This window comes from Bubalus kerabau, chromosome 19 (genome assembly GCF_029407905.1).
Source record: "Bubalus kerabau isolate K-KA32 ecotype Philippines breed swamp buffalo chromosome 19, PCC_UOA_SB_1v2, whole genome shotgun sequence".
NCBI lineage: Eukaryota > Metazoa > Chordata > Mammalia > Artiodactyla > Bovidae > Bubalus > Bubalus kerabau.
In genome coordinates, this window is record NC_073642.1 from 61,293,490 (window position 1) to 61,365,074 (window position 71,585).

General features: G+C 47.7%; 1 protein-coding gene across 1 annotated transcript; it reads left to right on the forward strand.

Annotated features, from left to right (window-relative positions):
• The first annotated feature begins 2,436 nt into the window (after positions 1-2,436).
• On the forward strand, positions 2,437-53,529 carry TUNAR (TCL1 upstream neural differentiation-associated RNA). The gene is made up of 2 exons (XM_055556211.1): positions 2,437-2,537; positions 52,725-53,529. Exons 1-2 carry the CDS (start codon positions 2,517-2,519, stop codon positions 52,908-52,910), a joined length of 207 nt encoding a protein of 68 aa, XP_055412186.1. The 5' UTR covers positions 2,437-2,516; the 3' UTR covers positions 52,911-53,529.
• Positions 53,530-71,585: the final 18,056 nt, after the last annotated feature.

A 71,585-nucleotide genomic window follows, 5' to 3' on the forward strand; every position in this document is an offset into this window, starting at 1 on the left:
GTCCACTTTCCCTGGCTTTGGGATGAATTTTGGGGGTCTCCCAGATCAGGCTGTAGCTTTACAGTTCACATTTGAGGTGTACCTTAGGTGCTAACACTTAGCTACCAGGTCTGGGGAGGAACCCGGTTTTGTGGAAAGTGGGAAGTAATTTAGGACACGTTGCGCATAATGCAGGCAATTGGAGGGGCCCCAAATCTCAAAATAGGAAGGTACCCCGAGTCAGATTAAAGGGCCAGCCCCCAATGTCGGCAACTGGGTACAGGGAGCGGGCAGGGTGGGGAGCTGCCAACACCGGGCTTGGTTTGAACAGCATGAAGCTGTTCCCGACATCTGACATCCCGGGTCATCTGTTGGGCGTTAAGGAAGGAGGAGCGGAAAGCAGCGAGCTCAGTGACCCCGGCTTCCAAGGGGAAGAGACAGTCAGCGCAGCGCAGGAGCAAAAATCCAGGAATGAGGGAGAGAGAGACCAGAGGAAAGAGGAGGCTCCTCCTCCGCCCGCGTCCCCAGGTCCCCAAGTATGCCACGTGGGTGGGAGCGTGTCGCACACACCCACGCGCCCACTGCCACAGTCCTCGCGTGCCCGCCCGGCCCTTGCAGAAGCCGGGTCTCCACGGCCACGTCGCCGCCACCTGCTGCTGCAGCCCTAGCGAGGGGGAGGCGCATCTCCGCGGCGCCCCCCCTCCCCATCCGCCCCGGCTCGGTGCGGGCCTTCCCCCACCCCGTATCCTCCAGGCCCGGGCTGGAGGACGTCTTCCCCGGGGCCCCCTCCCCAGCGCAGAAGGGGAGGCGGAGGGAGGAGCTCCGGCCGCGGCCACCCGCCCTCCCCGCACTGCCCCCTCCTCGGAGCTCCCCTCCCCTCTCCTCCCCTTCGCTCGGTTGCCGCAGCCCCGCTAGTCGCGCGCGTCAGCGTGGGCTCCCCGGAGCGAGTCGCTAAGTAACCGGGGCTGGCTCCGCAGACCCCGGGCCGGGGAAACCCGCGCGCGTCGTCAGCAGCGGCGCCGCGGGGCGGGGGCGGGGGGCGCACGGGCCCTCCCCCATCCGGGCCTGCGGACCGGGGCTGGCACGCCGCCCGCCTCCCCGGCTCCCTTAAACCCGCGCGGCCCGTCGCCGCCGAGGTGCCCCTCCCCTGCAGGGACCTCGACGCCGCCAGCCCTTCCCTCCTTCCCAGCCGGTGCGCACAGCTCCGCGCGCGGCAGATTGGGCACCCCGCGGCCGCGATCGCCGTCGTCGCCGGTAAGCCGCTCTCGGGGACCCGGGCCGGGGCGGGGAAGCGAGATGGAGGGGGTGGGGGGGAACGGCCGCCGGACCGGCCATGTGCTAAAGTTTCTGGGGCTCCGTGCCCCACCAGGCGGGCGCGCAGAGCCAGGCGCAGCGGCGCGGTGGGTGGGGCGGCGCGGTCCTGCTGGGCGCCCGCCGCCCCCGGACCCGCGGGGCGCAGCTCTGCGCGCACTCACGCTCTCTCTTCCTCTCTTTCCCTCCGCGCCGCCTCCCCGAGGTCCTCCTGCCGAGCCCCGCGCGGGGCATGAGGAGCCCCGGGGCGCCGCCCGGAGACAACCAGGCTGCGCGCACACCTCGCCAGCGGCGGACGGGGACATGAGCCGCGCGCGCGGGGTCCGGCGCCGGGCGGCCAGCCCCAGCAGGCGGCGGCCAGCGGATCGGCGGTGCCCGGGAGAATGAGGCGGGAGCCGGCGGCCTCCTCCTGGTTCTCCACCTCGTCTTCCTCCTTCTCCTCTTCGCCTTCCTCCGCCTTGGGCGCCCCGGGCCCCGGCCGGGCTGTGGCTCTGCTGCGTGCCCCTCGCGCCCCCCCGCCCGCCTCCGGATGCGCTGCTCGGTAAGCCAGGCCCTCCGCCACCGGAACAAAGCCCCTTTGCCACGGACCCCGGAGGCTGCCCCTGAGCCCCTGCCCGGCCCCCATTCACCCAGAGCCTGCCCGCGGCGCTTCCGATTGAACCACTGTATTCCCCTATTCCCCAAGCCCTGCCTGGAGGCCGAACACTGCCGGGCTGCATTCGAGACCTGGTGCCTCCCTGGGCTATCAGGGAGGTGGATACGGGCTTGACACGCAGGCAGGAGACCTGTTTGGTCGAGATAATGACATAGGCAACCTGGGTTCAGTCTCCATCATTTGTGGGAAAGAGACGACTCATATATAGTGACCTGGAAAAGGGTGTCCGGGCTGTGCAGGGCAGGGAGCCTCCAAACCACCCGAGGAAGTGGGTTCCCCTTCTTCTCTGGCTCAGATGAGGAAACTGAGGCCCAGGGAGGTTGATGACTTAATCAAGGTCACAGGGCCGGGAAGTGCAAACCAGGGAGACTACAGATTGGCAACCAGGGAGCTCTTTCCCCCACTCCCTGGAGAGCTGATCCCTTTGTAACAAACACACCTGTCCCAGTTCTCCTACTACCTGCTTTTACCTGGAGTTGCTGTGCCCGTGTGAAAATACTTGTGCTGACGAGTATCTGCTCGGATGACATAAATCGCTGGTGGTGTGTGTGTTTTCATCCCTCCCTTCATCATGCAACTGCTCAGCCTTAATGTGAGTTGTTAAGTGCTCGGCCACTTCTGTTCAGGTGGGAGGAAGAGATGTTCCCCCTGGGTGCTCTCTTTCTTTTATTCTTTTTCTCCCAGACCCCTTAAAGGAGAGAAAGGTGGGCATTGGGATCCTCCTGTGTGCTTCTTCTGTGCTGCGTGTGCCTAGCACATGCTTGGCTTCAGAACTGAGTCCTGAACCTTTCTAAAGGGTGAGGGCTCATCAAGGCTCTTGCCCCTGGTTGGGTAAGTCTTGGAGATGGTTACTTAACTGGCTGATCCCAGATGTCCACCGTGTAGGTATCAGCCCTGTTGGAAATTTCATCTTGGCTCGTGTTTGCCAACCCTCCTTGTCAGCAGAACTTCCCACAGTTCAATCCAGAAGAAACAGAGAGGGGTTTTCATGTAGATTGGAAGCCTTTGCTTGCTCCCAGCTCTCTGGTTTTGCCTCTAACTGCCTGCTTAAGTGCACTTAGAGCTACCCTCAAGGGGGAAGCCACACAGAGTCGTTTGGTCCTCATCTGAATGGCTTGTTTAGTCGTTTGAGTCAGCAAGTGTTGGACTTGGTTGTCTGCAGGACTTGGATGGTACTGGTGTCAGGTCAGGGAAGAGCCATCGGTTTCCCTGATAGTAAAATGTCAAGAGTTACACTAGATGAACCCTCAGATCCCTTCCAATGAAATGATTCTTCTAGTGGGAGAAGGGTGGGTCACAGGCCGGAGCTGGGGTGTGTGAGCTAGTCAGACACATACGTTTGGACAGATAGTTCTACACTGAATAGGTTGTTGATCTCCAAGAGGAGGACGTGGTGCCCGAGGGAGCTGCAAAATTCAGGTTGCATCCACAGGACGTGAAGCCCAGGCCGTGCTTTAGTGGATTATTTATTGGGCTAAAGTGTGATAGCTGTCAAACGTCCCAAGGTGCCAGATTGGGGTTATGGGGCAGGTTAGGCATTGCCTTTGGAGAGATGACATTGATCTCTAAGAACTGATGAAATACAGCACATCGACTGGATGTCCAGCCGGCTTGAAAGTGACCAGCTGGTGAGCCTGCCTGTTCTTTCCAGAAGGAATCCATCGTAGTTGCAAGGTAAAACCTTCTCCGACTAACCCAGTAATGCCAGGAAATAAAGTGATTTTTAGACGCTCTTCTCTGCACTGTTTGCTGATTGTATTAGCGAATGGTGACGCTTGCCTCAGCAGGTATTCAGGGGGTTTGTCACATGAAACGGGCCACAAGGCTGTTTAGACCTTGACTTAGTCTTTGCCTGTTTATTACAGCTAAATTCATCAACTTGACCTATGGGCTCTTAATGGAGTTGTCATAGGTCTTTTAAAGATCTGGATTAATGAGCCTTTTAAAGCGTTACTGAATCTCCAATGAAGCAGGCATGTCCCACCTTTTTCCCCAGAAACTAAGCTCCCAGTGGGTTTTATGACTGTTTGTTGTTCACAGAACCAGAGCAAAGCTTTTATATTTGACAAGCTCGCAGGGTCTGTGAATGGCAAGTAATGCGTCTTGTGTGGGCATATTAATCTCCCAACATTGTGTGTTTTAGCGCCTCAGGTCTAATGGGTGAGGTTTTGAATAAAAATGAATGCAGAGAAACAATTTTAATGAAGTTACTTTTGAAAATGATAATGTAATTATGAGAGAACAGTTTTTGTGTCATATATCATGCTGTTGCTACCCAAAGCCGAGTTTCACAGGAAAATGTTACCCTTGTTCCTCATCTATAGTTTTTAATTCATCAGTTCTCTCTTTATTTTTTTGCTCTTTTTTTTTTTTTTTTAACCTTCCTGGTGGGAAAGTGTGCGATTGAGAACAAAATCTCCATTTTCGATTCTGCTTTGTCTTAAACCCACTTCTTTTCTGGAAGATCTCTAAAGCGGACCTCTTCCACACCACACCTATAATGGCCTCATGTTCAAATATATTTCAGTGCCTCATGTTTCTGTTGAGACAGCAGGAGAGGTCTTATCACAAATGAATGACAAGATGTTTCCTCATGAGTGTCCCATTTCTAACTAGAATGTTTAGACCGGGAACTCTTGATTGGGGCTGACTAGCCCCTGCCTTGTGAGAACCCAGTTTGGACACTGTGGTACTTGTACAGGGTTAAGGATGTACACAGATACTTATGGGGGGGCGGGGGGTGTAGAGAAAAGAAACATCTTCCAGAGGCCAGGAGACCTGGGAATTATTTCTGACTCTGTTAATTGGCTTTGTGACCTTGGACGAGTCACCCGCATTCTTGGGGTCTTCATTTACGTCTGTGCCGTGAGCTTGTGTGTTTATGTGTCTCTGTGTCCCTGGGCGTGTGTGTACGTTAGTGCCAGGAGGTCCTCTTCAACTCTTAAGCCCTAAGAGTCCTCGGAATCTAGATGCAGCTGGTTATTAATAGCTCCAGAATGCTCTGTGCTTTAAGGTTACATAACGTTTCCTATTAAACATCCGTATAAACAGTAAAGAACGGGCCATTATAAACAATCGTCTTGATAATCCTAAGGGGGAGCACTACCCTGAGTATGTGATGAAACAACTTTTCATCTCAAAAACAGCGATGCCAGTTTCCCCATCAGGGCGCCTTGCGGGGCGGAGTCTCGGCACGCATCTGAGAGGGCTGAGCTGGGACCCTCTCTAGGGTCCCTGTGCCAGGAGCCGCAGGAGCCCTTACGTAATTTGGGTCCATGGAGTAGGAGAAATGTCACGTCTAATTGTATAGCTTGAGGTCCAGGGGCCATGGAGGTTTCTCCGTAGTCTTTTCAGGCTGTTCCTGGAAGGTAGGAGGGTAAGTGTGTAATTACCGTTTGCAGTTGTTTTGAAAATGGAAAGTACTTTAATTAGAGCCTTGAATTCAGCTGAAGCTGAGAAATGGTGAGAAGTTCGTCGATTTGGCAGTGGTGTTTTTGCTGGGTTCCCTGGGCAGGCTGGCTTGTCACACTTAAGCAGTCTGAGGTCAGAGGTCAGCATTCCTAGCGAAGCTGCGATTGTTGTCAGATACAGAGGGTGGAAGAAAGGAACCACCAGTCTTTACACATTTAATCCTCCCGACTCTGCTGCACAGTAGATCTTATGAACCCCTGTTCTAGATTCAGAGCCTGAACTCAGAGAGCTGCAGTGTGTCACTCGGGGTCACACAGTTAAGGAATGGCAGAAAAAAGCACGATTTCAAGTGCTGGGGTTGAAAACACACCCCCGCCCTTGCCCCTCAGACTTCATTTCCATGGATGCTGCAGTGTGTCTGGAAACCAAATTGTGTCTTTCTTGTCAAATTTCTAAATAGCACCATGGCACAGAGAGAGCATGTAGCTCTGATGTAGGTAACATGGGTGGTGGGGGGGGGGCAGCTATCTAGTTCTTAAAAGGCTTCTGCATTCAAGAGGTTGAGTTTCTTTGAACTCTGTGTCGAATGTATTAGATTCGAAAGATAATTAGAAATAAGTCAAGTATTACCCTATAAAGGTTAGAGTTGGTGGTTCTTTGGAGGAAGCTAAAATAGCTCTGTAGGTCCCATGTCACCCTGGGAGCGATCACGGGCTGACACGTGGGATATTTTGAAAGGCATTGCCAGCCTGCACCTCACAAAAAGGGACACAGACTAAAAGTTATGTAACAGAAGCTTCCGAAATGAGTATGACTCCGGTTCCAGGATGCCACACGGGTTAATCCTCCCCCAGACAACAAAGGAGAGAAGGAAGTAGGAGGAACATATAAAGGTCCACCTCCAGCTCTTAAGAATTTCCAGGGCTTGGAGGAGGGAATGTCAGTTTCAAGAACTTTTCAAGCCCTGGAATAGAGATGCAGTCATGGCAGAAACTTGGTGGCGCCTGCAGAAGTCCACCCACGTTACTGTAGCTGGTGCCGTCTTTGCTGATAGCTCCACAGATCTGGAAGACGTCATCCATACCCAGGACAGGAGACTCCAGAATCCCGTCTGCAACACGCAAGTTTACACAGATGCTAAAGGGAGCTCATTGAAATCACCCATCCTTACATTCTAGCAATGATACTCAAGCTGACTGTCTTCACCAGCAGTTTAAATTCCTTTCAGCGGTGATTCTGGCTTTGCCCACATCAGAGCAAGTGATGTCTTAACAAAAAGGACCCTCTCTCCATCTCCTCTGGATTCCTAAACGGCTTATATGCCAAGAGCGTTGGGATTTGTGATAGGTGATTAATGAGAAAAAGCAGACAGAATGAGTTGAAAAACTCAATTGTGATTCATCTGTCATCGGTAAAGTACCAAAATGTCTTAGCAGCCAGCACAGTGTTTTTGATTTGGTGAACTAGAAATTACATGGTTTGTCCTCAGTGAGACCCATAGAATTTCTACCTTTTGCACCCAAACCTTGAGTGGACAGATTCCTGGTAGCTTCAGTTCTGGGCCAGATTTTCAGTATATGGTTATTCAGTGACAAAGAATGCGAAAGTGGCAGTACAGAGGCTTTAGGGGGTGACGCAGGAAGGCAGTAAAGTCCCTGGCCTCTGATTGGTGATTCCTATCAACAGTTATTGGGCCCCAGTAAGTAGAAATGATTTAATGTCCATTTCCAGCATCGAGAATCACAGAATAAATTTACTAAAGAATTCTAGATGTCTCATGCCATCTTCGTTTGTGGCTTGTGACAAGTGTAAATGAAATCTTACATGGGGTTAAAAAACCTGCACCTTTGTAAAGCCTTCTGGTAGACTTCGAGGACCTGTCTTAGTATTTGCTAGGCTGGATGCTTCTGTACTCAGCATCGTTGAAACCAGAATCACAGGTCAGACAGGGTGTTGGGGAGGGTCTGTGTATTCTCACTTGCTTCAGTTTCTTAATAAACTGTGATGACCCACTCTGTATGCCTCATTTAGCACCTCAGAAGCACACATAAGGAATGCCCAGGGCTTCCTGTTTTTTCATCATTCCAGCTTTTGAGCCTGTATCTGCTAATATAGTCTGGGAGCCTGACCAAGACTGTCTCATTCTGCCACAGATAAACCACGCAAGTCACATTGGCCTCAACATGAGCCCCCTTCCCCATTGAAAGATTCTTGATTTTTTTTAAATTCAGAAAATAGATGATAATGAGAGTCACCATCTTTTAATGATTGATATTGCCAAGTCTTCTCTTTTTAAATACAGTGAATGGGCCTTGAGAGCATCATGCCTAAACTGGAAACAGTTTATGAGCACATGATTCTGGTGAGAGGGCTGTAATGAAAACTTCTAAGAGAGTTAGCCTGGCTTTGCAGTGTTACACTCTAAAGATAGACATGGAAGCCTGCATTCTCCACCTGGAAGGCAGGAGTGGAAGGATACACTTGTTCACTATGAGGGAAGGCTGAGGCTTTTCACAGTTTTACCGAGATAACATGGGTCCGAAATCTCTGTAGATGCTGAGGTTGCTTTTCCATGAGGTCTGGCTGTCCTTGGCCTGCTCCAGGACATCCCTGTGGAGTTGGAGAGCTGCCCCGTCCATCTGTCCAGGAGTGTTGCCATCTCCACCCTGTGTGCCTCTCTGGTCCTGCTTGATCACTGAGATCCGCCCCCATCATTCTCCCATTGGACAGGTGGTGATCATCAATGGCTGAACAAAAATCTGTTGTACACCAGCTCTGTCTAGGCACTGCTGGGCATTGGGGCCAAACTGGTAGATGATGGACAGCTGCAATATATCTGTGCGTGGCTCCTGTGGGCCTGGGAGGGCACCCCTGCCCATCTGCAGCGGAACAAAGGAAGCCAGTGAGGAGGGCCCAGCCTGGGAGTCAGGGGGCTTGCTTGTCAGCCCGGTGCCCCCCTCTTGTCTCACCTGGGCCCCTCGGACAAGCCTCCATCCCACTCTGACTCTCTGCTGGCTGTTAGGTTCAAGGATTGAGTCATAACGTAGGGTTTTTCCCAAGTGGGGTACAGTGGGGCCACTTCCATGAAAGCATCTGGGGAGCTTACTAAAATACAGATTCCTGGGTCTTGTTGTGGACCTACTGAGTCAGAACCTCAGAATCTGTATTTTAGCACCCTCCCAGTAATTCTTAGCTCAGGAGCAATAAGCAGGTGAGAACCCCTGGCTCTTGCAGGTGGTTGATCACTCATGCCCCTTCCTGCCCCCAAACACCTAGAATACAGCGCCCGACTCATGCTGACCCGTCTCTCCACCTCCACCCCGGCTGCTCTTATGTCTCTCAGAACCTTTTGTTCTGCTCCCCTGCCACTCTCGACAGTTTGCTTTCCAGCCGCTGCCGGAGGGAGCCTTCCAAAAGATTGGGGTCATCTCTGCTCGGAGCTCGCCAGTGTCCCCGAGAGCATTGACAGGGGCTGTCTCCAGGGCCCTGCACCACCTGGCCCTGTGTCCGACCTCGCCTGCCCCGCCCCTTGCTTCTCCCGTTCTAGCCGCACACCGGCTTCCATGCTGTTCCTGAAACCGTCGCAGCTGCCCGAAACCCTGTCACTCTCCAGGAGCCCACGGGGCCTGGGGGCTGGAGGGGAAAGAGGCTCAGCAGTTGGGGAGCAGCCCTGATGAGCTGCCATGCTCCGTGCCCCCACGGCTTTGAAACCTTGTCCAGGTGACGCTGTCATGCTCACGGGGCCAGTCTCAGCTTCCAGGCCCTCCGCCACATAGGCATTGTTTTAGGAGCAGCCCTTTAACTCAGAGCACCAGATTATAGGGTGATTCATCCCTGATGGGGTCATCGAAGTGGGTCTGGAGTTCTCTTCCAGAGGAATTTTTCTAGAAAGACCCTGATTCCATTCCTTCCACTGGATCAGATGTTTCTTCAGCCACAGTTAATCCTGGGGTGGGGGCCTGCTGTCCCTCCTTCTCTTCCTTCCAGAAACATGCCCAGAGCACCAGCTATGTCCAGGCACCATTGCAGGCCCCCCTTACACGGGAGACACAGCGGCTCTGGCGTCTGCTTGCTTTCGTCTCTGACGCTGGCTCTTGCTTTCATGCAGATGGAACAGTGAGGCCTGGGCTGGAGTCCTCTGGCCTCCGTCTTCCACCGAGGAAGAGGTGGAAGGTTTATCAGAGTGGCTTTCTTGGGCCTGCGCGAAGCAAACCACACTCAGAAATATTGTGTGCTGAGTAGGAGGGAGAGATGGACCACTTCGTAAGATTTGTCTCCAAGCAAAGCTGAGTGCATGACCTGGTATAGAGATGGAAGATATAAAGATGATCTTAGATGGGTCAACACAACGTTAATTCAGGGTCCCTTAAAGCCAGTCTGCCTGTCAGTATATCACTTGAAAAAGGCCATGCAAACCTCAGGATCTTCTGGGTCCTGCCCACAGTAGGTGCTTTTCCTTGAGTCTTGTGGAAGGAAGCATGTTCACTCTTAGCATCCATCTTGCACATTCCTGCAGCAGACACACGGACCAGGCCATCACTAAGAGCCCATCAGGAAGGATGGTGTGGGGATGGAGACAGGCAAGATGCTCTTTGTCTTCAGGGGACTCAGAGACAGTTGGAGAAATGTGTGACTACCTGTAGCTAATTAGATTGGTTGATGTGCCCTGTGAAGGCGGAGATGGGTTTAGATGGGGGAGGGCGGGGGGCATTTGCCATGAGTCTTGAGAGACAAGTAGGGATTTGTCAAGCAAAGACGAAGCCCAGAGGCATACCAGGCAGGAGAGAAGAGGAGAGCAAAGGTGCAGGGGCTGGACCATTGCAGGTAGATGAGCAGGTGGTACAAGACTGTAGCATTGAGCTGCGGGAGCACAGGTGAGTCAGTCCTGGCCCTGCGGGAGTGTGTCTGGAAGACCGAGTCTCTCAGGTGATGGGAGCCATAGGAAGTGCTTGAGCGAGGGTGTGGCTTTTAACCAGATAGCTGGTGATCCTGTTTCACACTCCCTTTATAAAGTCTATATTATCATGAAGGTGTATAGAACACACAGGTGTGTAAAAAGAAGACATTGTCTCTGCGGGATGAGCGTGACTGTCTGTGACCTACACCTAGCTACTGCTCTGTGTCTGCTGAGGGATAGATACAGTCTGGCCCCACTGCCCAGACCCCAGCTCCACCGACCCTGCCGGACTCCGAGGGAGAGCGAGGTAGCCGCTGGCTGTGGCGCTCGCTGCCCAGCCATCGTGGCCTCCAGCCAACAGGAAATGGAGCGGGCAGTGTCCCAGCCTGATTCACTGAGCCGTGGGTCTCCCTGCGCCTCTGCAAGCGCATTCAGGCTGCTCCTGGCCTAAAAACGATGCTCCCAGACCTACATCCACAGCTGAGAGAGTCCAGGATGTGTGTTTGCCGGCTGGCCTCCCTGAGCTCCCCCCAGCGATGGACTCAATGCATGGGAAGAGGGTCAGTGTCAGGAACCTAAGCCCGTGCCGGTCTAAACGTTAGCCTTGAAATCGGCATCCTTGGCAGGATGGGTGACTTCTGCAGAGCCGGTGGAGTGGGCATAAGGCAGAGGGTCCGAGGGGTCACTAGTGGATGTGGTTATGCCACTTCCATCCTCCACCTTCTTGTTGCTAAGAGAAGGAGGGGGAGATACAGAGCGTGTCCTGTAGGCCAGCGGGCAAATTCTTAGCTGTTTCTGGGGAGTTTGGCCCTGGAAAAAGAGCCTTCCCTAGGGCAGGCTGGCTACCAGATCATGCCAAGGGCAGAGCATCATGGGCAGTTTGAAGAACTGCTGTCCGCTGGCAGGCTCACTGTCCGGGAATGTGGGCTGGGGGAAGGGACGCAGCTCCACACTCTCAAAGGCCCCATTTGTAGGTCAAGAAATAGAGGCCCAGAGAGGTGAAGCAACTGGCCCAAGGTCACACAGTGGGACTGGAGCCCAGCAGGGCATCAAATCAGTCTGGAGCCGGTCATGATCTTTGAAGTTGGCCAGTGCCCAGGGTTGGCTCAAGTCCACTTGGAAATGGACAGTTTGTACTCACACTGCTTTGCCCCCAACCAGTCAGGAAGGATGTGGCCTTCTCCTTGCTCCTTTGCCTTTCCTCTTGGAAGCCAGGCCCAGAGTCAGGATTCTGGGCAACCCCAGTTGGAGGGGGCTGGGAGTGACCCCCTAGGTCTCTGGCCCTTTTGTGGTTCATTGCAGTTCTGCAGCTTGTGTGGATATGTGACTCGAGAGAATGGTGTCAGAGCAAATTAGAATGCCTCTCAGGATCTGAGTATGCGTAGCACTGAGGCTGTGGTCTGTTTGGAGCTCGGGGTATCCGGAAGAGCCCCATCAGTCATCCAGGAAAGTCTGCCACCTAGATTCTCCAAGTTCCTTGGATGTACCCGAATTTAGTCCAAAGCACCCTTCGTATCCCCATTGGTGTGTCTGTTCCTGCATGTCCAGCACCATGGACAGAGTTCGCTTAGCGTTGGAGTGACTCCAGGCCTCTTAGGGGCTGAGTGAGGGGTGCTGTGTGGAAAGGGGCTTGTTTGATGAGCTTCTGTAGCAACCCGGCTCTCCCGGCTATGTTTCGCCTTATCAAGTAGGTGCTCCCAAATGCGTGAGAGCTGATTGATGGCAGTACTGTCGGCTGATTTCACAACAGTAAAACCTTCAAGGCTTTATTAGGCAGATATATAAGTACAGTTCCCGTTCATCAAATGCATCCGTCACAGCCCTCAGGAACGTGAAGGAATTGTTTGCAAACTTTCCCAGGTTATTACCCCCAAACTTGTTTGAATATATGTATTAGATAAATAATCCTGGGAGGCCCGTGTGTTATGGCAGTTTGGGACAGAAGTAATCTACCTGCTGGCAAGTTTCACAGGTTTCACTGCCTTATTTATACTTATTTTTAACGAAAGGAGAGAGCAGAGCTAAAAAATATTATCCTCTTGTGGAGGGAGGCTAAATGTTCTGGAAAATGTCTGAGTGCCATGCAGATAGACAGGGTGATTATTTTGAAGATGTTTTGAGTGTCTGACTTTAGTCCCTCTGCTTTTCTGGTCAAGAACATAGCTCCTCCCAGATGGAAATGGCAGTTCTTCAATGAGATTTTTTTTTTTAAGTGCCTTTTACAAAACTTTATTTACTTAGTTATTTATGGCTATGCTGGTCTTGATTGATGCACGCGGGCTTTCTCTAGTTGTGGCGAGTGGGGGCGATTCTCTAGTTGTGGTGCTCAGGCTTCTCACTGGTGTGGCTTCTCTCGTTGCAGAGCACAGGCTTTAGGCGTGTGGATCGGTGGTTGTGGAGTACAGGCTTAGTTGTCCCGTGACACGTGGGATCTCCCTGGATCAGGAATGGAACCCGTGTCCCCTGCATTGGCAGGCAGATTCTTCACCATTGGACCACCGGGAAGTCCCGTCAATGAGATTTTTGATTGCTGTCACGGCCTCTTCCAGGGGTCATGCGTGTTTTAGTTGAACCTGTTTTCAGAGTCAGACCATGCAGAATCTAAGTCACTGTGCGTGCAGTTTGCTTTAGGCTCTTCAAGCCCTGTTTCTCTTCCATACAGTGGTTGTAATAACAATGATAATCATAGCGTTTACATACTAGGTGCTTAATCTCAGTGGAGACTATGCTAAATGTCTCTCCATGGGCTATTTAATCTGAGCAACAGCTCAAGAAAGCAGTTACTTTTATCATTCCCATTTTACAGATGGGGAAACTAAGGCTTAGAGATTGCTGCCTATAAAACATCTCCAAATAGTGGCTTTTTAAACACTAGGCATCCTTTATTTTTGCTCAGGAGTCTAGGGGCTGCCTGGGCTCAGCTAGATGGTTCTTGCTGAAGGCCTCATGTAAGATTGCAGTCAGGCTGTGGCTATGGCTGGAATCATCCAGAAGCTTCCTCACTTCCATGCATGGCACTGGGCCAGGAGGATGCACACAGCCCGGGGGTGTGGGGGAGGGGGCTGGCACAGCTGAGGCTCCTTGGATCTCTGGGCAGTCTCTCTACATGGTCTGTCCAGCAAGGCAGGCCAGGCCAGCCGGACTTCCTACACTGGCTCAGGGCTCTAGTGTGCATGTCCCAAGAGGGCGCCGAGGGGTGGGAGGGCTGTCTGTATCTCCCTTTTATGGTCTTGGAACTCACACAGTGTCACTTCTGGCGTAACCTGTCCCTTAGAAGCAAATCACTAAGGCTGTCCACATCGGGGCCCCTGTTGAAGGGAATTACATTGAGGAATTTGGGACACATTTTAAGCCACCATGGAGAGCTTGAGTGGCTTGTACAGATGGTGGTCTGTGGTGGGTGGAGAGTTGGGTGTGACTCAGGCGATTGGACCCTGAGCACATCCGGTCATTCCGCTGACATTTACAAACACTGACCACCTTGCTCTGTGGGAAACTGGAGCTCCCTAAAGCCCTGCACCCTCCCGTCCGCCTTCCAGGCATCTTCCCTGAAGAAGCACACAAAGCTGCTGAGAGTCTGATGTCTGCTCGGTGGTTCAGAGAGGCGCTGGTGCAGACCCCGTGTCATCACCCCTCCTTGCCGACTCTTTCATCCCCTCACCTCCCTCCCCTGCATCCAGGCCTCCTGCTCATTTTCACCAGCCCTTTTGCCTCCATGGGCTTTTCCGCCTCAAAAAGTATTAAAAGTTGTATCTCATGATTGAATTAATGTCACAAGGAATACTTTTGTATTATATATTGTAACATTTTCTTCTAAGTACAAAGTTTTTTTTTTTTACTTCTCACTTTAAAAGAGATGGAAACATGTTCATGGGTCCTCAGCCCTGTGCTGGCTGCATCTCATGGAGAAGTCAGACCTCCCTGCACCTCCTTCCTTGCCCCCTTTCTCTCCTGACCCCTGCCCTCCCATCACTCCGTGTCCTCTCCTCTCTTCTCCCCCGACCTGCACTTCTTCTCAGTTGATTCCGGTCCCCGCTCTGCAGGCCATTCTCCTGCCTTGGACCATGATGCCCTAGGTTCTTGTCTTACATCCTCTGGGCTGGAACCAGGACTGAGAACAGAACATTTCCGATGACTCTGGGCCGCCTCCTTCACCTGGTCCTTCATTGGGGATGGGCCTTGCTTGTGAGAAGGGACTTAGGCAGGGGCTTCTTCCCCATAAGCCCACAAGCAGTCACCCCGTCTGGTTCTGGTTTCTGGCTGTCTCACTTCTTGTTTTCCTAGAAGATTTAGAGAGGTAACAGTGCAGACAGATGACTTCTCTCGGGGCTGTTCCCAGGGAAGTCCTGCGTCTTGATTGGCACATGGGGTGGCAGGAATCAGACACCCCACCCCACCCCCAAGTAGGCTTATAATTATTCTTCCATCCACCCAGAGACTTTTCATTGAACAGCTGCTCTGTCCCAATAGGACCCACCCAGTGTCTGCCCTCATGGAACCCAGAGGGGTGGAAAGACGGAAAAATCAACATGTGGATTATTAATAAGCCCTAGGAGACGGTGGGTAAGGAATCAGCATGTCATGGAGACCGAAACAAGAAGTGCAGTCTTGCTTCACAAAGGAGAAACAGTCACAGAAAAATCATCAGCTGTCAGAATGCCTCCCTTCGCCCTGTCGGGAGCCTGGGATCTCCCTTCGCCCTGTTGGGAGCCTGGGGTCTCACCACCGGGCACCCCCCTCCTGCTCTCATCTCTCAACTCTGGCTCTCTCTTCTGTTCCTCTGAGCTTGTGGCTCAATCGTGGTCATCCCCAGGTGGCAGCCTCAGCCCTATATCTGCATGACCTCACAACTCACCCCCTCTCCTTGGGGGCCTAGATTCCCAGGAGAGAAGCTGAGTGGCCTGGCTTGGGGGTGGGAGGCTTCTGGTCTAAGCACCTGTAGCTGGGCTGCTGGAGTCACGTGGCGGGGAGAGCTGACTGTCCTTACATGTAACTGGGATGGTTCCCCAGGAATTGCGTGCAGAGGGGAGGTTTCACTTCCCCATTTCGTGGTGTAGGGTTGCAGTTGCCAGCCTTTTGATGCCCGCAGGTGGGGAAATTTGTTTAATCAAGGAATCAGCATGAGATTGCCAAATTCTGATCTGCTCTCTGTTAGCGTCCTCAGTTGATGAATACTAAGGAAAAAGATAGGAAGACTCCACTATTGGAATTTCCAAACAGTATTTATTTTTCATTAATTCACTTAATTAAATCTAATTAATTAACCAATCAACATGTAGTGTTCTTTTTTTTTTTTTCATTTTGCCAAAGACAGCTAAGATCTTGGTCTCCTTAATGCCTGTGGGTCCCCCTTATCTGGTCTGTGAACTCACACTGGGGACTCATGGGCATTAAGGAGCCTGTAGAGGTCACTTGAAAGTGAAAAAAAGTGAAAGTGTTAGTCACTCAGTTGTGTGACTCTTTACGACCCCATGGACTGTAACCTGCCAATCTCTTTTGTCTATGGAACTCTCCAGGCAAGAATACTAGAGTGGGCGGCCATTCCTTTCTCCAGGAGATCTTTCTGACCCAGGGATCGAACTTGCCTCTCTGGCATTGCAGGCAGATTCTTTACCATTGAGCTATCAGGGAAGCCTCAGAGGTCACTTAATGATAGTGACATGTGCTGGCACTGGGCTCAGAGCCTGACATGCACTATTTAATTCCGAGCCTCCTGTAGTCACTGTTATTGCCTCCACCTTGTACGATGGAGAAAATGAAGCTCAAAGCCTTGTCCAGAGTGGCACAGATGGCACGAAAAGGAGTGAGATTTGATTCTAGGTATTGACTCCTTAAAAAGGGTCTTTTTGGGTGAAGGTGATGGTCCCATCTGTAACAGAGGGAAGCGTGTGATATGGGTGAGCTAGCACAATGAACACGCTGCTCAGAGACTAACAGAGCTGCCCTGGAAATCTCCCCAAAGAGGTGTTTCCTTAGTCGGCCCTTGAAGGATGAGAAGGAAGCATTGGCCCGAGGAAGGAAGAATGCTCCCCAGGTTGGGGATGGACGCAGGAATGTGGACGCAGGTCTAGGAGAGCATGGAGAACCATGACAGTCAGAGCCAGCCCAGCGTGGGGTGCACAAAAGTGACACCAACCAGTCTGTGATTTAGAAGGACAGCCCGCTTGGTAATGTGGAGGTGGAAGCAACATTTGCAAACGAGAAATCCTTGCTGGAAAACACTTTTAAATAGAGCAAATGTTTTCAGTATGCAGAGACACTCAAATGAGTCAACTGATTTTTGAAAATGCATTCTGATGAGAGCTATACTGAGTTTCACTTCCCTAGAGGGCAGCCTTGAGAGTAACGTCAACTTTGAACATTAATTCCCTTCTTGGAGAAAACCACTGGCTTTTAGAACAACTTCCACTTTGTTCCATGTTGTTGTTACTGTTGTGTTGCTGAGTTGTGTCTGACTCTTTTGCGACCCCATGGACTGAAGCACTCCGGGCTTCCCTGTCCTTCAGTGTCTCCTGGAGTTTGCTCAAGTTCATGTCCATTGAGTTGGTGATGCCATCCAACCATCTCATGCTCTGACTCCCCCTTCTGCTGCCCTCAATCTTTCACAGCATCAGGGTGTTTTCCAGTGAGTCAGCTCTTCGCATCAGGTGGCCAAAGTACTGGAGCTTCAGCTTCAGCATCAGTCTCTTCAGTGCATATTCAGGGTTGATTTCCTGTAGGATTGATTTGATCTCCTTGCTGTCCAAGGGACTCTCGAGTCTTCTCCAGCAGCACAGTTTGAAAGCATCAATTCTTCAGCCCTCAGCCTTCTTTATGGTCCATCTGTACATGATTACTGGAAAAACCACAGCTTTGACTATATGGACCTTTGTCAACGAAGTGATGTCTCCACTTTTTAATACACTGTCTAGGTTTGTCATAGTTCTCCCATGAGAGTCTTGTAATTCATACAACCATTTTGTTCATAAAGCCCATCTTGGGCCCAGTTGAATTTTGCAGCTCTGTGGGTGGATGGGTGGAGCTTAATGGCCTGAAATGACAGGTGACAAGGCTCAGACTGCCTTGGGAGCATGCCCAGAGGGTCACACGGGTGGAGCAGGAATGTGGACCAGGGTCTCTGTACTGCCAGGTCTCACCCCATGGACGACTTCCTACCACATTCACAGCCCTGTGATTCTGCGCAGCACCTGCTCATGGGCAGGGCTTTTTGATCTGGCTGCTCCTTTGTCCCGTGTCCTTGCTGAGTGCTTAGTTTCCTGGGCTGTAGTAAAAATAACACAAGCTAGATGGCTTAAAACAACAGAAATGCATTCTGGAGGCCAGAAGTCCGAAATCGAGGTGTCAGCTGGGCCACGCTCCCTTTGAAGATTTTAGGGGAAACCTTGCCTTTGCCTCTTGCAGGTTTCCCGTGGTTGCTGGCAATCCGTGGTGGTGTTTGGCCTATAGCTGTATCATTCCAGCGTCTACCTCTATCCCATGACATTCTCCCCGTGAACTGAGTGTCTCTGTACCAAATGTTCTCTTTTCTCTTATAAAGACACCAGGCATTGGATTTAAACCCATCCTAACCAGTATAGGGGCTTCCCTGGTGGCTCAAGCGGTAAAGAATCTGCCTGCCAATGCAGGAGACGCAGGTTTGATTCCTGGGTCAGGAAGATCCCCTGGAGAAGGAAATGGCAACCCGCTCCAGTATTTTTGATTGGAGAATCCCATGGCCAGAGGAGCCTGGTGGGCTACAGCCCATGGGGTCACAAAGAGTGGGACACGACTCAGTGACTAAGCAACAACAGTCCAGTATGGCCTCATCTTAACCTGAGTACATCTCCAGAGACCCAAATAAGGTCACAGGTACTGGTGGTCAGGACTTGAACTTGTTCTGTTGAATTGTATCTTTGGGGGTAACAAAATACAATCCATATTCTGAGAGACTGCCTGGGTGGCGGGGTCTCGAGTGGACCATGCCTTCAACCAGAAGGTTCCATGAGTAGTCACTTATCTCTGACCCAAGGGGGTCTCACCTGTCCCCTTCTCAGGTTGACTTGGCACATACTCCTGGAGAGTCCTCTGGCTTCTGTGTTAGCATGGGGTAAGAAGTCAGCTGCTGCCAGCTTAGAGCTCACGGGGACAGGTTGTGCCTTTTGGGCATCTGTTTGGGATGCTGCCAAAGCCTGGATGCGGTGAGTGGGTGGCAGTGTGGGCACATGGCGTTTGGGAGGATGCAGGGCGGCCTGGCTGGCTGGAGCATTCTTCAGGGCTCCAGACGGCACCTGGCGCCTTGCTCAGTCTGGGTGTTGTTCTGATTTCAGGGAGACCAAGGGGCAGCTGTGTTTGGGGAGGTGGCTCAGTGCTTAGACATTCAAGCTAGTCTGGTTCTTTCCCCACCAATTCGCAGACATCTCCAGGGCAGGGACATCTGGCCAGTTCTATTTTCCCTCCAGCACAGTTTTGGATGCATGGGATCTGCCACGTTTTTACAAACTCAGTCACCCCCATGGCAGGCACTGGGGGCCCCTGAGATACCCGTGGGTGAATGTCTTTGCTTTGTGCGCACTTCAGGGCTGCTTCAGGATGCGATGAGCTGGTGTATGTTCATTAAAACCCCACACTTGAGAAATGTCAACTCTAGTCATAATGTAGGAGGTGTTTGAGGAGAAAGTGGCAGGACTTGATTGAAGAACAGAGCATTGTCAAGGACGGCTCCTCACCATCTGGCTGCAGGGATGGGTGGGAACAGATCTGAGGAAAGGATTGGGGTGGGTGGAGTTGGCCCTCTCGTAAACTTGTTGCATTTGCAATTGGAAGAGTGGACATGCCTGATGCTCTAGATCTGTCAAGTCTGCAGCAACTGTGGCCCACAGGGTGGGAACATCTTGTCACTAGAGGAGACCAGAGAGGGGAGGATAGGCAGGGACCCTTTGTGTGTGTGTGTGTGTGTCTGTGTGTCTGTGTGTGTGGTCAGTTGCTCAGTCGTGTCCAGCTCTTTGCAACTGTATGGACTGCAGTCCACCAGGATCCTCTGTCCATGGGATTTTTCCCAGGAAAAATACTGGAGTGGGTTGCCATTTCCTCCTCCAGGGGATCTTCCCAATCCAGATATTGAACCCAAATCTATTGCATCGCTCCCATTGCAGGTGGATTCTTTACTGCTGAGCCACCAGGGAAACAGGGAGCCTTTAGAGAGTTCTAGAAGGTGTCTTCTGCCAAGACCTTAGAGGAGAACCAAGAAGAGAGAGGGCACCAGGGGCGGGGGCAGTAGCGGAGTTTGGGCAGGAGCAGTCTGCCCTGTTGGTAGCAGAGAGGCAGCCTGGGATGCTTAGGCTTGGAGGATGGGAATTTAGGGTCTTGGGAGATGGGAGTCTGGGGCAACCTGGGTGGGCATGGGTGTGGCAGACCTGAAGATGCTGCCTGCCTGGCCCTTTAAGGAAGAGGGGCTGCCAGGAAGAATCCAAATGGCCCAGAACCCCAGCAGAAGGGCCATCCCCCTCTAGTTCCTTGTAGCTCTGACAGTTTGGAGCTGGCTTCCCCCTTGGTGTGTGGCCCTGGTTCCAGAAGCTGCCTGAATGCTCCCTGAGGGCAGGGCTGTTTCTGAAAGACCACAGGCTCCCCCAGCAGCCAGCAGAGCGCCCGGTGCGCCATACATGGGCACACTGAGAAGACCCGTTACCCAAGGCCGCGTGCCCAGTCCCGAGTCCGCAACCTCAACCGCCTGCTAGGACCTTCTGGAGAATCCCCATGCCTGGGCCTCCTCATTTTGCATTTGTTGTTGTTCAGTTGTTCAGTCACTCAGTCGTGTCTGACTCTTTGCGATCCCACTGGCTGCAGCACGCCAGGCTTCCCGGAGCTTGCTCAAACTCACGTCCATTGAGTTGGTGATGCCACCCAACCATCTCATCCTCTGTCGTCCCCTTCTCCTCCTGCCTTCTGTATTTCCCAGCATCAGGGTCTTTTCTGTTTTGCATTAGGATTCAGCTAGTCTGCAGTGGGGCCGGGACAGCAGTATTTGAGAAAGCTCCCACGGACTCTGCCTCCAAGGCTGAGATGCGAGACCCAGACTGACCGTGGCTCCACTGCTGGGCCTGCTTCATCCTCCAGCCTGAGGCCCCGCCTTGCAGACGTGATGCGTGTGGTGGATTTAGCACAGTGCCTGGTGCCCAGACACCCTTGTGCCCGTTGACTCAAACCAGAGAGCCAGTTGACTTTCCTGGCGGCCTAGTGCTTCAGTGTCCACGCTTCCATTGCACGGGGACATGGGTTCAATCCCTGGTCAGGGAACTAAGATCCTCCATGCCGTGCAGGGCACAACCAAAAATTAAGGAATAAATTAAGACATGTTTTTCAAAAGCAGAGAGCCGATTTGCCACGCCCAGACCGGGCAGACTCTGTTCAGGGAAACGGCGAGTTTCTGGATGAGGGATGAGGGGCAGCTTGTGCTGGGTGGTCCCGTGCTGGGTCAGTGGGATGGGGGAGTGTTTCAGGGAAGAAAAGCTCATGTCCTTGGACTTGGTGTCCTTTTGGGGTGAAACAAACACCATTTTGTCAGAACTTGTGTGCTTGGGATTAGGCGCCGCAGTTCCCGCTAATGAGCTGTCATTGAGCGCACGCTCTGTGCCATGTCTGTGCAAGGAAGGGTTGCTGCTGCGGCTGCTAAGTCGCTTCAGTCGTGTCCGACTCTGTGCAACCCCATAGACGGCAGCCCACTAGGCTCTGCTGTCCCTGGGATTCTCCAGGCAAGAACACTGGAGTGGGTTGCCATTTCCTTCTCCAATGTGTGAAAGTGAAAAGTGAAAGTGAAGTCACTCAGTCGTGTCCAACTCTTAGCGACCCCATGGACTGCAGCCTACTGGGCTCCTCCGTCCATGGGATTTTCCAGGCAAGAGTACTGAAGTGGGGTGCCATTGCCTTCTCAAGGAGGGGTTGGGGACCCCTAAATGAATTAGTTTAGATAGTCATGCCCTGATGGAGCCCAGAGGGCTTTGGGTTCCCCCCCCCCTCCCCGGGCTGCCTGAGATTAGGGGAGGGAGAGAGGCAGTCTAGCTTTGTGAGGTGGTTCAGGGGTTTGCAGGGCCTCTGTGGCTTTCATGCTCATCAAAACATTTTTTTTTTCTGAGTATAAACTGTTCCCGGTCAACAGAGGAAGAAGGCTTGGCATCAGGCCCGTGACCTTCTGCAGGTGCTCAGCTGTAGGTCTATAGATTGTTAGGTTTTTACATTAAAACAAAATCCTTAAGGCTGTGCCTGAAAGAGCAGCCTTTTCCATCAGTTGACCTGCTTCTTTTTGCACCACTGCAAAGCTTCAAGAGCTCTAAATAGAGGAGCCTGCCTGCCAGTCCCCGCGGCAAGCTGCTGATGGGAGTGGAGGGGTGTACAGCCAAGGTCTGGAGGTATTTAGTGACCGGCAGGATGGGAGGATGCATCTCCACTGGGTGGAGCATTCATCCATGTGTGCCCTTGCCCGACAGCATCTCTTTGGTGGCACTGGGCTGGAGCCAAAGGCAGAATTGGATGAGGTAGGCTTACCCTTCTGGGAGTCAGGTCAGAGAGCGGCATCTCTGGATGATGCTCAGAGCTCAGACCAGCACTGAAACCAGAATAAGCTCCTCGGGGAGGTTTCCTGGGGAGGGGCCCTCTGAGCTGTATCTTAAAGGAAAAGTAAGAATCAGCCACGTGAAAGAGGGCAGTCCAGGCAGGAAGAACTGGGGAGGGGAGCGTGCTAAGTCAATTCAGTCGTATCTGACTCTTTGTGACCCCATGGACCATAGCCTGCCAGGCTTCTCTGTCCATGGGATTTTCCAGGCAAGAATACTGGAGTGGGTTGCCATGTCCTTCCCCAGGGGAATCTTTCCAACCCAGAGATTGAATCTGCATCCCTTATGTCTACTGCATTGGCAGGTGGGTTCTTTACCTGGGAGCTCAGCTCTAGGCAAAAACGTGTTGGGACCTGGCAAGGACCAGTGGGAGGGGCAGGACATGAGGCGTGGGGCAGGAAAGACAGATTTGCGTGCAGGTTTGATCTGATCGGAGAAGTACTGGACCCCAGCCTAGCTCTGTGCCCACAGAACTGGATTCCAGCAGAGCACGCGTGGGCCTGCTTTTGGTGCATGTGTGTTCACGGGTGTAGGGTCAGGGCCTTGGAGAGTTGCTGTAGGATGAGTCAAGCCCAAATCCAGGCACTGGCATGATGGAGTCAGCCAGGCTACTGTGCTTTGCCGGGTAGTTACCATTATAGCCTCACAGTAGGTCCCAGGAGTCAGCCCCCACGTCAGAGTCAGAGGTCACTGAACCTCACATTTCTGCAAAGTGAGACTTACTGCATTTTAGCAATGATGTAGAATCCCTACAAGGTCCCATCAGGGATTTAGCCCACCACTAGGCCTAATGTGGGAGGGGGGAGTCTTTGGTGAGGAAGGCTTCCCAGAGAGAAGGCTGGAGGGAGACTCTACTCTTTACACCCCTAAACTGTCTGCAAACTATACAGCTCTCTACTGCCGCATTCGATCAACAGAAAGTTGTTGTTCGATCAACAGAAAGTATTTGTTTTTCCAAATAATACTGACACAAAATAAGTCTGCAGACGTTTTGGGGGGCCTGGGAACTTTAAGAAACGTATTTTCTGAGTAATATTCCGTTGTATATATGTACCACTGTTTCTTTATCCGTTCACCTGATGATGGACGTCTAGGTTGCTTCCATGTTCTAGTGACTGTGAACAGTGTTGCAATGAACACTAGGGTAGCATTTGCCTTTTTCAATTTTGGTTTCCTCATGGTGTATGCCAAGTAAGTCAGAAAGAGAAAAATGAATATCATATATTAACAAAAATATATGGAATCTAGAAAGATAGTACTGATGAATCTGTTTACAGCTCAACAGTGGAGACGCAGACACAGAGAACAGACTTCTGGACATGGGCGAAGAAGGGGGAAGGAGGGGGTGGGACGAGTGGAGAGGAACATGGAACCATATACACTGCCGTGTGTAAGATATAGACAGTCAATGGGAATTTGCTGTATGACTCAGGGAACTCAGATCGGGGCTCTGTAACAACCGAGAGGGGTGGCAAGGGGTGGGAGGTGGGATGGAGGTTAAAGAGGGAGAGGACACTTGTGTACCTACAGCTGACTCACGTTGATACATGGCAGGGGCCAACACACTATTGGGAAGCAATTTTCCTTCAATTAAAAATAAGTAAGTTTGGGGGAGAAAAAAAACTATTTGCAGGTGAGGTTCAAACAGCTCCTCTAGTGCTTTTGTTTACTTATTTATATAACTGTTTTCCCCGTTACCCTTTCATGACGCTTCCGTCTCCACATTTTGGAAGCTGAGGTTATCAGTGTCTTGGCATTCTTCTGGCCTTTCCTCTCAGATTCAGAATCACACACCTTTTATGGTTGATTTTACATTGGGGTTGTTCCTCTTTACTTCCAGTCCTGTATTTTCTGCCACATGCTTTGTTGTAAATTGACTCTAAAAATCAAAACCAACAGGTGACTTGATGTAATAATTGCTCTATCAGAAGTGTCTGATGCTGGGTTAAACCATGTCCTGGGATTCCATTGCTTCCTCCAAAGATCAGCTTCACAACCCCTGGGTCCCTCATGGCAGAATGCTCCATAACAGATTCAGATGGATTCTCTTTGCTGAAACTCCGTCCACTGTTTAAAATCATGCTGTATTTTTGTTTGGATCATGACCTTATTGTGCCGAGTTTTGTGTTTTGTTTTTTCCTCCTTGCTAGAATTTCTCACTGTCTTTCTTTTTCCTTCTTGCTTTATCTGCGTTTATCGTATCTTCATTTTTTCATACTCTCCCTATTTTTCATACCACCTGCTCTATTAAGCCTCTCCCAGTTTTTTGTTTTTGCTTTTTGTCCTCTCAAGACCCTCTCTGTTCCTGAAGCAGGCTGCTTCCTCTGCATGTCTGCTCCCTTGAGATCATCTGGGTTTCCCTTTACTGCTTTCCAGGGTGGGGGTCTCCTAAGAAAAGATACTTGGAAAGTAAACTGTCTGAAAATGTCTGTATTTTATACTCACACTGAGGGCAGACTTCTGGTTCAAAATCATTTTCCTAAAGAATCTGGATGATTTTAGAGCTGTCTACCTTGCTGATGAGAAGTTTGGTTCCAGATCCCTTGTAGATTTTCTGTTGTCATTGTTGTTCACTCGCCAAGTCGTCTGACTCTGCGACCCCATGGACTGCAGCACACCAGGCTTCCCTGTCCTTTACTATCTCCTGGAATTTGCTCAAACTCTTGTCCTTGTTTTGATGATGCCATCCAACCATCTCACCCTCTGTTGTTCCCTTCTTCTCCTGCCCTCAGTCTTTCCCAGCATCAGGATCTTTTCCAGTGAATTGGCTCTTCACATCAAGTGGCCAGAGCATTGGAGCTTCAGCTTCAGCATCAGTCCCTCCAATGAATATTCAGGGTTGATTTCCTTTAGGATTGACCAATTTGATCTTCTTGCAATCCAAGGGACTCTCAAGAATCTTCTCCATAACCACAATTCAAAAGCCTCATTTCTTCAGCACTCGGCCTTCTTTATGGTCCAAGTCTCACATCTGTTCATGACTACTGGAAAACACATAGCTTTGACCTTTGTCGACAAAGTGATGTCTCTGTTTTTTAGTATGCTCTCTGGGTTTGTCATAGCTTTCCTTCCAAGGAGCAAGGGTGTTTTAATTTCATGGCTGCAATCACTGTCCACAGTGATTTTTGAGCCCAAGAAAATAAAATGTCACTGTTTCCACTTCTTCCCCATCTATTTGCCATGAAGTAAAGGACCGGTTGCCGTGATATTAGGTTTATGAAGTTGACTTTTCAGCCAGCTTTTCCCCTCTCCTCTTTCAACCTGATCAAGAGGCTCTTTAGTTTCTCTTCACTTTCTGACATTATAGGCATATCTGAGGTTGTTGATATTTCTCCTGGCAGTCTTGATTCCAGCTTGGGCTTCATCGAGCCCAGCATTTCTACATATAAGTTAAATAAGCAGGGTGACAGTATACAGCCTTGACGAACTCCTTTCCCAATTTTGAACCGGTCTGTTGTTCCATATCTGGTTCTAACTGTTGCTTCTTGACCTGCATAGAGTTTCTCAGGAGACCGGTAAAGTGTGAAAGTGAAAGTGTTAGTCACTCAGTCATGTTTGACTCTTTGTGACCTATAGACTGTGGCCCACCAGCCTCCTTCGTCCATGGAATTCTCCAGGTAAGAATACTAGAGTGGGTTGCCATGGCCTCCTCCAGGGGATCTTCCCAACCCAGAAATTGAACTTGGGTCTCCCACATAGCTGGCAGATTCTTCACCCTCTGAGCCACTATTGATGCCCCATCTCTTTAAGAATTTTCCACAGTTGGTTGTGATCCACATGGTCAAAGGCTTTCATGTAGTCTATTTCCCGCTTTTGTTTCCTGGCAGACTTTAGGAATTTTTCCTCACCCTTCACATTTATGCATTACATGAGGATACATTTCATTCATTCATTGCTCTGGACACTTAACAGACTCTGTAAACTGAAGACTTAGTCCCTTAGCTCTGGGAGATCCTAATATATTTGATTTTTTAACATATCTCTAATTTGTGTCCATGCTGCATTTCTGAACCCCTTACTTGTTGGCTCTTAAACCTTCCAGAATGGATCAAGGTATTTCCACATTTTTTTCCCTCATATTTTCTTATTTTTTTTTTGACTTTCTGCTATTTAGTCTAGATTTTGTTGATTTTATTTTCCAGTCCATCTTTTAAAATAACTTTTAAAAACATCTTTGCTGAAATATTTTTAAATCCTAAGAGCTTTCCCTTATTCTCTGCTCCTTTTCCTGGTAGGAAATCTATTTCTGTTTCTGAAATCTATTTCAGAATCTATTTCTGTTTCGTAACTATTATTATGCTGAGTGGTGGGATATGAATTAAAAACTGTGATTTCTTTATGTGCTTTAACCCACGAGTTATTTCTCTCCTCTAAGGTCAGTTGTTGTGTTTGCTTATCTGGGTCTTTCTCTCGTGTTGCCCATTGGCTCGTGTGCTGTTTATCTGGAGTTGAGAAAAGCCTAGCGGCTGCTGTAAGTTTCTTCCCGGGTGGATGAATGATCGGACTGAGAAAGACTGAGGAGCTGGCCAAGGTCCCACTAGGAGGAAGAGCACAGCTCATGCACCCAGCCCTGTGCTTTCTGATCTGCTCTTCTCTGAAACTTTGTTTCTTGGTAGCTGAGTGCTTCTTTCTTTTCATATATGACTAACCTGCTAAGTCGCTTCAGTCATGTCCGACTCTGCGACCCCATAGACAGCAGCCTACCAGGCTCCTCCGTCCATGGGATTTTCCAGGCAAGTGTACTGGAGTGGGGTGCCATTGCCTTCTCCAATATGACTAACCACCTAAACCCATAAAAAGGTCTGTATCTTTCATGTCTGGATACCCTGCCCTCTGACTCCCATCCATCTTAGAAGTTCTGGGACTCCGTCAATGTCAGTTATTCTCTTCTGCCGCCTCTGACTGTGCTGATTGTACTTGTGCCTCTCAGACCACGCAGACTGATTTAGGGTTTGGAAACACAGACAGCAAATTTAGGGCATCCATCCCCGCACTTTATAACGAGTAGGTCTTCAGTACCTGTTTTTCAAGAGACTTGATTGATTTTAGGCCCAGACTCATTCACTTTGCTGACTGTCGGAGTGCTGGCATTTTCTGCTAATAGTAGGTTGTGGGAGAAGGGTGGCATCAGTGTGTCAATAAGCAGAGGAGAGATGTGATCCTCAGAGCCCTGGAAACACCAGTTCTAAACGAAATGTTGCAAATGCATCAGCTTTTCTGTAACTTTCCCCTTTTGCAATTCAACAGTTTTCTTTTCCATTTTTAAAAGGGCAGAGAGAATGTTAGGGCAAAGAGAAGGACTATAACAAATGACCCCAAAATGTACTGTCTCAGATACACTGGAAGTGTATTTCTCATGCATAAACCGTCCAGTGGGTGTGCCTGCTGGGTGGACAACTGTCCTCCAGGCGGCGGCGCGGGGACCCAACTTCCCCATCTTGGACTTCTCCATACTCTTAAGACCTTCTCGCCATTTGTCCCAGGCTGGAAGAATAACAAAGAGGGCAGCTCAACTGCTCCACCTCCCAAAGCCCTGGCATGCATCACTTCGCTCGCATCCAGTGGTAAGATCTCAGTCACATGGCCACACTTCACTGCAAGATGGATGGGAAATGAAGCCTGGCTGTGTACCAGGGAAAAGGAGACCTTGGACTTGGTGAGGCAGTCAGCAGTCCCCACCAGAGTGGGTGTTGTGAGCCATCCCGGGGATTTGCTGGAGTCCCACCCATCAAGAATTACTGTGTGCCCACAGCGTGCCAAGCCCTGTGCTAGGTGCTGGCCATCCAGAAAGAAGTAAGACGCATTTCTCATCCTACCAAGTGCAGGAAGAGGCTGAGGGTGGTCAGAGCATTAGTGAGATGCAGCATGCCTTGTGCAGTACCGGGGAGAGCAGTTGGCCCAGCTTCTCGGCAAAGGAGGAAGAGTTATTTCTGCTGGCAGATGCTGGTGGCTTCAACAGGTGCCTGGCTTTCTGATCCAATCTACTCTCTCATATATTTCCCAACTTAGGCTATTGAATAATGGAATGCAGGAGCTGGAAGCAGCCCCACAGATTTTCTTGTATCTTGTCCACCTCACTTAATTTAAAGATGGAAACAGCGAGACCTGCAAAGAGGGAGTGGCCAGTCTCAGTCACACAGCTGGACAGGGACACTTCCCACGCTCTGCACAGGTGCAGATGCTTGCTTTTTTTTTTGTTTGTTTTCTCCTTTTCTCTCATTTCCTTTCTGACTGGGGTCACATTTCCCATGTCTCTGCTGCCCCAGGAGGAGGTCTGCTTGAGTTCCTTCTGAGTCCCATGGTTTTGTCAGGGGATGTGGACAGCCCCGGGCTGGTTGCTTCTCCCAGACCCCATGTCCTTTCTCCAGGTGGGAGGCCTGCAGAATCCACTCCCAGGCTCCCTGCAACCCCAGAAAAGACCTGGGTCCTCCCTCAGGACAGGAGACCCTCATTGAAGAGGCCACCTGGGCACCCCAGTGTACCAGTGTACCAGCGCCCCCTAGAAGGACTCCTAGGTGCCCAGGGCTTTCTGCCTGCATAGGAAGAATTCAAAGGGGTTCATGACTCCAGATAAGGTGCAAAATTGGGAAAACGTAGAGTAAACATTAACCACGGGTACTTTAGTTCACTTACCCTCCTCTTCTCCTAGTGAGAGCTTTCTGCTTAGAATGTTCTGACTTGTGGAGAGGAAACAGTACAGTTACTTAAAGGAAATTCACAGGAGCCCTTCAGCTTCGGAAGGTCCTCAAATCACAGAGATCTGAGATGCAGACATGTATTGGGAGCTTTTGGCTGTTCCTTGATGGTTTTTGTTTATTCCGCAAACGTGTATGAAGTCTTTCTGTAAGCGTAGAACAGTGCTAATTACAAGGGGTGGGCGGGGGCAGTCTTTGCCCTCAGCATGAGTCTCGGCCTCTGTGCACAGAGAGAGCTGAATGTTACTGGGTGAGGATGGCAGGACGTGGCTGAGGACGAAGCCGGGGCCAGAGCTGCAGAAGGCAGAGTCCTGTTCCAGGGTCACTGGGCCCCAGCGGGCAGAGCCCAGGGCAGCGGAGGACTCTGCCACTTGCAGCCTTGGGTTCCTTTTTATTTTCCCTGTTTTTTTTTTTTTTAATTGGAGTATTTGGGAGCTTCCCAGGTGGCGCTAGCAGTAAAGAACCCGCTTTCTAATGCAGGAGATGTAAGAGATGGAGGTTGTATCTCTGGGTTGGGAAGATCCCCTGCAGGAGGGCATGACAACCCACTCCAGCATTCTTGCCTGGAGAATCCCATGGACAGAGGAGCCTGGCGGGCTACTGCCCATGGGGTCACAGAGTTGGACACGACTGAAGCGATTTAACACGCAGGCATAGTTGATTTACAGTGTTGTGTTAGTTCTGGTGTATAGCAAAGTGAGTCAGTTATACATACATATATTCTTTTTCATGTTCTGTTCCGTGGCGGTTTATTACAGGATATTGAATATAGTTCCCTGTGCCATACAGGGACCTTGTTGTTTATCTGTTTTATCGGTAGTAGTTTGGATCTGCTAAACCCAGACTCTGAGTTTATCCCTCCCCCACCCTCTCTCCCCTGGGGAGCCGTAGGTCTGTTGGATGCAGGCTGCAGACAGAGGCTGCCTTGTGCCCAGGGCTGTGCTGGGCAGTGAGTGGGTGGCCTGGACACAGTGCTCATCCGTGTCAGCTGTTCCCACGTAGGACATGGTGCTCAGGGTCCCAGGCAGAGAATAGCCCCAGAAGGGCAAGTGGTGCTGGATTTCTGACCACGTGTCAGCATCTAACAAAAGGCAGTAAAAGAGGGGCAGCACTGCCTTTAGAAGCGGTGAACCCATCTGGCCCACATCCCCATTTTATGGACAGACAGTCGCGTAGCGGGAAGTTCTGGGCTGTTTTATGTGCAGATAGACAGGACTGAGGGAGCACGGTTTACAAGTGCTTCTCTTAAATTCCTTTTTCTCTCTTTTTCAGCCTTCTTTAGCATTTTAAGAGCGTGTTTTCCCCCAGCCTTTTATCTTCAGCAATCATTTATTGATTCTCTCTTTTATTTTCTAACATAACGTTTGAGATGAGTAGGAAGCGATTCAAGGAAGAGTTCCAGAAGGCATGTGCTTAGCAGAGAAAAGAGCACAAGCTATCGTCTGGCTGGCGGAAAAGCTTTCTGACAAGAGCGACTGCTTGTGGGAGGTGGTGATTGCTGCAGCCCTGAGATGCTCCAGCAGAAATCTGGGCACCCCTGCATGGAAGAGCCTAGAAAAGGGGTTGAGTGACCAGGGAGTGGTCAGATGGGAAGACCCCTGATGTCCCCGTCTCCTCTCCCCGGTGTGAATCATAGACAAGGAATCCTGCTCATGCATTCAGACTTCTTTCTGCAGATGTTGCCTGAGCATCTTCTGGGCACCAGCCCCCATGTAGGTGGTGTCGGTGTCGGAGATGTCAAGGGAGCCAATGTGCTTGGGTTGAGTCAGGAAATAGAAGTTATGCAAATATAGATACTTCCTTGGTGGTCCAGTGATTAAGAATCTGTCTTGCAATTCAGGGGATGCAGGTTCAATCCCTGGTCAGGGAATTAAGATCCCACATGCCCCAGAGCCACTAAACCTGCATGCTGCAACTAGAGACTCTGTGGACTGCAACGAAAGATCCCGCATAATGCCATGACTAAGACTTGATGTGGCCAAATAAATAATTTAAAAAAGAAAGAAGGTAAGCAGATATAGACTGTAGGAGTTAATCTGATAGGTTTGAGCTCACGACAGTGTAAGGGTTGATGCCCCTGGATCCTGCTGTCATGGACAAATCGTTTACCCTCAGTGGGCCACAACTGTCTCATCTGGAAAATGGACACTTTTGTATTTATTTAAAGCAACTTTTGGAGTCTCTTCGATTCACCTGACATTGTTCTTGGCACTGGGGCTTCACTGGAGGACAAGATTGCCTTCATGTGGCTAATCTTCCAAGCGAGGAAGAAGAGGAAGAATAAAAAATAATATGCTTTCAGGTCATGATCAGTACCTTGAGGAAAATAAAGTAGGAATGTGAATGAAGGGTGAAGAGATAAGACCTTTACAGATGGGGTAGCCAGGAAGAGTTCTTTGACGGCAGACTATCTGAGCAAAACCTGAATACGGTAGGAACAAGTCAGCACAAAAGTTCGGTCAAAGTGTCTGAAAGAGGAAATGTCAAGTGCAAAGCGTTGGGGGTGGTATTTGCCAAAAGGGTTGCAGTTGGTACCGGAAGGACTGAGAAGGAGAGTAGGAGGAATTTGGACAGGTAGGCAGGGGCTATATTATATATGTTTGGGGGAGGATGAGGCCTGATAGCAAAATCCATTAAAAAAATTTTTTCCCCATTAGTTTTAGACACGCATTGGATCAAAATTGTAACCCTTACATGTAACCTCTGCATGTCAGTAGCAGCTTCTTCAGAAAAGCTATCATTCAGATGGATGTTATTTCCAGCCAGGACACAAACACCCTTGGAGAATCCATATGCAGAGATGGGATTTTGGTATCTCAGTCGATGGTAAAACCCACCCAGCTGTCTAGTCGTGTCGAGAAAAAATTCACATTAAAATGCAAATGCTCCTGAGAAAGTGAAGTGTTGATGGGTACAACCATCCAAAGAAAAATATTCATGAAATACGGGCTGTTGATCCACAGCTAGCTGGCTGAGCTGTTTGCTCAGCAAGACCTGAGTGCTAAGAAATCTCAATTACAGGCACTGTGCTGTGTCCTTCGGAAACCCCGGGACCTCCCCCAGGGGCACTGAGAAATGAGGACACACAAGTGCTGGGTAATCAGGAGATGGGGTGAGGAACTCACTTCTTTAAAGCCGCAGTCCCCAACCTTTTTGGCACCAGGAACCAGTTTCGTGGAAGAGAATCTTCCTGTGGACTGTGGAGTCGGGGCACGGTGGTTTCTGGATGATTCATTATATTTATGATGCACTTTATTTCTATCATCATTACATCAGGCATTAGATCCTGAAGATTTGGGGGCCTGTTTAAAGGACTTTCTGGCCACATCCTTTTCATATGCTAGTTAAACTTCTCAGCCTGGACTGGGGTGGGGGGCAAAGAATAGAGACTTTTGCTTCCATATCCCCTGCAGGAGGAGGGGTCCACATTCCTTCACAGTCATGTCAGCTTCTTCTGTTTCTCATCTGATCAAGATCTTCACGTTGAGTTTCCTTAAAAGGATTATCCTTTCCCTGTGTGATTTTTTGGGGAGACTAAGGAACATACATTTTCTCAGTTGTTGTTTGGTTGCTAAGTCATGTCTGACTCTTTGCGACCCCATGGACTGCAGCACGCCAGGCTTTCTTGTCCTTCACTCTCTCCCAGAGTTTGCTCAAACTCATGTCCATCAAGTTGGTGATGCTATCCAACTATCTCATCCTCTGTCGTCCCCTTCTCCTCTTGCCCTCAATCTTTCCCAGCATCAAGGTCTTTTCCAGTGAGTCGGCTCTTCGCATTAGGTTGCCAAAGTATTGGAGCTTCAACGTCAGTCCTTTCAATGAATATTCAGGGTTGATTTCCTTTAGGATTGACTGGTTTGACCTCCTTTGCTGTCTAAAGTGATTCTCAAGAGTCTTCTCTGGCACCACAATTTGAAAGCATCAGTTCTTCAGTCTCAGCCTTCTTTATGGTCCAGCTCTCACATCCATACATGACTACTGGAAAAACTGTACCTTTGACTATATGGACCTTTGTTGGCACAGAGATGCCCTGCCTTTTAGTATGCTGTCTAGATTTGTCATAGCTTTTCTTCCAAGGAGGAGGGATATCCTTTATTTGCAATCTTCACCCACAAAATGTGATGGGGAGAGACAGAGAGAGGTGTGCTGGGCGCCAAGGTGAGTTCTCATTAATCCGCACAACACTTAGCAGGTAGGTGTTCCCTTCGTATTTTGTACACCAGGGAAACAGGCTCAGAGATGAACGGAGGGAGGGAGTTTTGTGGCCCTTTGCCAGGAAGCAATAGAATGGGGTACTTGGGAGCATAGGCTTAAAGCCAGATGTGTGTCCAGATCTCTTGACACCTCCCAGCTGTGGGACCTGCTTTGGGATGTCCCTTCCTCTCACTGGCTTGACTTTGCTGCTTGATAAAATATAATGGCAGCACTTCCTCCTCTGTGGTTGTTAGGAGGGTTGTAGGAGGGTTGTAGGAGGGTTGTTAGGAGGGTTGTTAGGAGGGTTGAAGTTGTCCATGGATGTGAAGTGCCCAGAACACTGTCTGGCCCCTAGGAAGGGCTCCATCAGCCCGTGCTCCCCTGACTGCCCTCAGGGTGTCCAAGGTCCCTTGGCCAGCAGGAAGTAAGAGATGATGGCTTAGCCAAGCGGGACTGTCCAGGTGAGAGGCAGCCAGACTCGATACCCTGAGTCCCTGCTAGGTGTCTGGATCTATTTGAACTCAGATCCATGGATTTCAGAATGAAGCCCCCCTACCCCCCACACACACCCAATGACACACATTGGACACAGATCTCAGATACGGCCAGCTTGGTCACCCAGTTCTCATCCGACTCCCTGGGGAATTGTGACACCCACTTTACAGATGAGAAAACTGATGTTCATGATCTTTGCTATTCTCCCAGAAGACACTGTCTGCCTGTTTAACTATCAAATTCTGCTGTAATCATTTGCTGTTACTTGAAGAAGACAAGCTTCTTTCTCCTGGAGGGTTGCAAACAAAAGCCTCTTTCAGCCAGTGTTATCTCTTGCTGCATTGCTGTTGTTGTTCAGTCACTAAGTCATGTCTGACTCTTCGTGACCTCATGCAGCACGCCAGGCCTCCCTGACCCTCACCACCTCCCAGAGTTCACCCAAGTTCATATCCATTAAATCGGTGATGCCATCCAACCATCTCATCTTCTGCACAACCAGCCAGAACTTAGTGGCTTGAAACAGAAGTTGTTATTATCTCTTAAGTCTCTGTGGGTGGACTGGGCTTGATGGGGCGGTTCCCGCATGACGACTCCTGCCTTCAGGTCGTGTGGTTTGAAGGTTCATCCACTCAGATATTTGGTACCTGGGTGGGGCGGTTGGCATAGCTGCGGTTTTCAGCCTCTCTTTCCTCGTTCCTCTCCACGGGCCAGGATCAGGCCTCTCTGCAGCAGGCAGTCCTAGGGATGTTGACCTTCTTTTGAGGCACCTGGCTTCCCCTGGAGTGCGGTGTTCCAGAGGGTAGGAAGTGGAAGCTGCCAGTGTCTTGAGGCTGGACCCAGAAACTGGCACAGGGTCACTGCCAACTCTGTGCTGTCACCCCAAGGGAGGGGACACAGATCCGGCCTCTCCAGGGTAGAGCGTGTCAGAGGTTCTGTGGTCATCTGTGACCCACCACAGCTGGGGAAGAGGGTTTTGGCAGATGCTGTGGGCTGTGGATGTGTTTGACAGCTCACGTCCGTGTAATGTGAGTTCTGCTAGTTGCCTGAGAATAGATCTGGGGTCTTGCCTGATACACCTGGAGATATGCTGCTCGGCCTGAGTGGCTGGCCGGGACCTGTGTCTTTGGGGAGCTGGGGAAAGGTGGTCTGGCAGACAAACTGAGGCCGGCAAGCAGTTGGCATTGTGGGTCTGTGGGGAATTGGGGGTCTGTCTGCTGGGCAGTGGGGTACACGTGCCACAAGATAGGCAGGGTTGAGGAGCAGGCGGGCATGGGCCAGACTCGGGAAGGCGGTAGCCTGACCCCTCCAGCCTCAGGAGCAGAGCGCCAGCCACCACTCAGCTTCTGGAGCAAAACAGTCTTTCCCTGGAGGATGGGGCAGACATGAAGGTCAGCAGCCCAGGCCCGGGGTCGCTGATCAGGCTTCTCAGACAGGAACTAGATGCTGCACTCAGGCAGGGGCCTGTTTCAAAGTGCAGCACAGGTGCATGCCGACCAGGCCTCATTGTCAGTCCGGAAATGCAGAATCTAAACTGACCGGAACCCGAGGCCCTGAGACTCAGCCTCTGAGAGGTGGAGGCCTGGAGTCCGAGGTGCTCTTGAGAAGCAGGGCACTGTAGGAGGGGGGCGGTGGGGGGGTGGTGGTGTCTGCAGAAGAGTCGGGGAGCCGAGGGGCAACCTAGTCTGGGATCTCTGCAGAGACTGATTGTGGACCCCTTAGAACTCCAGCCTTGGCTGAGGACGTTAAAAGATGCCACAAGTTCCCTTCAGTTCTGGAGCTCCTTTCACCAAGGATTGGTCCCCTTCCCAGCCCCCACAGAGTGATTGACACTTTAGCAGGGCTTTCCAGGTGGCTCAGTGGTAAAGAATCTGTCTGCAGTGCAGGAGATAACAGGAGATGCAGGTTGTCCCCTGGGTCAGGAAGATCCCCTTGAGATGGAAAAGGCAACCCACTCCAGTATTCTTGCCTGGGAAATCCCATGGACAGAGGAGCCTGACAGGCTACAGTCCATGGGGTCGCAAAAGAGTTGGACACAACTGAGCATGCCCACACACACGCCACAGACAGTTCTGTAGGGCCCGGCAAAGGCCTGGTGAGCTGGCAGAAGCAGTTGTGAAGTAACTGAATGATGATGCTAAGCATTACCTCTTAAAAAACTAATTTAGATGTACAGTTGCGGAAATAGCACAGAGTTCTCCTCCCCCGGCTTCCCCTCAAGTTCACGTCTTGCGTGGTCAGAGTGCAGTGAGCAAACCCAGGCAGAGCACATCGTACATGGCTACTAACTAAACCTCAGACCTTACTCTGATGTCAGCAGGTTTCCCACGAAGGTTCTTTTCCTGTTCCAGCGTCCCACCCAGGATCCCACATCCCTTAATTGTCCTGGCTCCTTCGTCCCCTTCTGTCTGTAACAGTTGTTCTGTCTTTCCTTGTGCTTCATGATCTTGGCACTTTTGAAGAGCACTGATCAGTTATTTTGTAGAATAACCTTCAGTTTGGGTTTGTGCGATGTTCCGTCAGGTTTGAACCGAGGTGGTCCGTTTTGGGCAGGGATCCCATGGAGGTGATGCTGTGTCCTGCTCGCTGCCTCCTATCAGGGGTTCATGGTGTCTGTGTCTCATGACTGGTCATGTTGACCTTGGTCACTTGTTTAAGGTGCTGTCTGCCAGGCTTCTCCACCATAAAGTTCCTATCTTTCCTTTCAAATTAATAGATGTCTGGAGGGAGGTACTTTACCCAGGAGACTAAGCAAATGCTCTTTCTCCCTAAATTTTCACCCATTAATTTTAGCATCCATCAAGGAGTCTTTTCTACAACGGTTATTACTGTAATCTTTGCCTAATGATAATTTTCTATTTCCTTCTTTATTTCTGCTTTTACTACTTGGAATTCTACTGTAAGAAAGAACTGTCCCTTCTCTCCCATTTATTTGTTTATGTGGTTATTTATAGTTTGTAGACCCCTGGATATTTAGATTATTCTGTAAGCTATGATTTGTTACTGTGGCTATTTATTTTCTTACTTATATTGTTCCAGCTTTGGCTTCATATTAGGAACACCTTCAGTTTTGCACTTGTGTTTTTGACCATCCCCACTCATTTTTTTGTGAGCATTTCTTTATTTTTTCAAGTCGTAAGATGTTCAAAGTTATCTTGTATTTTCCTTTCCCAAATCCTGCGGCAAGCCACTTCTCCAAGGGTCCTGGTTCCTTTCATTGGAGAATGGCATATAGAAACCAAGATCTGGGTGTTGGGTGTGCTCATTGCTACTGAGGTGTCACTGCGTTCAGACCCTCCCAGGGACACAGCTGGGAATTACATGGAGATGCACTAACACACGAATATATCCTCATCTGTATTTCTGTATCCACCTACCTGTATGTATATTAAAAACCATAAGTCTATCCTGATAGCTCTAATTCTGGTTCAACAGCACAAGGTTCATTTAACCTTCCCTCCTTTCCTTATGTGTAATTCCTTTCTCCAGCAGTGAGAAGCCCAGTTCTCATTATCTCAGATACATGTATTTAACTCCAATATAGAGCAGTTTCAGAATTGCTGACCCACATCCCTGTGAGAAATGCGTTTACTAAGTGATGCCAGTGCCTTCTATCCTCAGTGCCACTCTACACATTCAAAGCATGGTTTTCCAAAGCCTCTGAAGTTAATGCTTTTCTTTCCCACCCTCTTCAGTGTGGTTATATTATTTATTTATAGCAATTGGTCCTTTTGTTAGCATTGACATCTTATTTTGAGTTTCTCTCACATCTTGGTTGTTTTTAGTTGCTTTTTTGTGTGTGTATGAAGGTCATACGAAACATCCGCAGTGCTTCTCCGTCAGATCTGAACCAAAAGATATACTCAGAGGCATGTCACTCCCTCTTCGTCCCTGCCAATCTGATCTCATCCTTGACTTCTCTCTACCCCTTTCTTACCTCCTCTAGGTAGCCCATCTTCTCTTTCATTTCTAATTTAGCCTTTCTGTATTTCCTCTGTACTGATGAGCAGGTTGTAGATCTTACAGCCTCAATCTTGAATGAATTGTAGCATTCCACTCTCACTGTTTGCTTTTCTAATTTAACCGTAAGTCCTGGAATGATCCCCAGATTAGTTCGTATCACTCTTTTGCCCTCCTTCTTATAGCTGCATAGTACTCCACGGTGTGTCAATACTAGAGTTCATTCAGCTCCCCTCCTGTGTCTGAGTGTTTAGGTTGTGTATCACATTTTTGCATTTTCCAATGATGTTGCATTGAGTAAACTGCATGAATATTTTTGCAGTGCTGGGCATTATCTTCAGAGCTCTGTCCAAGGAGTGAGCTTGCCAGCTTGGCAAGTTAATGCACATGCAGTTCCATTGGGTGTTGCCAACTTTCCCTCCAGTAAGCTTTACCCTCAACTGTTGGAAAACATTTGTTTCTTGAAAGTCAAGGTTTGTGTCCATCTTGAATTGATTACAGATGAGGACTGGAGACAGAGGATAATGTATTTAAGGTGACACAGCTCACTGGGGGCCAAACTGGAACTCACATACGGCTCCCCAGAGTCCCCGCCTCCTTCCCTACTTCCTGCTTCTCCTGAGAATTGGGAGTGGGTTCTCCTGGCAAGTGGGGTCCATGGCCCAGAGGGAGTAGCAGGCAGGCTAATGTGATCTGGCTGGTGGGGTTGTGTGTTGTTTCTACTGCTGGGTTTAAGAAGTCTTGCCCTGGGGCTGCCTGATGATTGCAGGGAAGTCTAGGCTAATATAATTATTCTTCCCAAAACTAAAAAGTGTACTCTCATCTGAGCCAGAGAAAGACTGATTAATTTATCCTTAAGAGTTAGTACAGGGAGCTGTTTTTTTCTGTTTATATCAGTATTTAAACTTTTCTTACCCTCCACATAGTAAACTAAGCCTCCCTTTCATCAGACTTCAAGGTGGGAAAGAAAACAAGCCCATCTACTAACAAGGGCCCCCATATCTTATTATCTGGAACCACACTCTCCTTGACCACACGGGTGAGCTGAGTGCAGAGAGATTTGCCCAGGCTCTTCCCCAGGTTAGGAGCAGGTAGGAGGCTGGTCCCAGTCTGTCCATTGCTCACTTTGAGTGCAAATGATGTCACCGTTTGTAGATAGCAGACAAGAGAAGAAAGAAAGATGCCCTGGGTTTCCCCAGGCTCCCTTGAGTCCATCTTTTCATTCATTCATTCACTTGCTATTTCAGTACACTGAGCACCATTAGAAGTCCAGGCCAGGTTGGGGAGGGCTGAGATATGGAGATGAACCGGACTCAGGAGCTCACAGTTGAGTAGGGAAGGACCCAGATAAAGAGATGGTTACAGAATAGGACTGGAGGTGCTCAAGACACAGTGGGCCTCCCGACATCAAGAAGGAATCCTTGGAAAGAGGCTGCCAAGTAAGCTGAACCTGAATGGATGAATGGCAGTTGTCCAGACTGGGAGGAGAGTGGGCAGATGCGCTGAGGTTAGAGAACACGGTGGGAGTTAAGGGGAGGGGGCTGCAGGAGCAGAGTGAGAGGCATGAGAGGGAGGCAGGGGCGAGCAGTACTTTGGCTGCTGGGTTCGATCCTGACTCAGTTTTCGAGTTCTTTGTTTTATTCACGGCCATATCCCTAGTGCCTAGGGCAGTGCCAGGCATGTTGTAGGTGTTCAGTAACTATTTTGAGTCTCAATTCCATGTCTCTTAAAGGGGACAAGCACTTCTTTTTGCTGCTGCTGTATCCCAGGACTCTCAAATAGGGCCTGGCACATAGTAGGTGCTCAATGAATATTTTTCAAGTGGCTGACAAGCTGGATGACAATATAGAGTTTGGACCATACCTTGTACTTACTGATTAGCAGCTATGATTGTTATCTTCTTGGGTAGCTAGAGAAGTAGTTACTGGTCATGTCATGATGGGTCTCATGTGCAAAGCTGGATCCAGCAATATCTGTCAGTAAAAGACAAAGATAATGATGATGTAATAGAGGAGAACCTTTGTATTTTATTACAAGTTAAATCACTAAAGGGATTATGCCTATAAGCTTACGTTATACATAATGGCCCATCACTGGGAACCCTGTCTCCCAGGTAATGAGCGTTAAGCTAAAACAACTTTGTTTAGCTCACAGGAAACCTCCTGGCCACGCCCACCTGTGAATAACTGCAGGAAGGAAGAAACCAGCACGTCCCTTCTGGAGGCTGACCAGAACCAAGAAATGTTTGACTTTACTTCCTCCTCTCTTCGTATAAAAGAAGCCCAAATTCTAACTCAGGCAAGATGGTTCTTTGGGACATGAGTCCACCATCTTCTCAGTCTGCCAGCTTTCCAAATAAAGTAGCTATTCCTTGTCCCAGCAACTTGTCTCTGATGAGCAGTACAAACTTGGACCCAGTAATGATAATAATAACAATTGCAAACCTTTGTTGAGCAGGTTAATGCTTTACAAATGCTCTTTCTTCGATGGCTTTTTGGAGCCCCCGGGGGTAAATTCACAGGTGTGTCCGAGCTGCCATCTGCCTTGAGTAGCGTCTAATGAAGCACAGGCTGCTCTGTGGCTGCTTAGACTGGGTGTGGGCACACGGGCAGGAGTTTGTCCTCTGGAGAACTCTTGCCCAGCTTCTGCAGAGGACCTGACCTGGATGCTGGGTGTCTGTCCCTCGGACAGTACTTCCCGGCTGATTTCCTGAGGCAGAGCTGGAGGCCACCTGGTCTGAACATTTCATCTTGGAGAGCGAGTTACCATTTTTTAATTAATGGGGTCTGATTTTAGGAGCTAAATGGGTTTTGGCAGTTTTTTCATGAAGTTTCTCATGTGTGCTTGTGCTCATGCTCAGTCACATCCTGACTCTTTGTGACCCTGTGGACTATAGCCTGCCTGGCTCCCCTGTCCATGGGATTCTCCAGGCAAGACTACCAGAGTGGGTTGCAATGCCCTCCTTCAAGGGATCTTTCTGAGCCAAGGATCAAACCTGCATCTCCCGTGTCTCCTGCATTGCAGGGGGACTCTTTACCACTGAGCCACTGGGGAAGCCCATCTCACGTATAAATAGTGTATATGTATGGTTGAGACAATAAATACGAAACTAGCATCCATGTACTTATTGCATAGTCTGTGAAATAAATTCCAAAGCTCTTTGTGTGGTTTACAAGAGCCCCTGTACTGGCTTCTTCTTCCCCCTGAGGCTTCAGCTCTCCCCAGACTCACTGGGATGCTTCATCGCCCAGACTCACTGCACGCAGCCTTTCACACATTCACCTTTTCTTTGCGCCTGCCAATCTCCTAACACCTAGTTTTCTCTTACGATGGGCTGAACTAGTCCTGCTAGCCGTTCGGGTCTCAGCTTAGCTCCCTCCCATCTTCCTGGGAGAATTCCCTGCATGGCTCTCACGTGAGTGGGGACTCCCCCATTGTGTGTTCCCTGGTGCCCAGGGCTCACATCTCCATAGGGATGTTTATGGCTCCCCCTGACTGGGTCACGAGATGCCCGAGGGACCTGGTTTTCTACTGGCGGACTCTCTGTGATGCTCGGAGGATACTGATGGGGACCCTGGTCTATGGGTTCCCCAGGGGATGCTGTGTTTTAAGTGACCACTGAGGTCTGTTCTCTAGGGAGAGGTCAATGGTTCTTTAATGCTCTGGCATCATCCACTGGATTTGTCATCCAGCGTTTCTGAATGTCCAGGCAAAAGCTCATCCTTGTTAAATAGGATGGAATGAAACTTCCTCCCCCCAACAATATAAAAATGTCCTTGAGATGGAAAAACACTGGGAATTACAGTTGAGCCAGAGCCACTCCTGGGAAGGTGGTCAGCGAGTCCTGGAAAGAATTTGAATGAAATAGTCTCTCCCCTCCTTGTCTTGAAAGAGTGGTACCTCTTAGCATGTCAGGGAGCACCGATTTAGTCCCAAGACTGGCGAATTTCTGCTAGAATTAAAGGGTACTGAAGCCAGGTCCATGTGGCTTGAGTATCTCTGGTGGAACAAAAACACTGTCAGAACTTTTAACGTTTGGCATTCCCACACGCAGCCACACCCCTTTCCCAGCTCAAATTCCAGCCCCCTCCCCACTTCCTTCCCCCAGCAGAGAGATAATGTCACAGAGAAGGCTGCCTGCTTTGTCCTTTTCACGCGTATAGTGAATTTTCTAAGGCTCTTAGAAAGACAGAAGTACTTGGAGTCTTCATGGTTTTATTCATGCATATATGTGTTTTGAATATGAGGGAATATGAACAACGTGTGTTCAGTCGCTCAGCCGGGTCTGACTCTTTGTGACCCCATGGGCCGCAGCACTGCAAGCTTTCCCGTCCTTCGCTATCTCCTGGAGTTTGCTCAGATTCATGTCCATTGAGTTGGTGATGCCATCCAACCATCTCATCCTCTGCCGCCCTCTTCTCCTTTTGCCCTGCCCCCAGTGTTTCCCAGCATCAGGGTCTTTTCCAGTGAGTCAGCTCTTCACATCTAAAATAACATAATCAACTACATGACAGAAAATTTCAAAATATTCCCCCCAGGTATTTTTCTCCTGTTCTAGTGAGGCTTTAAAACTATTATTTGGAATCCTAAGTAGGACTGAATTGCAATATCTTGTGGTTTTTTTTCCCCCATCTCATAGTGGGGGCATCTGCCTTTAGGCCACTTGGTCTTTTGATCCTCATTTTAAACTGCTGCACAATGTTTCATAATCCTGTGAGGTTTTTTTTTTTTTTTTTCATTCCGTTTGCTGTTGATTGCCAAGTGGCAGCTGAAGGAAGATGTGTGACTTACTAAGCAGCTCTGAGAAATTGGGTGTAGAGAAGGGGACCCTGCAAGTGAGTTGGGGGGGCCTCGGACACCAGGACCCAGCGTGGGTCCCTAGGACTGCATCTCTCAGCCGTGTCCTCCTCTGGCAAGGTCACTGGCGTGGTAGACCTAGAAATCTTAGCTGGACTTCACGGCATCTTACAAAAAAGATAGAGAAATATGCATAGAAGGGGAAAGCAAACAATAGAAGTCAAATGACTTGTGATGCTATGAACACGTTAGTATCACCCTGGAAATCTGGTCAAAAATTGGGACATGAATCATCTAGACAACAGCATGGAGGATGTGCATGTCCGGTTTGTGGACAGTCTGAAGCTGGAGGAGAAGGACTGGGTAGGTAGAAGGGGTCCTCTGGAAGCTGAGATGGCCTCACGGGTGGCTCCATGGGCAAAAGTCAGCCTGCTGAAATGTAACAGAGTCAGAATACTCAGTCCTGGCTTTGGCTTCCAAACACTCACTTCCCTCGGACAGGAAGAGGTCCACATGGCTCTGTAGCATGACAATTCCATAGCATGGTGTGGTGACCCCAAAGCCAGTGTGGTTCTGGGCAGCGTTAGTGGGTGTGCTGCCCCAGAAGGCTGGAGGGGATAGCCCTGCCCCACCGGGCTGGGAAGACCTTGCCTGGACTACTGTTTGCCTCGTAAATGCTATGATTTTGGGATGGGTCTTTCCAGGAGCAGGATTGTGATTAGGCGAGACTGCACAAACCAGTTAGAGGTGGGCGGCGTTTAGCTGGAGGAAAGGAGGCTCCTGGGGCCACGAGAACAAGTGCCAATCACCATCCACATCGTCATCATTTAATCTCAGTAGCTGCCAGTCCTTGAACCAGACGGTTCACGGCCATTCTGTTTAGTCCTACAAGCTGAGTATTAACCTGCACCTTACAGATTAGGAAACGGAGTCTGAGAGAGGTGAAGCCACTTGCCCAACTCACACAGCTGGTAAACCACAGAGCCGAGCTAGGACGTCAGATGCGTTTGAGGGCAGCGTTGTGATTTCTTTCCACTGAATATCACTTTCTCAAAACCTGAGGCATTGTTGCCTTGCGTAATCACCTTGATCTTTTTTTTTTTTTAATTTGTTTTGGTATATAGCCAATTAACGATGCTGTGATGGTTTTAGGTGAACAGCAAGGGAACTCAGCCATACATATATGTGTATCCATTCTCCCCAGACTCCCCTCCCATCCAGGCTGCCACATAACATTGAGCAGAGTTCTATAACATCACCTTGGTCTTTGCAGAGAGGGTGGCCTCTCCCTGGTTACAGAGCACAGGGCTCCCCCTGAAATTTAACATACATATTTACATAGCTCCAGTACTCTTGCCTGGAAAATCCCATGGATGGAGGAGCCTGGTAGGCTGCAGTCCATGGGGTCGCGAAGAGTTGGACACAACTGAGCGACTTCACTTTCACTTTTCACTTCCATGCATTGGAGGAGGAAATGGCAACTCACTCCAGTGTTCTTGCCTGGAGAATCCCAGGGACGGGGGAGCCTGGTGGGCTGCCGTCTATGGGGTCGCACAGAGTCGGACACGACTGAAGCGACTTAGCAGCAACAGCAGCAGCAGCAATACTTGTAGTCTTTAGAACCCTATGGATCTTTTTTTTTAAAGTTGTTTTAATGAATTATACATTTGTTTTTATTATAAGCTTTGTTTCATTAGTAAGTATTCAGTTGAAATAATTACTCATTCATTAATTGTATTAATTATTGGATGGATATCAAAAGTCTATTTAGAAAATGTAAAGTGTAAAGCATCCATGTACCCACCTCCCCACTTAAGAAATATTACCAGTACTTCAGGGGTCCCCAATCCCATCCACTCCCCCTCTCTACTTGGTAGTAATCATTCCCCTGGCCTTTTGGTTTATTATTCTCTTGCTTTTCTTTATAGTTTTATCCCTGTAGATCAGTTGGTAAAGAATCCGCCTGCAATGCAGGAGACCTTGGTTCAATTACTGGGTCGGGAAGATCCTCTGGAGAAGGGATAGGCTACCCAGTCCAGTATTCTTGGGCTTCCCTTGTGGCTCAGCTGGTAAAGAATCTGCCTGCAATGCGGGAGACCTGGGTTCGATCCCTGGGTTGGGAAGATCCCCTGGAGAAAGGAAAGGCTACCCACTCCAGTATTCTGGCCTGGAAAATTCCATGGACTGTATAGTCCATGGGGTCGCAAAGAGTCAGACATGACTCAGTGACTTTCACTCACTTACTCTATCTCTAAACAACTTGTTCAGTTTCCCCTGTTTCTGAACTTCATATAGATGGGGATATCCTTTATGCAGTCTTTGGTGGCTTACTTTTAAATCTACATTGTAGTAGCGATTCATTCTTGCAGGCTGCAGCATTTCACTCCTTTTCTCGCCATATAGAATATATGACAAGCCACAGTGGATGGACATTTGTGTTGGTCCCAACATGTTGTGAACACTGACATTGCTGTCTGTCAGCATTCTTGGCTGCTCTGGGACATTGGTGCAGGTGTACCCAGGTATGTGCCCGCAGGTGGGATAGGGGGTCACCTGGGTCTGAGTATATGCATCTTTATGATAACATCCTATCTTACAAAGTGACAGTGACCAAGTTGTACTTCTGCATGTGCTCAGTCACTCAGTTGTGTCTGACTCTTTGCATCCTCGTGGACATAGCCCACCAGGATCCTCTGTCCATGGAATTCTCCAGGCAGGAATACTGGAGTGGGTTGCCATTTCCTTCTCCAGGGGATCTTCCCAGCTCAGCGATCGAACCTGTGTCTCTTGCGTCTCCTGCATTGGCAGGATGATCTTTACCACTGAGCCACCTGGAAAGCCCCAGTACTCCCGAAGCTGGTGAACAAGCCTCCCTGTTGCTTTACAGCCTTTGTCAGTATTGAATGGCTTTCTCTGATTTTTTTACCTCTTGTCCATCATGCCTGTTGGGTAGTAACTCACTGTATTTTGTTTTTTTTTTCCTCATCGTATTTTAATTTGCGTTTCTCTGATTACTGAGGTTTAGCTTCTCGGTGCTTACTTACTCTTTTGAGAAGTGCCTGAACATGATTTTTGCCCAGTTTTCTACTGGGAGTTTTATCATTTTCTTACTGGCATGACACTAACATGATATGTATGATATACAGTGTATATAGTATGTATATGTAGATACATAGTACATACACATGTGTGTGTGTGTATATATATATATATGTATATATGTATATATATATATATCTCCAAGATTATGGCTTGACTTTATGACACTTTTTTTATAAACAGAGGTGTTAAATTTAATGCTTTTGAATTTATTACTATTTTTCTTTATAGTTTGAACTTTTATGTCTCAATAAGGTATCCTCTGCCTCAAGGTCGTAAAGATATTCACTTATATTGTCTTATAAAAGTTCTTAAGTTTTCCTTTTCGCAGTTGTCTGTAATCCACCTGGAACTGGTGAAATTTGGTTTGATTTTTTTTCTATATAGTTACCCAATTATTCCAGCACTGGGAAGCTGAAATAAATGGGAAGCCCATGTCCCCCAGTGATGAGCAGTGTCCATATATGTGTGGCTCTGTTTCTGTTCTTTGGACTTATTTTTCTAAGGGTTAACTCCTAAAGCTGTATAATAATTCATGATGTCTTATAAGGCAAGTTCCCTTTCCTTATTTTTCCTTAATAAATAATTTGCCTATTATTATCTCTCTGCACTTTGATATACATTTTAGAATCAGCCTGCTGCTGCTGCTGCTGAGTTGCTTCAGTCGTGTCTGACTCTTAGCGACCCCATGGACTGCAGCCTACCAGGCTCCTCCATCCATGGGATTTTCCAGGCAAGAGTGCTGGAGTGGGGTGCCTTTGCCTTCTCCGAGAATCAGCCTGTTAGGTAGCACCAAAGACCCTGTAGAAGTTTTGACTGTAGTAGCTCTGTATATAGATCACCTTAGGTAGAAATCATGTTTTCTAGATATTGACTCTCACAATCCTTGAAGATGGTGTGTCTTCCTTCTTATGTAGGTGCAACTTTATGTCTGTAAACTTTTCTTTTTAAAGAATTTTACATATTTTTGTTAGATTGATTTCTAGGTAATTTATACTTCCACTAATGTTGCAAATGCTCTCTTTTTGAGATAAACCTCTTTATTGAGATAAAATCCACAAACCACCACATTCACCTCTTCAAAGTGTACAATTCAGAGTTGTGCAACCATCACCAAAATCTAAGTCTAGAACATTTTTATCATGCCCCCCAAAATGCCTTTCTTATTAGCAGCTAACTCTCACTCCCCTCGCCCCACTCCAGCTCCTGGCATGTAGGAATGAGTGAGGGAGTGAATGAATGAACTTATGCCTATGCAGCTGGCTTCATGCCAGACGTTGCCTAGTCCCCAGCTTTCCTTTCTGTTTTATTTTGGTTTTATTTTGGTTTTCCCCTCCCATCTCTGTTATTGGTCTAGTTTTCAGCTAATCTCCCAACCTCTTTCATTCTCCTCCACTCCCTGACCAGACAGCTTTTCCCAAGGAAAGCCGTGTTCCAATCACTTCTCTCCAAGGAAACCCTTGGTGGCTCCCTTTGGAACCCGGCTGCACGCCCAACGCCATTTCTCTGGGGAGATTCAGGCTGATGACTCAAGCCCCTTGGAGGCAGACTTTTGGAATGCAGCTCTTGGGAGTCGGAGAAGGCCTCTTCTGGGCTCTCGGTTTGCTGCAGAGACCTCAGAAAGTAAACACAGTCGACCTGATTATTCTCCTCCACTTCCTCCTGAGTCAGAGCTGTCTTGGGTTAACTCGGGGAAGAGGCTAAATTAAGCCTTGAAACCAAGCAGCCTCCGTGACTGGCACTTTGTTTTGCTTGAGTGACCGCGATGATGGGTGTTGGGTTTTAAGGGCAGCACTAATCTTTTTAGACCAACCTTGGTGATCTTTTCCCTGCCCTGCAGAGACGGGGATGGCCAGATTCATGCCCCCACCCCCACCGCTCCCCCAGCCTGCAGCACCCACTCACACATTGCTTCAGTGCACTTTCCCCAAATGCCTGGTCCATGCCAAGTCCTGTGCTTGGTGTTGGAGATTCAAAAGCTTGCTCTCTCAGGGCTTGAAGTCTGGCTAAGGGAACTTCAAGAAACAAGAGACCCATGAAAGAGATAACTAGTGCTTGGGTAGATGTCTGTCCAGGGCAGAGAAGGGAGTGGATGTCCCTTTGCCTTCTTGTGACCTCATGCAAAGGCCATGGAATCACCAAGATAAAACAAGGGGCCAACCTTGCACTCAGAAACAAGTGAGTGGGTGCAACCACTTATACCTTATACCCTAGCAGTTCTTCTCTTAGGGGGATGGAGCCAATAGGAAATGGCACAGATTTACATCAAAAGAAAACATTGCAAACAAACCTTGACTCTAGTTAATACATGTAAACTGCAGTATTTAAAGGAAAGTATTTAAATGGATGATATTTCCCTGGAGAAGGAAATGGCAACCCACTCCTATGTTCTTGCCTGTAAAATCCCCTGGACAGAGGTGCCTGGCAGGCTATAGTCCATGGGGTTGCAAAGAGTCAGACGTGACTGAGCACCTGACACAGATAATGGTGTTTGCAGTTTACTTTGAAATGCACCCCAAAAAGATGGCTGGATAAGATTCAGGGATAGGTATCTGAGAAAGCAAATGTTGTTGTTCAGTAAGTCATGTTTGACTCTTTGCAACCCCATGGACTGCAGCACGCCAGGCTCCCCTGTTCTTCACTATCTCCTGGAGTTTTGTCATGCTCATGTCCATCAAGTCGATAATGCCATCCAACCATCTCATCCCCTGTCGTCCCCTTCTCCTGCCCTCAATCTTTCCCAGCATCAGTCTTTTCCAGTGAGTCAGCTCTTCACATCAGGTGGCCAGAGTATTGGGGCTTCAGCTTCAGCATCAGTCCTTCCAATGAATACTCAGGTTTGGTTTCCTTTAGGATTGACTGGTTTGATCTCCTTGCAGTCCAAGGGATTCTCAAAAGCTTCTCCACCACCACAATATGAAAGCATGAGTTCTTCGGTGCTCAGCCTTCCATATGGTTCAACTGAAACATTCAAACATGACTACTGGAAAGATGATATGTGTGCTCAGTCATCTCCAACTCTTTGCAACCCCATGGACTATAGCCAGCCAGGCTCCTCTGTCTATGGAATTTTCCAGGCAAGAATACTGGAGTGGGTGGCTATTTCCTACTCCAGGGTATCTTTCCAACCCAGGGATCAAACCCACATCTCCAGCGTCTCCTGCATTGACAGGCAGATTCTTTACCACTGCAAAAAACCATAACTTTTTGACTATATGAGCCTTTGTCAGCAAAGTGATATCTCTGTATTTTAATACACTGTCTAGGTTTGTCTCACTTTCCTTCTTCCAAGGAGCAAGTGTCCTTTAATTTCATGGCTGCAGTTGCCGTTCACAGTGATTTTGGAGCTCAAGAAAGTAAAATCTGTCACTGCTTCCACTTTTTCCTCTTCTGTTTGCCGTGAAGTGAGGGGACCAGATGCCATGATCTTCATTTTTTGAATGTTGAGTTTTAAACGAATTTTTTCACTCTCCTCTTTGTTTTTCATTAGGAGACTCTTTAGTTCCTCTTTGCTTTCTGCCATTAGGGTGGTATCATCTGCAAATCTGAGGTTGTTGATATTTCTTTTGGTGATCTTGACTCTAGCTTGTGATTTATCCAGACTGGCATTTCACATGATGTAATCTGCATATAAGTTAAATAAGCAGGATGACAATATACAGCCTTGTCTTACTCTTTTCCCAATTTTGAACCAGTCCGTTGTTCCGTGTCCAGTTCTAACTGTTGCTTCTTGACCTGCATACAGGTTTCTCAGGAGGCAGGTAAGGTGGTCTGGTACTTCCATCTTTTAAAGATTTTCCACAGTGTGTTGTGATCCATACATTCAAAGGCTTTTAACATAGTCAATGAAACAGAAGTAGAAGGCTTTCTGGAACTCCCTTGCTTTCTCCATGGTCCAGCAAATGTTGGCATTTTTATCTCTGTTTCCTCTGCCTCTTTGAAACCCAGCTTGTACATCTGGAAGTTCTCAGTTCATGTACTGCTGAAGCCTGGCTTGAAAGATTTTGAGCATACCCTTGCTATCGTTTGAAATGACTGCAATTGTACAGTAGTTTGAGCATTCTTTGGCATTGCCCTTCTTTGGGATTAGAATGAAAACTGACCTTTTCCAGTCCTGTGGCCACTGCTGAGTTTTCCAACTTTGCTGATATATTGAGTGTAGCACTCGAACAGCATCATCATTTGTGTTTTAAATAGCTCAGCTGAAATTCCATCATCTCCACTAGTTTTGCTCTTAGCGATGCTTCCTAAGGGCCCCTTGACTTTACACTCCAGCATGTCTGGCTCTAGGTGAGTGACTAAAACCAAGTATAGTAACATGCTAATAGTGACATTTAGTTGCTGAGTGGATGGGTGCTCAGTATAATTTTTTTTTTTTTTTTGCTGTATGTGAAAATTTTCATTTAAAACATCGGGAAAATGCATATGTGCGTTTGCCAGCAGAAATGTAAAAGAATGCTCAGAACAGCATAATGACCTCAAACTGAAAGCAACCCAAATGCCCATCAGCAGTAAAATAAATGCATACATAGTGGGTCTGTTTATATAATGGAGTACTGTTCACAATGAGAATGAACGAGCTACAGCTACACACAGCATAACAGTGAAGGGGGAAAGACTCAAAAGAGGACATCCTGTATGGTTCTGTTTCCATAAAATCCGTAAACAGGCAAAACTAGCCTAGGATGTTAGAAATCAAGGTAACGGTTTTCAAGAAGAAGGAAGAAAAGGATTGAATGGAAGAGGGAGCCTCCTAGGGTACTTGAAGGTTCTGTTTCTTGGTGTTGGTGGCAGCTAACAGGTATGAACACTCATCAAGTATGGTTAAAGTCTGTGCACCTTTCTGTTTGTGTATTACACAGCATCAAAAAAACTGTACTGGAAAGAAAAAGAAAGAAAACCAAACATGTCCAGCCTAAAAGCTTTGCCTAGCCAAAGCTGCTTTTTTCATTTAAAAAGCAATTTTAATTAGAAATTACATCCTGTATACAGATGTTATTCCAAGAAGTTTCATTCCATTGGCTAGGACAGAGTGGATAGCTCTGAAAAGATGAAGTCTTGCCCTGACCACTTTAGGGTGGTAGGAACCCACTCTGAGTCTGTCAAACAGGCCAAAGTTGTGAAGGGAATGAGCCTTCCCTTTAAGGCACACATTTGTTCGTTTGTGCACACGTGCCTGTTACATCAGTTCCCTTGGTCTTCACCGTGTGCCTCTCCTTCACACAGAAATCTATCCACATACACTGTGTCCTGAATCCAGACCAGATTCCCAAGGTGTGACCTGGCCCTTGCAGGGGTTCATGTGCCCAGAGGAAGGAAGAGGCGTGCAGGCGTTTCACCTGGCAGCTGCCCTCTCTGCCTACCTGGAGTCCTTTTTGTGATTCTTCTAATATGTTTGTCCTGAGATATCCTTTGACCCCTGAACTGACTTGTCAGGAGTTCTTCAGAGAAGCAGAACCAATGAGAGAGAGACAGAGATAGATAGAAAGATAGAGGCTTGTTAAAAGAAATTGGCCCATATCATTATGTGCTAAGTCACTTCAGTCATGTCCAACTCTGTGCGACACTCTGGACCACAGGCTCCTCTGTCTGTGGGATTCTCCAGGCAAGAATACTGGAGAGGGTTGCCATGCCCTCCTCCAGGGGATCTTCCTGACCCAGGGATCGAACCTGCATCTGTTCCGTCTAACCTGCATTGGCAGGCAGGTTCTTTACCCCTAGTGCCACCTGGGAAGCGCCATGTCATTATGGAGACCCCTAAGTCTTGGGATCTGCAGAGTGAGTCAGCAACTAGGAGATTCAGGAGAGCTGATGGTTTCATTTCAGTCTGAAGGCTGGCAGGTTCAATACCCAGGAAGAGCCTAGGTTTCCCTCTGGATGCAAAAGCAGAAAACAGCTGATGTCCCAGCTCAAAGGCAGTCGGGCAGGAAGAGTTCCTTCTCACTCAGCCCTTTTTTGCTATTCAGGCCTTCGACTGCTTAGATGAGGCCCACCCACACTGGGGAAGGCAGTCCGCCTTGCTCAGTCTACTGATTCCAATGTCAATCTCATCCAGCAACCACCCTCACAGACACACCCAGAATCATGTTTGAAAAATGTCTGGGCACCCCAGGATCCAGGAATCAGTCAGGTTGACAGAAAATTGATTGTCACCACTCTGGAGCCTGAAAAGCCTTCTAGCTCGAAAAGACACAGCTCTCTAATAGAAGAGGTGCAGCCAGGGGCCCTGGCCTGGTCCCTGTCCCATCTCATCAAGTAGGACAGGCTGTTGCTGCTGCCATCTCATACACATTAGTCATTCTTCCCCCCCCACCACGTTGTTTGGATTAGTCATCAGTGGGAAAGAAGGCTTCAGCTGCCCACCAGGTCCCCTGAATGGTCATATTTTTTATTTTAAAGAATAAATAGAAATATCTTAGTTATTGCAAAATATGTCATACACATCAGGCAATCCCTGAAACAGTTGAAAGGATAAAGATAAAAAACGAACCTCGACATGCTTCCCGCACAGCCTCACAAATGGAAAATGACCAGTATATTGAAGGTCTTTGCTGCTCTCTGAGGGGATTCCCGCTCTGTCCTTTCCTGTAAGTAGCCACTCTCCTGAATTCTGTTGGTCATTCTCTTGCATTTTACAAATACCTAAGTGTGTGTCGCTAAATATACTTGTTTGACGTGCCCTGTTTGAGTCTTTATGAATTGACACGTGCTGTGGATGTTCTCTGCACCATCCTTCTTCATACGAAATGGGGCCTCACCCACACCATCATGTGTAGCCGCTGTGCGTTCATTTCACTGCCGTGTCATGTTCTTTGGTGTGGACGTGTCCATCGTAGGAGCCACGTGTCCTTCTCTTCAACTCTTGATGCCTGTTTGGGTAATTTCTGGTCCTCTGCCTTCCCAGCTGAAGCTCACAGGAGCATTCTTGTCACTGTCTCCAGGTTCACAGGTACAGGGATTTCTCTTCGATGAACACCTAGGAGGTCAGGTGCTCAGCCCAGCTGAGTACCCAGCTTCTCTGGGTAATGCCAGGGAACTTTCCAGAATGATTTGACCAGTGTGTGCTCCCGCTGGCGGTGATGTGGGTTTCTTATGATGCTCTCCCCCTACCCCCTTTCCATCCTCTCTGGTCTCAGTAACTTGCCTTCCCTAGGTTCGGTCACCCTTGTTCACAGGGTGGCCAGTGTTTAAAGCACAGTGTGACCACAACGCCCTCCTACCCACTTCATGCACGAGCAGGACTGTACTTGTCTAGGGTGGAATCTAGTACGTGAACATGTGTCAAGTTCCCGCTGCTGTGGGAGAGCACACGTGCTTGTGTTGGACGACTGTGCAGCTGTCTGTCTGTGCTTCAAGGAAAAGGACTAAAACAAAATCCCAGTAGAATAGGTGGTGGCCAGGCTGAGCCCCAGGGCTGAGCTCTTTATGCCAATATGACAATCCTCATCCTTGAAAGTGATCAGCCATGCTCTGCCATTTCTCCATGGCCAAAGAGCAGTGCGTCCCAAGGTTTTCTCCATGAGAGATTTTTCGGGCCCACCCAAGACCTAGTCCCCAGACATGAAATCACTCCCCGACCCGGTCTGCCAGGCTTTGGAGAGGATGCTTATAAACTGTCATTTTTTTGTGCTGCCTCTGTCCAATCGCAGGTTAGTCTGGGGAGGAAGATAAAGACATTTGCCACCAAGATGGTAATCACGAGTGGAAATGATGAAGACAGAGGAGGCCAGGAAAAAGAGAGTAAAGAAGAGAGTGTCTTGGCGATGCTGGGGATTATTGGGACCATTCTGAACCTGATCGTCATCATATTTGTATACATCTACACCACTCTGTGAATGGCCCAGTGGGCCCTCAGGCCTCGGGATGGCCAAAAGACAGGAGGAGTCCTGTGTGCTGGCAGATCAGTGACCGGACACTGAGCCAGCAAGCAGCCTTGACCGACGCATACCGCCCAATCAGATGCACCTTCGAACTCGATAAAGGGTCACCAAAATCAACCAATCCTGCTGCAAGGAGCAGACACTAAAGCACAATGAATCCACCAAAACTCATTCACACAGCAAGGAACTCAACATCGTTGGCAGGGGACCCGAAAGGATGCTTGGAAAACCGCCCTTTGACACCATCAGGGAGTGGATGGGTGCAGAGATGGGTTATCCCAGGTCACTGACGGATGCCACGTGTTCAAAAAGAGGAACAGGGGTGGACACAGCTCACAGTAGACACAGCTCTCGGCCTGTCTCCCAGGACATGTGTTTCCTCCTAACTCGATGAACGGTTTGGTACCAAAAAAACCACAGGGACAATCCTTGACAAGCATCCCATTCATCAAAAGTGTCTAACTATTTGATACTGGGGAGATAACTTATTTTTTCTTTTTTTTCATTGGCTTGATGTGTGTATCTGTTCATATCAAGGTTTATAAATATATATTTTTAATAAATGTGCTCTATTTTTTAGCATGAACCAAATATTTGGAGACGTGCTCCTGGACCCATACAGCTTTCCTTGGTTTTACCTGCTGTATCTACCTTAGACTGCAGTTCTGTTGTGTAATCGCTCTAGTCCTTGTTCTCTCATCTGGAATTGTTTCCCTCTCATGCTTTTCGGTCTGGAGGACATTTTCCCGTAAGACCAGCTGTGATCTTGGTTGGTGCATGTTTTAAGATTGTCCACTGAGCGACTTTTTGTTGTTATACCGGAGATGTAAAATGGTCGTGGGCATGTGGACTTTGGATGTATCGTATCCTTACTGAGAATTATGCATGAACAGGGCTGAGTGATATAGATCAGCTTAAAATTTTTCTTTTTACAAGGAATACCATGGAGGAAGGGCACGGCTACATCTGTGGATCAACTATAGGATGGAGTATTCAGCTTCTCATTGGCAGCGTCATTTCATTCTTGTGACCATTTGTCGATGAGATTTGATTTTGTTGGCCACATGCCATGAAAGATGGGTGGGAAGGACAAGGCAGGGAAAGCTCAGTGTTAGGTGCGTAATTCCCGTAGTGAGCCTCCTGGGAGCCTTTGCAACGTAGGTGGGGGTGTAGATGACACTTGGAACCGTCCCCAAGAGCTCACCTGGCTGTTTCAGGCTGGGAGGACACCCCTGCAACAGATGACTTTTCAAGAGCTCTAGAAGGGGATGCAACGGTCACCCTAAAAGATTGCTACATTTCTTCAAGCTCCTGGTTTACACCCACAAGAAGCTACTTCCTCCCTGGCAGGGACAGTTGAATCAGGATGAATGTGCCCTCTTCTCCTGCCTCCCTGAGATGGGCCTTTTACTGGCTGCAGCGGCATGGCCTTATAAAGAGGGTTAGTGTTCCTTCTGCCAGCGCCAGCCTTGCCTGTGGGCAAAATAAGCAGCAGGCTGCCTATGTGGAGTCGAATGATGTCCAGGAGATCACCGCCAGGTCTCTCCCTCCCAATGTCGTGGTGTCTGAAATTTCACCCTTAGAGAGTCACTTCTTGGACGTGTTAAGGACCAGGCTCTTTTTAAAGCAGATGCCCCGAGCACCTGGCCCTCATCAAGAGTCTTCTCTTCCCCACCAGAAGGAACAGAAGTCGATGTGCGTTCAGGACATACTGTGTGCTAGGCGCTGTGCCCAACCCTGTATCCCTTCAGTCGTTGAATGCTCACAGGAAATGAGCTGCAGAGTCTCTGTCCCACATCGTAGAGGAAGAAAGGGGAACTCAGATGGGGAAACTTCCCCAAGGTCAGGTAGCTGGTAGTGGTGAGTCAGAACGCAAATTCCCAGAGCCGTCTGATTCCCTAGCCCACTGAGGGGCGTCACATGCTGGGCAAAGAGGGAATGGACAGGCAGGGAATGGCCGGGAAAGGGCCCGCGGGCCGGATGAACACCCATGGTTTGCCGAGGGCCAGCTCTGCTCCCCGCCCTCCTTCCCTCCTAAGAATGAATAACCCCTGGCAACTCCTTGCATCCTGGCACAACGCTGGCCACGTGAGGACTTGAGGAGGGAGGCCAGGAGGAGGCTGCTTAGAAATATAATGGACTGTCGGGGGAGGGAGCCATCTCACGGGTTCCGTGTGGTTCTAGAAAGACTGTGTGAGAATTCTGAACAGTGTATACAATAAAGGTGCAATGGAAAAAAAAAAAAATCTACCGATGTCCTTTTTCCCCCCTCCAGCGTCCTGGTATTTTTAAACCTTCACATCATTCCTTTACCTATATATATATATATTTGTTTTATTTTATTTCAGATTTTTTTTTTTTTTGATGTGGACCATTTTTGAAGTTTTACCTTTGCTTGTTTTCCTATTTTCTGTTTTTTTTTTTTTTTTTTTTTTTGCTTGGGAATCCTAACTCCCCAACCAGGGATCGAACTCATACCCCATGGACTGGAAGGTGAAGTTTTAACCATTGGACCACCAGGGAGGTCCTGATTTTTTTTTTTTTTTTTTAAGCAGACAAAACTGAATGTGACTCTGTTCCAATGAAACTGCTTTGTTTGAACTGTGGAAGCCCTGGTGATTTTTCAAGTGTACTAATTTGAAATTTTTTGAGGGGAAAAACTGCCTTTCTGATCCTCTCAACAGCTCCCCAATGGTCCTTCTACACTGTCCTAATCCACAGCCTGGAAATAAAGCTGCCCGTTCAATGACTGCCAACCCAAGTGGCAGCGCTCTCTCCTGCAGAGAGAGTCTTTCATTTCTGCCCTCATTTAGCAAAGCCTAAGAACACAGACTGGGCAAACGCATAGTTTCCTCCATGATCTCAAGGTGTCTCGTGGGGATGTGATGGGGAGGCAGCTGGTGGCCCTGGGGCTTAGTATGCCGAGCCCAGCCTTGGCATGAATAGCAACAACCCAAACGACCAGCCCAAGGGCTGAGACTTCCCTCCCATCCTAAGGGACCCTCACAACAGCCTGTGAGATGTCCATGCCTACCCCGTCTCACAAGGTGAAGTGTGTGTGTGTTCACTCACTCAGTTGTGTCTGACACTTTGTGACCCTATGGACTGTAGCCCACCAGCCTCTTCTGTCCATGGGATTCTCCAGGCAAGAATACTAGAGTGGGTTGCCATGCCCTCCTCCAGGGGATCTTCCCTACCCAAGGATCAAACCCACATCTCCTGCATTGGCAGGCTGACTCTTTACCACTGAGCCACCCGGGAAGCCCTAGAAGATGAGGAGAAAGGCTCAAAAAGGCTGATCGACTTTTCCAAGGTCACACAACTCGAAACCAGCAGAACCAGACCTGTCCCACCTCTGTGCCATCCACAGACTTTGAGTGGCCCAGGCTGTGGGTCTGAGCTCAGCTGGAGTCTTTGGGCCAATCCAGTCATGTCACACAGCTTCCCACTACACCTACCCCTCCCGGCTCACAACAAAGCTGGTCTGGCCAACATGGCTGAATCAATGCCTTTGACTTCTACACCAGAAAGTGACTCGGAAAGCCCGGGTTCTGTCAGGGGAGGGCCAGGCACCCATGGCAGTGTGCCCTTGGTGGTTTGGGGCCACAGAGTGCTTGTCGATGGCCAGAAACAGCCTGGGCCTGACTTTCATCTGTCTTATATGATCGATACGACCAGCTCTGTGAGCCTCAGTTTTCCTCATCTGTCAACAGGGGCTGCTAATAGCCCCCAAGTCTCATCAGGAGTTTTAACCTCGTTTTTATTGATACAGAAACTGTGGCCTGGAAAGGTGAGTTGACTTAGCAAAGGTTCCCTGGTGGCTCAGACCGTAAAGAATCCGCCTGCAATGTGAGAGACTGGAGTTCAATCCCTGAATCGGGAAGATCCCCTGAAGAAGAGAATGGCAACCCACTCCAGTATTCTTGCCTGGAGAATTCCATAGAGAGGAAACTGGTGGGTTCCATGGGGTCTCCAAAAGTCGGACATGACTGAGCGAATAACAAGTTCACTTTGACTAGGGGACCATGGCGTCATGTGGCCAGGGGCCCAGAAGCTGCTACCTTCACCTTTGCAGCCAAAGAACGTCACTTAAACCCGCTTGTCATTGTTCATGTGTGTGTGTGCTAAGTCGCTTCAGTTGTGTCTGACTCTTTGCGACCCCATGGACTGTAGCCCTCCTGCTTCCTCTGTCCATGGGATTCTCCAGGCAAGAATACTGGAGTGGGTTGCCGTGCCCTCCTCCAGGGGATCTCCTCAACCCAGGGACTGAACCCATGTCTCTTATGTCTCCGGCATTAGCAGACAGGTTCTTTACCATTAGTGCCACCTGGGAAGCCCCTGGATATGAGTACCATTTACTAAAGAAACACTGGATCAAAACTTACGTTCACATTGCTTCTAACAAACACCTGTGTGTATCTAATGTGGGAGCAGTTCTTATCTGTCTCTTTCTCTCCCACATTCCCCTCTCGCTCTCCTCCTCTCTCTCCTTCTTTCCCGTCCTCTGTTCATTTCCCCTCCCTCTCCCCCTCAAAGCCCCAGGGCCCCAGCTCACCATCTCTCACTGATGCCATCACCCATACTTAGTCTAAGGGCTCCCTTTTTCTGTCAACTGCCTGCAGAACACCAGAAAGCCCACCCGCCTCGTTTCACTGTTTTTCATAGAGACCATCTCATTGGCTGCTTAAACAATTTCCTAACAGCTACTTTGGGAACCCAGAGTGGCTATGATCATGTCACACTCTGGTAAGAGAAAGTTCCAGAGGCCAAATTCCTGCCTTCTCTTCTGAGAGACTCCTGGAGTGTCCTGTAGCCCCACCCACTAAAGGAAGGACCTCTATATGAGACAGCCCCAGAAAGATGCCCCTGTGGACTGGGGTACCTTCTGACCTCACTACATAATGATTCTTTCCTCTTGTGGGAAGCAGATGGAATGGACAGACTTAATATTTTCTGTTGTTTGTAAACAAGTTGTACAAAACTGGTGTGTGCTTTTCATAGAAGGGCTACATGTTGCCATGAGAAATAAGGTCACATAATATATAATTTTTCACTACAAGACTCATTGTTAAGAGGTGTGCTTATTTACTCTATTAGACAATAATGGGTATTGCAAAATTAGGTAAGAGTCATGATTGGATGTCTCTGCAGCATGCCTCTCCCTACCTGGGACAGCAGCCTACCAGGTATGCAGAGACTTGGCTCCAAATCCTGGACATCAACTCTGTCACCTGCCCCTAATTGCTGGAGGACAGCACAACCCAACGTCCTGTTCAGACATTCAAAGCATCCCATCCACTCCCCACACTCGGCAGACGGCAGGAAGCCAAAGGGTGACAGCTGAATGGTTCTAAGGTACTTGGAAGTAGCTAGTCAGCAATAAAAGGACAACATTTTAAACTAGTATCTGTCTCACTGGGACTGGGCTTTCCAGGTGGCACTAATGGTTAGGAACCCATCTGCCAATGCAGGAGATGTAGGAGATGTGGGTTCACTCCCTGGGTCGGGAAGATCCCCTGGAGGAGGGCATGGCAATCCACTTCAGTATTCTTGCCTGGAGAATGCCATGAACAGAGGAGCCTGGCGGGCTTCAGTCCACAGGGTCGCAAAGAATCGGACACAACTGAAACGACTTCGCATGCAGCATGCCTTGGGACTAAAGGAATCAAAGTTAGATGGAGCAGAGGTGATCCAAAGTTTGCTCCTCACATCTCCCTGACCTGTAAACTGACATCTTTTTCTAAACCAGGAAGATGCTTCTATCACGAAAGGTCAAAAGCACAAACTGATGATCCACTGGCATGGTCCAGCCACAAATCAGGGCACCTGGAATGCCTGCAGGTCTCTGAATCTCTGGGACCTCCAGCCCAGGAAATGTGGACTTCAAACACTTCCTCACAAACCCGCACATTCCAGGATAAACTAGTAGGTTCCTTTGGAGTTCATACATCGTTAGCTTAGCCAACCCCTTAGTCAGTTCCCAGAGACTGGTATTTACAATTCTGAATAGGAATCAGGAAACACAGCCCAACATGCTTGTCCTTCTCCTGGTTGTATTACCTTCTCACCATCTGAGCCTCTATTGTCCTGGCCTCTGAGACATTACCTGATCAGACTGGCCCTGCTTTCTCCTTGGTCTCTGCTTTCTGTTCTAAAGAGTCCAACTTTAGTATTTTTAGTTCTGACGACTCTGCTGTAGAACTTGGGGTTCTGAAGTTCTAAAGATTCTGCCTCTGTATTAAAGAGATGTGTGAACTCAGCTTCAGTGGGACACTCTGGTTTGATGTGAGCTTGGCCACCAGAGCTGGGCAATAAGTCTTTCCTCCCACACTTTGCTTCAGAAAAGCTGGTGGATAATTCCATCGCCTGTGGGTATTTGAGCAGTAAGCGTGAGCACGAAATCTATCACTCACTCCTCATCAGGGACCACTCTCATTTATTTTAAGCACCGGGATGACCTTCAGAAATGGGGCTGGGGCTTAAAACCAGAAAATCTGTGTTTGAGTCCCAACTCTGCCACTGATTGACTATTGATCTTGAGATGGATCCTTAATATTTCTGAAAGAATATTTCATTTTCCTGTCATGAATTTAATAAATCTGATCTCTCAGTGCTGGTGTGTAGATTACATTTTTGTGCTGTGTGCTCAGTCACTCAGTCATGTCCAGCTCTGCAACCCCATGAACTGCAGCTCACCAGGCTCCTCTGTCCATGGAATTTTCCAGGCAAGAATACTGGAGTGGATTGCCATTTCCTTCTCCAGGGGATCTTTCCAACCTAGGGATCGAACCCAGGTCTCCCACATTGCAGGCAGATTCTTTACTGTCTGAGCCACCAGGGAAGCCCAATAACTATTAATACCAGCAATTAAAAAGCATGTCTTTAAAAATCTTTTCCCATTAAGGAATAACAATAAGGACACAAAAATCAGATTCAGTGGTGTTTCAGAATCCTTTTCCTGACAATATTAAGTGATTCGTTTCACCCGGGATGATGCAAAGGTCTATTTAACTGAAAAACTAAGTATCGGAGACTTGGAAGTGGCCCTATATTAAAATAAGAGCATACTCAGCTCTTCATCAGTAATTTGAAATTTTAGCTGTCTTCTACTCAAAAAGAAAATTAAAAGAAAAGTGTTCATTAGGAAGACAAAGGTATGTATGTGAATGTGTTGTGAACAGTATGGCAGGATGGGAAATTTTAAAACTCTTTCGTGCAGACAGATTGTGCCCTGTACTTTAAGCTTCTGTATTCCAGGTGCTCAGAAGAATCTCTGTGGAATGGATGAAGCAGATGGAGACCAGCCTCCAGCCTCAGTCAGATACGAGCACATCCTTCCTCTGCTGGCTCTTTACTTTTCCAGGAGAAGACAGAGTCACAGGCATGGCTGCTGGAAGAGGTCGCCCTAGCGCTTGGTCTCTGCTGCTCTTACCCAGTGAGCCTCAGCTCGCTTCTCGGAGCCTCAGCTCTTTTCTCTATAAAATAGGATGGTGTCTTGCAAAAACTTGATCAGGTTTATAGCTCATGTGCCTAGCACATGTTCAGTGCCTAGCATGGGACCTGGTACGCAGAAGGTGCTTACTGAGCCTTATTTCCCAAGACATCGGAGTACAGGACTCCTCAGCTCCTTTGAAGCCAGCCTTAGTAACCACCTTAGTAACCACCCAACTAAGACCCGGTGCTGTCAAATAAATAAATAAATAAATAACCACAAAATATTTATTTATTTGGCTGTTCTGGGTCTTAGTTGTGGCATGCAGGGTCTTTAGTTGTGGCCTTTGGGATCTATCTAGTTCCCTGACCAGGAATCGAACGTGAATCCCTCTGTATTGGGAGCATGGAGTCTTAGGTACTGCTTGGTTGGAAATGGTCCCAACTAACCATGTCTTCTAATATGACATTCTAGACCCCTTTTGCAAAGTGATCTTGCATTGAAAAGTGTAGGGAGTTGAAGAGTTCTGTTCCTTACTAGTTGTATGGCCTTGAGACAAATTATATGTATGAGCACTTTTTTTTAGAGGCAATGATATCTGAATAAAGTCTCCAGGGATAGATAGTAACACCCCAAGACTTACTATTCCTCCTTAAATTTAAAATATTTTCCATTTATGAAATATAGTTGGAAAATATTTTAAATTTAAATACTTTTATATATGAAATATATTAATATAATTCTAATTATGTCTTCAATAATTTGGGTACAAGATAATTTGGGTGTCTCATTCTAGACCCTCCATCCTGTTTCCTCTCCTCCTTTCAGAGCTGGTCTTTTTGCTAGACACCAGCATGGATATACTCACTGTTAGGACTGGTATCTGTTCTTTTTTAGTTTTCAATTCCACAACTAAATCCATAGTTTATTTATCAGCATAAAGTTATAGAATAGAATTTGTAAACACTATTTGTAAACACTATTATAACTATATTTACAATTCACATTCTAGACATTTATACCAAGTGCCTTGTCATAGATATAATTTGAATATTCTATGCCAAACTCCTCTATCAATATTTATAAAGAAATCACTGCTGTACTGTTTCCCTAATCTTGGCAGGATAACAAAAAGATGCTACTCCACAGACTGGAATATATAATATGACTATTTTTAGTGGTTTTGAAGAGATTTCCTGGCAATGACCACATAAAAGGGCCACCTTCTTTTTCAGCTGTCTGTGTTCCCAACTGAACACACCAACCTCATCTTTTGGAAGAGTATTTACTATGCTTCCCACTTTAGAAAACGAGATCAAGGAACAAAGAAACAGCAGACAATCCAAAACAAATCTCTACATAAAACTACTCTAGATGTTTGTGCCACAAGTCACAATGGATACACCGAAAGCTCATATCATAGCACTCTGAAACCTCTACGTACAGAATGGGATGAATCTAATCCTGGTAATCGTGAATGCCCCCGATGGATCCAGTACTTCTGGTGCAAAATGAGAGAGTCAGCAGAGCAAAGACTTGGTGAAAAGCCACCCTAAGAGAAGAGTACCAAAGGCCCCCGTGGAATGAAAGGGTTTGGCATGTTTGCTAACATGCATGTTGCATGCTTAGTTGCTCAGTTGTGTCCAACTCTGCTACCCCATGGCCTGTAGCCCCCCAGGGTCCTCTGTCCATGGGATTCTCCAGGCAAGAATACTAGACTGGGTTCCCATGCCCTCCTCCAGGGGATCTTCCCTACCCAGGGATCGAACCTGGGTCTCCCACAGTGCAGGCAGGTTCTTTACTATCTGAGCCACCAGGGAAGCCCGGAGTGTGAAAGTGAAAGTAAGTTTTCGTCAACTGTTGGAGAAGGAAATGGAAATCCACTCCAGAATTCTTACCTGGAAGATCCCATGGACAGAGGAGCCTTGCAGGTCCATGGGGTCAAGGAGTCAGACATGACTGAGCACGCACACATCCCACATTACCAGAGGTCCTAGCCAGTACAATGGAAGGAAAAATAAGTAAAGAGTTATAAAGACTGGATCAAGAAAAGTAAAATCATCTTCATTCACAATTAATACTATTGTTGACATAGAAAATCTTATGAAATTCACAACATAACTGTTAGAAATAATGAGTGAATTTACTAAGATTGCAAGATTTAAGGTTGATATGCAAACAATTTATATATGCTGCTGCTGCTGCTAAGTCGCTTCAGTCGTGTCTGTCTCTGTGTGACCCCATAGACAGCAGCCCAGCAGGCTCCCCCATCCCTGGGATTCTCCAGGCAAGAATACTAGAGTGGGTTGCCATTTCCTTCTCCAATGCATGAAAGTGAAAAGTGAAAGTGAAGTCTCTCAGTCATGTCTGACTCTTAGCGACCCCATGGACTGCAGCCCACTAGGCTCCTCTGTCCATGGGATTTTCCAGGCAAGAGTACTGGAGTGGGGTGCCATTGCCTTCTCCATTATATATGCTAGAAATGAACAAATGAAAAATGATATTAAACATAACATTACTGTTTGCATCAGAAAACATAAAATAAGCTTCAATAAGAAAATCTAAGCACTCACATAATCTAAGCATCCACATGAAGAAGCTACACTACACGGAGGGCTTCCCTGGTGGCTCAGTGGTAAAGAATCTGCCTGCCAACTCAGGAGACACGAGTTTGACTCCTGGTCTGGGAAGATCCCACAACCGAGGAGCAGATAAGCCCGTGTGCCACAGCTACTGAGCCTGTGCTCTAGAGCCTGGAAACCACAACTACTGAGCTCTCAAGCCACAAATACTGAAGCCCCACACACACTAGATTGTGTGCTGCACAACAAGAAAAGCCCCTGCAGTGAGAAGCCCCCGTACCACAGCTAGAGAGCAGCCCCGGCTCGCTGCAGCTAGAGGAAAGCCTGTGCAAGAGTGAAGGCCCAGAACAGGCAATAAGTACATAAATAAAATAAAGAAGCTATGCAAAAATGAGCAAATTAAGAATCCTGGTAAGTAGAAAGAAAGGGATAAAGGTAAGAGCAGAGTCAATGAAGTAGGAGAACAGAAAAATAGGAAGCAAAGTCGGTGAAACTAAAATCTGCTTCTTTGGAAAGATTGATAAAATTATAAATCTGTAAGACCGATCAGGAAAAAAAGAGAAGACTCAATTTACTGGTATCAGAAATGAAAGGATATCACTATGTAGCCTAGAGACATTAAAATGATGATAATGGCATATTATAAACAATTATGGGCTTCCCAGGTGGTGCTAGTGGTAAAAATCTGAAGATGTAAGAGACTCAGGTTCTATCCCTGGGTTGGGAAGTTCCCCTGGAGGAGGGCGTGGCAACCCATTCCAGTATTCTTGCCTGGAGAATCCCATGGACAGAGGAGCCTGGCAGGCTGCAGTCCACGGCGTGGCAAAGCATCACACATGACTGAATCGATTTAGCACACACGCATGCATGAACAATTACATGTCAAGAAATTTAAGAATGTAGATGAAATGGATAAGTTCTCTAACAGACACAAGTTGTCAAATGTGACTCAAAAAGAAATAAAAAAAACCTTAAAAGCCCTATATATATATTAAAGAAATTTAATTTGAAATTAAATACCTCCCCACTAAGAAAATTTTTAGCCTGAGTAGCTTCTCTGGTAAATTCTGTCAAAGACATAAGGGAGAAAAAAAAAAAAAGATAAAATGATGCAAAAGCTTTAAGAATATAAAGTAGGCGGGAACATTTACTAACTCATTAAATGAGGCTAACACTGCCTGATACCAAAGTCAGACAGACATTTAAAAAACAATAACAATAACAAACCCCACTCTACACACCATTATCTCTCATGGACATAGATGCAAAAATCCTTTTAGCATTAGCAAATCACATTCAGCAATATATAAAAAGAATAATATGCTGTGACAAAGCAAGGTTTATCCAGAAAATCAATCCATGTAGCTTACCATACTACCAGAAAAAAGGAGGAGAAACATAAGATCATATCTCAATAGACACAGAAAAACAATATGACAAAATTCAACAGCCATTTGTGATAAAAATTACTGGCAAACCAGCAATACAACATACTTTTTCAAAGTACTAAGGGATATCCATAAATAAAGACTATAGCTAAAATTATCTTAATGGCAAAAAACTGAATGCTTCCCTTCCACAAATAATTGGGAACAAAATACTAATGCAAAAAAGTATGATGTCACTAAAAATAAATTCAAAAGTATATGTCAGGTCTGTGATCAAAGCAACAGATACTTGCTAAGAGACATCACTGACTCGATGGACAGGAGTCTGAGTGAACTCCGGGAGTTGGTGATGGACAGGGAGGCCTGGCGTGCTGCGATTCATAGGGTCGCAAAGAGTCGGACACGACTGAGCAACTGAGCTGAACTGAACTGAACTGAAGAGACATTTTAAAGATGTAAAGAAATAGACATTGTATATTCATGGACCCAGAAGCTAATATTGTTAAGATTTCAGTTTTCCCAAGTTTGACCTATGTATTTAAAACAATCTCTATCAAATTTAAGTAGGTTTTCTGGGTAGTGATAAACAAACTGATTCTAAAATTTATATAGAAATTCAAAGGACATACAAAAACTAATTTTTTTAAAAAAGAGACAAAGTTTGAGGGTTTACTCCCTTAACTTCAAGACTCACTCAGAAGCTAGAATTAACAAGATGTGTTGGTATTTGATGTCAAGAGCAACAAAGGGATCAGTGGAACAACACAGAAAAGCCAGAAATGAGCCCATATCTAATACAGCAATTGATTTTTTTTACAAAATTCTAGTGCAGTTTAATGGGGAAATTAAAATCTTTTCAACAAATAGTGCTCAATCAGTTGAATATCCTTATGGAGGGGAAAAATGAACCTTTACTCCCTGTCTTATACAAATCATAAAAAATTAACTTGATATGAGTCTAAGACCAATGAAAAAGTTAAACCTATAAAGTTTCCTAAAGGAAACACAAGGGAATACTTCAATCTTGAGATCAGTAGAGATTTCCAAGATGGGGCACAGAAAGCACTCATACAGTTCAGTTCAGTTCAGTCGCTCAGTTGTGTCCGACTCTTCGTGACCCCATGAATCACAGCATGCCAGGCCTCCCTGTCCATCACAAACTCCCGGAGTTCACTCAGACTCACGTCCATCGAGTCAGTGATGCCATCCAGCCATCTCATCCTCTGTCGTCCCCTTCTCCTCCTGCCCCCAATCCCTCCCAGCATCAGAGTCTTTTCCAATGAGTCAACTGTTCGCATGAGGTGGCCAAAGTATTGGAGTTTCATCTTCAGCATCATTCCCTCCAAAGAAATCCCAGGGCTGATCTCCTTCAGAATGGACTGGTTGGATCTCCTTGCAGTCCAAGGGACTCTCAAGAGTCTTCTCCAACACCACAGTTCAAAAGCATCAATTCTTCGGCGCTAATCTTTCTTCATAGTCCAACTCTCACATCCATACATGACCACAGGAAAAACCATAGCCTTGACTAGACGGACCTTTGTTGGCAAAGTAATGTCTCTGCTTTTGAATATACTATCTAGGTTGGTCATAACTTTCCTTCCAAGGAGTAAGCGTCTTTTAATTTCATGGCTGCAGTCACCTTCTGCAGTGATTTTGGAGACCAAAAAAATAAAGTCTGACACTGTTTCCACTGTTTCCCCATCTATTTCCCCTGAAGTGATGGGACCGGATGCCATGATCTTTGTTAGAAAACAGTAAACTGATCAATGATACTTCATAAAATTTAAAACTTTTGTTCGTCAAAAGGCACCATTAAAAAAGTTGAAACAGATTGGAAGAAAATGTTCATAATATATTTAATTGTCATCAGAATACAAAAAGATCATATGCAGTTCACTAATAAAAGCAAGGGAAACCCATTTTTTTTAATGAGCAGAAGACTAGAATAGAAATTTCATAAAGGAAAATGTACAAATGAGCAATAATCACTTGACAATGTCATTAATCATTAGGAAAATGAAATTTGTAGATGCCAACTACACACCCACATTTAGAATAAAGTTTCTGCATCTTATGTCTTCTGAGTTTCCAAAATACTTGCTAGGCCCTTTAAGATGTCACCCACCGTGCAGGACTTAAACAGTTTTATCCTATGCAGACCTCATTACTCCTACTCTAAATTCCAAGTTGTCATGCGTGCTTAAAACCATCCAAACTATGAGACTCTGGGAGCTTGAAGGAATCAGAAATTTTCCAGATAAGCTTCTTCCTTGTATATTTCAAACTTTATTTCTCCTCCTTTGTTAACCACATATTTCTGCTGCTGGGTGCCATAGATTGTATTCATTTTAAGAATCTATCTCTGGCCTTGTACTTTTAGTCATAATGCCAGCTAAGTCAGTTAAATGAGTGACAATTTTCCTGGAAACTCTTCCTGCACAGAGTGAGCTATCAATAGCTTAACTGTATGTGAAAGAGACCGAATGACATAAATTTAGTCCACAAAACTAAAAATAAATGTGTCCCTAACTCAACATCCCTTTAGCCAGATACTAAGTATGCTCACAGCCACTCCAATATTACCTGACCCAGAGGAAGGTATGATGGAGGGGAAATCAGATGGGAAAGAGACAGCAGTATTAATCAATTGTGGTTAAATATATTAGTTTCGCCAGACCTATGGCCCTGTGAATACATTGCTTGCGCCCCACCCAGAGCCTTGTTAAAAAGCATATTCAGATGTGAGAGGTCCTGAAATGGTGGCTTTGTTAGTGAATGGGGAATCTGCTACCGCATCTTGTAGTGGATACCTACAATCTTGTTTGCAAAAACAGAATTCCTTCTTGTGCATGCTGCTCTTCACTTTCACTTTTCACTTTCATGCATTGGAGAAGGAAATGGCAACCCACTCCAGTGTTCTTGCCTGGAGAATCCCAGGGACGGGGAGCCTGGTGGGCTGCCGTCTATGGGGTTGCACAGAGTCGGACACGACTGAAGCGATGCAGCAGCAGCTGCTGTTAGTAGACATGATTGTATCGAGGAACTGTCATCTTCTTCTAAGTCCAACGTCTGCGCACTCCCCCTTTCTCTTGACTGCCTCATGGGTGAGTCAATCAGAGTAACTTCCCACGTGACCAGCTTTGAATGGTCCAAAACCAACCTATAACAATTAGACTAAAGATTAGGAAGACTGTTTGTGGCTTGAATGGCAAAGCTGTGACATCATTATCATCATCATAGCTAAAAGTTACTGAACACTCTAGTATTTGCAACACTTTCTGGGGTAGTTTCATATATCATCTACATTTTACAATTGAGAATACTGAGGCTTGGACAGAGTAACAGATCTGCCTATGGGACAAAGTTAATAAGTAGAAGCGCTTCAGTTTAAGCCCAGGCAGATTGAAATGCTTAACCACTACCCTGCACTGCTTATTTGATTTCTGGCTATGAGAGGAAGCTGGTCCTAGAGACTGAAGCTTATGTCCAGTAAGATTTGAAGAAGAATAGGAGCCCCTCAAGCCCGGGTGCATCACTTCCCTTTCTGGGCTGAGGTCTTAGGGACTTACAAAAAAAAAGTCCATGTTTATAGCAATCAAAAAGGTCCATCGTGAGACAACAGCCCAGCATCTCTTCTCACTCTCTGTCAGGGTATATGTACAATAGGATAGGAGCTAGAAAAGATAGAAACCTAAAGATCCCGAGAACCTAAACCTTTCCTCCTGACCCTCCTTTACTTAACACCTCTGATTGCAAAATGCTGATTTCCATCTTGCTTGGTGTCTTATGGATGCTCCTCAGCATCCAAATCACAGACTGTGCACTACACACAGACTCTGGATTTGCAATCATACATTGCAGGGGAACCTTCAGCATCCTCTGGTTCACCCCTCCCTCTGTTTTATCGGTGGGGAGACAGGTTCAAGCAGAGGAAGTAATAGCCCAGAGTCATACTCTCAGGAGGTGTCATGACCACATGAGAACCGCCTGCCTCCCTAATGAAACCAGGTAGAAGGGTCAGGCCTAGCATGGCTCGTACCTTACAGGCTGCATTGGGCTACAGGCTGGCTCCCTCTGTAGAGAATGCGGTTGCCAGTTGGTGGGAAAAAGACACAACCCATTTTCCTGATGTCACTTGGAAGTACAGCACTCTTTCCTGCCAAGTAGTGTGATAGATTTGTTTTCTTTGTTAATAGCCAGCCACTGAGTTTTATCCCCCAAAGAATCCTCGTCCAAATGGCGAATATATATTGGCTTCATAAATCTGGCATGCAGACTGTCACGTATATAAAAAACCAGATTTGTTCCAAGACACAGATTTGTGCAAACTCTTCCAAACCTCCATCCACAAGCTATAACTCCAAATTTTTGGTGCAATCGACCTCACAGGGCTGTGTAACTTGTCAAGCTATGATGAAGATGGAACTAGGTGTGGACAATATGGCAGGGACGACTGAGGCAAAGTCAGCTGAATTCAATTCAAGGGACAGGGGCAAAGGAGCTACAACTTACCAGGAGATGGTATGGCACAGTGATGAAGTCCAAGATCCTAGAGTTCGCCTCTGTAGGTTCAAATTCTATCTTTACTACTTACTAACCAGAAGACCTTGGCAAGTTATTCAACCGCTTTGTGCATTAATGATCTTGCCTGTGAAATGGGAGTGTTAACAACAGAGCCTGTTACATTGGCTTGCTGTGAGAATTGAGTTAGTGTTCATACCTGTGATTATCCAACAACAGTGATTTGCTGTTATGATCCAGGACCTACAATGGCTCTGTGCAAATCACTGCCTTGTTGAATCTCAGTCACACCCCTGTGAAGGCAATCTTGATGAGAAAACAGAGACTTGGGGATGAGGTATACTTGCCTCAATCCCATGAACAGAACTTCCAAGTCTCCATCATTCATTCTGATCCTTTCTAAGTTATCTTAGCTTTGAGATCAAGCTAAATTAAGATCAATATCCACTTCCAACATTGCCTGCAGCTGCACAGAAATTATATAATGAGATGTCTAATAGCTTCGAGTGAAGCAGCCAAATACAACAGATATTAGATGTCAAGGTGAGTGTTGAGATAGCCCTCTGCTCACACTGAGGATATAAAAGGGTCAAGTCTGGATCTTTGAGAAGGGCTTGCAGGGGGTGGTTCTTTGGGAAGGACTTGAAGGACAGGGAATGTCTGCTGCTTCATTTATAAAGATGGCCTTCAAGGAGATGACTTTGGTCTCTTACAGAGACTAGGAGTAGCATCTGCCACAGTGTTCATTCAGGACCTCTTAAATCTAAAGAAGGCACACTATGAGGAAGAAGCCTACCAGAAATTACCTTATTTGAGCCCCCTGATCCAGCCATACCTGATGATAGCATGCTTCTGATTTTTCCATTGCAAGAACTAATAAATTTCTTTGTGTTTTTTCAATGAATTTCTATTATTATTATTTTTCTAAATTCACAGCTGTAATCCTAGAAATGATGATATCTCTAATGTTGAGTTAAGATCTGAGAATTGAAAAAAAAATTACCCAGTTTCTATGTTGTCATACCTAGAGACAGGAATGAAGGAATGCTAAGGGGAAAAAAAAGCCAATTGCCCACAATGACTTGTTCATGGTCAGGATCCCCTGAACCAGATCATTTACAAGCGTCAGTGTGAAGCCTCACTGTAACGCGAAGTGACCTGGAGTGGGAGTCCAGGTTTTCTTTCATCTAATTCAACGCAGCAAGTATTTATTTTGCACCGACTGTGTGCAAGACATTATGCACCACACTGCAGGGTGGGGTGGGGTCATAATGATGAATAAGATACAGCCCCCAATTCCCATGGATCTCTGTGGTTAGGGAATAAATCTTTATTGAGGCAGCCTGGGGTGTGGGCCACAGAAGATGCCAATTGTAGGACAGGATGGGGAGGGTAGGGGTGGGGGTGGTGTAAGCCCCTTGTACCATCACCATAGGCAGCCCAGGCCCTCTTATTCCCAGACTTTATGGGAGTCTCATTTCCATCTCAGCAGAATGTGCTGCTGCCAAAGTTCAAGAATGCGCATCCCTCCGTGTAAGACAGCAGCTCCATACTTAATCTGCAACACAGCGAGAAGCCTCCACCCCGGGCATGAGAGCCCCCACTATGGGGCCAGGTTCTTCCCTCCTCAGGGTCTTTGCCTATGCCCCCGCTTCATTGGAAGCTCATTCCCCGCTCCTCTCACATACACTTCCACCCCTCAATCCTGTATGTCTAGGGTGCAACATTTTATGTGCCTCTAAGAAAGAAAAAAAAATGCTGCTCTTTACTTACCACGTGCCATCATGTATAGGTACATCCCCATCACTTCAGTCAGTTCAGTTCAGTTCAGTTGCTCAGTCGTGTCCGATTCTTTGCGACCCCATGGACTGCAGCATGGCCAGGCCTCCCTGCCCATCACCAATTTCCAGAGTTTCATCTTTCGTTGTCCTATCTTTTTGCCTTTTCATACTGCTCAAGGCAAGAATACTGAAGTGGTTTGCCATTCCCTTCTCCAGTGGACCACATTCTGTCAGAACCCAATCACTTACGGGAAATGAATCACTTAGAATGGATAAAAATTAGGGCAAGTTAACGCCCAGTCAGCCCTCTGGACATCACGTCCTCTGCAAAACATCCCTTGCCTCCAGCCCTTTACAGCGGCCCGCTCTTTGTACAAACACTGCCCTCTGTGCTGTTGCAGTGATTAAGAAGGTGCAACAAACTGTAGCCTCCTCGCCCTATGCGTTTCCCAAAAGAGATGAAACACAAGGAGCAACGCCCGGCAGGAAGCAAAGTAGAAGTTTCAAGACCCAACACCCCAGGCAGAGGCTAACATTAACAATCACGGACGCGGACATGCGCTTCACTTTGTGCCAAGTGCTGCGCCAAGCACTTTCTGCTCATGATCTCATTTTAGACTACAGGCTCCCGATGAGCTGGATGGTTTCATTATCCCCGTTTCACAAAGGAAGAAAAAGAGCTTGCACGTTGACCAAGGTCATATGACTTCCCAGTAGCAGAACCCAAATTCACACTTTCCTCTTTTACCCAAACTCTGGTATACTAGTCAGGGTAAGGAATGCTATCTGCAGTAGCCGAACCCAAATTCTTGTTGACTGAACACAGTAAATTTATTTCTTACCCTGTCATAACCCAAAGTCAGTGCTCCTTATTCCATATGGTAATTCTAGAACCCTGCCTCCTTACATCTTACAACTTTGTCCTT

Bases quoted from the DNA above. Each gene is read 5' to 3' on its own strand.
- TUNAR (XM_055556211.1), top strand. From the start codon at position 2,517: ATGCAACTGCTCAGCCTTAAT. The intron at 2,538-52,724 runs GTGAGTTGTTAA...GTCCAATCGCAG, and splicing joins TGCAACTGCTCAGCCTTAAT to GTTAGTCTGGGGAGGAAGAT.